Below are 70,922 nucleotides of genomic sequence, written 5' to 3'. Positions count from 1 at the left end.
AATTTTTAAAAACTTATGCAATGGTTAAAGTTTACAAATCATAGTCCACTCTGTTCTTAACATATTATAGTTTTGGTAACAGAAAACACTATTGAGATCAAATGTTTCATCGTTGAGAAAATGTGCAGAATATTTGACAAAATCTATCTTGTTCGAACTTCTCCCACTAGTGAGGAGAGGAAATATGGTAGTGAGAGGTGGGCTTCCTCATACTGGACAAAGTTTTTTTCTTTAACGAGTGGACGCAAAGGATTTACTTCAGACACCGGACAAGGCCGAATCCCCGTCATTCGCATGAAGAAGAGACAGAGATATAGGGACCGTAGGTCAGGGTGCATTGTAAGAATCCAACGGCGAGCTTTTAACCCGCCTCTACCATCAGTCCTATTAGCCAACGTGCAATCATTGGATAATAAACTGGATGAGCTCAGATCAAGACTATCCTACCAGCGGGACATTAAAAAGTGTAATATCTTATGTTTCACAGTCGTGGCTGAACGACGACATGGATAACATTCAGCTGGCTGGGTTTTCCTTGCATCAGCAAGATAGAACAGCTGCCTCCAAACAAGAAAATGCTCATCAGAGACGGCGCTCCTAGTGGCCGGGGACTTACATGCAGGGAAACTTAAATCCGTTTTCTACCAGCCTGTTACGTGTGCAACCAGAGAAAAAAAAACTCATCAGAGACGGCGCTCCTAGTGGCCGGGGACTTAAATGCAGGGAAACTTAAATCCGTTTTCTACCAGCCTGTTACGTGTGCAACCAGAGAAAAAAAAACTCTAGACCATCTTTACTCCACACACAGAGACGGGTACAAAGCTTTCCCTCCCTGAATCCTGCTTACAAGCAAAAACTAAAGCAGGAAGTACCAGTGACTCACTCAATACGGAAGTGGTCAGACGACGCAGATCCTAAACTACAGGACTGTGTTGCAAGCACAGACTGGAATATGTTCCGGGATTCTTCTGATGGGATTGAGTACACCACCTTAGTCACTCACTGCCTTCAATACGTGCATCGATGATGTCGCCCCAACAGTGACTGTATGTACATACCCCAACCAGAAGCCATGGATTAGAGGCAACATCCACACTGAGCTAAAGGGTAGAGCTGCCACATTCAAGGAGCAGGAATCTAATCCAGCTATGCCCTCCATCGAACCATCAAACAGGCATTACAGGGCTAGGATTGAATTTTACTACACCGGCTCCGACACTCATCTGATGTGGCAGGGCTTGCAAACTATTATGGACTACTAAGGGAAAAACACCGCCGTGAGCTGCCCAGTGACACGAGGCTACCAGACGAGCTAAATTACTTCTATGCACGCTTCGAGGCAAGTAACACTGAAGCATGCATGAGAGCACCAGCTGTTCGAGACAATTGTGGGATCACGCTCTCCGGGGCCAGACGGACTACCAGGATGCATACTCCGAGCATGCGCTGACCAACTGGCAAGTGCCTTCACTGACATTTTTAACCCGTCCCTGACCGAGTCTGTAATACCAACATGTTTCAAGCAGACCACCATAGTCCCTGTGCCCAAGAACACCAAGGTAACCTGCCTAAATAACTACTGACCCGTAGCACTCAAGTCTGTAGTCATGAAATGCTTTGAAAGGCTGATCATGGCTCACATCAACATCATTACCCCCAGAAACCCTAGACCTACACCAATTTGCATATCGCAACTGAACTACCTGACGGGCCACCCCCAGGTGGTAAGATCTGCCATGGTGATCCTCAACAGTGCGTGCTCAGCCCCCTCTTGTACTCCATGTTCACCCATGACTGTATGGCCAAGCACGACTCAAACACCATCAAGTTTGCCGACGACACAACAGTGGTAGGCCTGATCACTGACAATGAGACAGCTTACAGGGAGATCAGAGACCTGGCAGTGTGGTGCCAGGATAATAACCTCTCCCTCAACGTGATCAGGGAGGAGATGATCGTGGACTTCAGGAAAAGGGCTGAGCAAACACCCATATTCTCATCGACGGGGCTGTAGTGGAGCAGGTTGAGAGCTTCAAGTTCCTAAGTGTCCACATCACCAACGAACTGTCATGGTCCAAACACACCAAGACAGTTGGAAAGAGGGCACAACAACGCCTATTCCCCGTCAGGAGACTGAAAAGATTTGGCGTGGGTCCCCAGATCCTCAAAACGGTCTACAGCTACACCATCAAAAGCATCCTGACTGGTTGCATCACCGCCTGGTATGGCAACTGCTCGGCCTCAGACCGCAAGGCACTACAGAGAGTAGTACGTATGGCCCAATACATCACTGGAGCCAAGATTCCTGCCATCCAGGACCTCTATACCAGTGTCAGAGGAAGGCCCTAAAAATTGCCTAATCATAGACTGTTTTCTCTCCATCCGCACGGCAAGTGGTACCAGAGGGCCAAGTCTAGGTCCAAAAGGTTTCTTAACAGCTTCTATCCCCAAGCCATAAGACTCCTGAGAAGCTAACCAAACATCTACCTGGACTATTTGCATTGATCCCCCCTCACTGTTTATTATCTATGCATAGTCAATTTACCTATATTTACCTACCTACCTACCTACATAGTACCTCAACTAACCTGTGCCCCCGCACTTTTACACTGTACCAGTACCCCCTTTATAGGGCCTCGTTATTGTTCATTGTTGCTCTTCAGTTTATATAATAAACACTTATTTTTCTTAACTGCAGTGTTGGTTAAGGGCTTGTAAAGTAAGCATTTCACTGTAAGGTCTACTACACCTGTTGTATTCGGAAACATTTGTCAAATACAAATTTATTCAAGACAGCCTTAATCATGACAATTATCTAAGGAATAATTTTTCACTTCTCATTGATTTGGTGTAGAAACTCTGCTTACACCTGTTGTTTGGTTAAAGATATTCCTGCTCAATCTACACAACATTTTTAAAGAGTTCGGACATTGCTTATGTTTGGCCCGCTAAAACTTGTTAGGTAGCATTACTATTTATTAAGAGACAAGTTGCAGCCAGTGAGTTGTCAATTTATCAGAATGTCCCATTTAAAATTGCAACAGCAATAATTCTACCAGACACGTATTTAGCTTTTTTTTTTTTATTTAAAAAATGTCACTTTTCCTTGATGAGCAACACAGATTTGCCAATAAAAGGTGGTGTACATTATTAAATATATGGTAAAACTTTGTGGTAGATATTAATGTATCAACTCTGCCAATAAAAGAACAAACAATACAGTCATAAAAACAGAATATATGCAATAACAAATAGAATAGGAGGTGTAGCAGATCAAGGTAAATCAAACCAGTCTTCCTTATGAGAAGTGACAACACAAAGAGAAATAAGAAACAGAAGAACAAAAAGGCATGCCTAATTGAGGCACCAAGTCTTAGTGGATCAGTAATATTAGTCTGCCACACAGTCCATATTATCACAATTTGGATTAACAAACATTATGTAAAATAGCAAATCTATTTTCATTATTTTAATACCCCTTCTGTAAAGTGCCGATCAGCTCCACATGTTTTATCTTCCTTTTCAGGCCTCTTCTTCACACTCATCCAAAGACTCAGAACCTCTCCAGGTCTTTGGGATGGTCAGGCAGGTCTGCCAGAAGGGCAGGGTTCCTCCTGTAGATGTAGGCATTGGCATCGTCGTCCAGCTTCACCAGCTCAGCCAGCGAGGACACACAGGTGTCATGGTCTGTTAGCATCCCAGGCAGGCGGGATGCCGTTCGCTGGATGCGACAGGAACGACGGACTGGTGTCAGAAACTTCAGATCCTTGATGGTGCTCTTTCGCCTGGAACCACTTGCACATGCCTCACCGTCAATTTTTCTCTTAACACTAGAAAGGGGAAAGAGATGGACAGCATTCTGTGATTAGTTGAAAGCCATGTCAGTTGAATATACATTTCAATATAGAGATGTAAAGTAGTGCTGTTCTCCATGACCTCCAGAAGTTGCTATAAATGGAAGTGATGATGACAGCAGGTATTTTTAAAGACAAGAAATCTCACCTTTGCAGGTATGGAGTTGTCTTCACACTGTATTTCACCACCGATGTTCCGTCTGCCTCTGGTGTTGTCTCCATCAAACAGTCGCCATCGTCATGAACTTCATCAATATAACCCTTCCTTACTTTCTGCTCTGAAGCTCCCTCACCCACTTCACATTTCACTTCAACATCCTTATTCACAGAAGACTCATTCCTTTCTTCAAATTCCTTATTTGTCAGTCTCTCCACCATTTTCTCTTTAGATTCATCCCTTTTCTCATTCGGGTCTTCTAAAACAGAAACACCAATGAATATAACACGTTACTCCAGTTAATGAGTTAATCTCTTACACTATTTGAGCCTGTGTTGCATAATTTCAAAAAGGCAGACAACATCAAATGAGCAAGTAAATTTGTCTGCATTTGTGTTCGCTGTGAATGTAAATGCATTAACCACAAAATGTACCATCCACACATGCTGAGGGCTTCTCCAATGCATCACGAAGGTTGACCACAATCTGTGATGAGACATACGACAGAGGCAATTAGGTTATATTTAAGAGTTTTGATGAATAAAACAGTATATAGGTTTCTTACATCATTCATTCATTCATTCTGACCTCTGGATCAACAGGAAGAAAATCTGTATCAGAGTTGTCAAGCAGGTCCAATGTTATGTTCATTGTCAGTGGAGTTGAGGCACAGGCTGCCTCCTGTTCAATGACCACCTGGTCGTTTTTAAGCCGAACAGTCGGTTCAGGCTCATCAACGGGTTGTTGGGACTCCTGGTCAACGGGCTGAGGCGCAACATTGGTCTTTAGTTGAGAGACAGCTGTGGATTCTGGGTGCACTTCAGGCTCTGGCTGCACAAATAGTTTAGACTTTGGGGGTGCCACTGCTGATATGGGAGGCCTCTTCAGAGTCTTTCCCTTGGATGCCAGCCACTCTGCCAGCTTTGTCCTGGGAATCAAAAACATCAGTTAAAACAATTTTGAGCACTTGACCCAGTTATTTGACAATTTCCAAGAATGTAATTTAAAAAAATAAATAAATCACAAACCTTCTCTCTTCAGCAGTCTCTGTGTTAGCCCTGTACTGGCTTCGGGAGCTGGCAACTGGAATCTTGTGAACCTTCTTGTCAGTTGCCACTGTCATCTTAGGCTTGGTGCCCTGCGGTAGCTCTTTCCCCTTAGATGTCATGGCAGACCTAGTGGAGCTTGGGCAAGCTGTGGTAAATGGAGCAGTTCTGAAAGGAGGGACTACATAGTGAATGCCCGTGGGACGGCGTATAGCTGGGACTGGACACTTGGAGACTGGAGGAGGCCCATTGGACACAGACTTGGATCTTGAGGGTTGACATGATTGGGGGGGCTTAAACGTGCCACGCCCAGGCAAATCAGCAATGGATTTGGACTTTGTCAAATTTCCAGGCTTTTGGCTCTTAGCTTTGGGCACAGCGGTCTTCGCAGCTGCTTTGCTTTCTAGCCCTCCCCCAAGGCCACTAGGCTTCCTGAAGGAGCTTATTTTAGATTGGACAACCTTGCCTTTGTATGTGCCAGGTTTAACAGGGACGGTAGCTGGAGGCTTTGGAGCGTCTGCAACCAGCTTTCTCTGTCTGACAGCCTGTTTGGTGAGGAAGGCTTGGCTGAAGGTGTTGCGTCTCTTCGTATCGCCAGTGGTTGTTGCCATCACATCTTTCTGCTCGGTCTTGATCTTCTTTAGAGCATCCTCTCCCTTTCCCAAGTCCTCCTTTTTATTGCTCTTGGAATGCAGAGGGGCAGATTGAGCAGCCACTGTTTTAGTAGGAGCAGCTCGGGTAATTAAACACTTAGTGGATCCACTTGTTGGTTTGGCATTCTCTTTGTTGCCCTAATAATAGCAGACAGGACAAAGAAACAAGATAGATAAATTAGACATAATACATAGATGGGGGGGGGGGGGGGTAAATTCAGCCTGGAGTGCCAGAGTGTGCTCTGGGCCTTAGTAAATTCAGAGCGTTTAGCCCCCGGAACGATCAGAGCGCACACCATGGCAAGTTGATCCAAGTGTTCTGACCTCACAAAGGCAGTCAAGCACCCAAGCTAACTGGCTAACGTTAGCTAGCTTGGTAGCTTCTTCTAGACACAAAATGAGAGAACACCACACTGACCATTTTACTCGTCCTAGCAGAGCTGGTTAGGCTGTTTTCATGTTATACAGACCGTTGGTGACTGTGCTGTCGTGCTGGAAACAATTTAATTACGTTTTTCCCCCGCCATATTCAACGGGTGTTGAGCGTTCCTAAATTTATCAGTAATTCTGCTCTGAAATCGGATTAGATTGCCAGAGAGAATTTACGAACGCACCCATATTTACCTTACCGTTTTTAAATTGGCGTTCTTTCTTGTAACTGTGGCCATTTTCTTCGGGCACAAAAGGCAGATCCTCGATTGTCCTAAAAAATATAAATATAGATGATCAGTAACAGATCTAGAATATTGTTTTTTACTACAGAGTGAACGCCCGTGAGACGGCGTTCACTCTCGACCGCGTTGCCTACCTAACTAGCAGTTTACCTACTAGTAATACTATGCTATATATTATGAACGTTTTCGATCGCGTTGGCTTGCAACCCGTAGGAAACAGAGCGTAAGAGGTAGCTGGAAAACTAGCAAGTCGGGTGTACATTTCAATCCAGAAGGTATAACTAGCGCATACCTTGTTATTGAATGTATTGTCGACAGAGGAAAACCGACGGGCACAGACAAATGCTAAAACGTCTCTCACAAAACAAACCCATTCAACTTTCGCGCTGTATAACGGCAAATAAGATTGGTCCGGATGTTGTCAGGGAAAACTCATTTTAGCCAATCGAATGTCTCGAGATGAGGTCATGGGAGATTTTGGAGGGTCTGGGCGGTTTCATCTGAGAAGGCATCCATCTGCACTTTTGAATGTTTGAACCATAATAGAATTCCTAAATTACTGGCTGCCTGCAACACCCCAGATGGGATAGGGAGGCATTTTATATAACTTATAAAATCACTTAAATGCTACTGTGTTGACCTAGGTTATTTGTGTTAGCAAATCACCAAATTCACTATTCTAAATAAGTTCCTCCATTTTTGAGAGAGAGAATTCGAAAACAAACCTGATTGACAAACTCCAACATCTACTGGGTGGAATACCAGTGTGCCATCACAGCAGCAAGATTTGTGACCTGTTGCCACAGGAAAAGGTCAACCAGTGAAGAACAACCACCATTATAAATATAACCCATATTTATTTTCTCTTTTGTACTTTAACCATTTGTACATCGTTACAACTCACAATGACATTTGTAATGACTATTCTTTGGAACTTCTGTTTCCCATGCCAATAAAGCCCCTTGAATGAGAGAGCGAGAGAGAGCTCTATTTGTATGTCATCTGATCACAGCCCCATCTGAAGTTTGCTAAATGGCATTGGCACTTGGATTGGAACCAGTGCTTTGGTCAGATAACATTAAAATAGAGCTCTTTGGCCACGCACACCAGCAGTGGGTTTGGCTTTGAAAAACGTTAGGTTACGACCGTAACCCCAGTTCTCTGATAGTATGAGTGAGGTATTTCACTTATGGGATACGCCCCCAGCGTATTTGTCAGAAGCCTTTATAACACTACGCCAGCCATGATTGGCTGGACATCGAGACGTGTGTGTCGGGGAAGCGTGTCCCTCCTACCCTATAAAAAAGGTCCAGCACAGCGTCTCTGAGTTTTTTAACAATAATACAGGAGTCAGTATACCCCATAAGTGAAATACCTCACTCATACTATCAGAGAACCTGGGTTACAGTCGTAATCTAAAGTTCTCTTACAATTATTAATTTAGTTATTTCACTTAAGGGATATACTGACCCCTGTATTGCCAGACAAGCTTATCCCGAAGAAAAAGAAACGCACACCTATTAAGACGAGGTGCTGGCTAGCGGAGTAGAAACCTGAAAATAAAAGAGAGCCGCACACTATTGGAGCTCAGATGCAAAAATGTAATACCAACGTTTCGACAGCCAAGCTGTCTTCATCAGGGTATAATCACAAACACTGCGGGATGACTCGTTTATATAGTGTCAAATGACACAGGTGTCTGTAATCATGACCAGGAGTGGCCTAATATCATTGGTTAATAATCAAATATTAAAATGTCATACAAAGAACAGCATACAAACAAATGGATAGCATACGATCATAGATTAATTTGACTATACAAGTTTACACACAATTACAATGGCAAGGTCATAATAATCACAAGAATGGCTTCAGATCAAAGTCTACGTTGAGACTGAAGGGCGCAAGGGTCTTTAAATTAAAGATCCAGGCAGCCTCTCGTTTTAACAATACATTATCAAGGTCACCCCCTCTCCTAGGGAGGGTGACATGTTCGATGCCAATATAACGTAGAGACGAAATCGAGTGGCCTGCCTCCAAGAAGTGGGCCGCAACTGGATAAGTCAAGTTTTTACACCTAATGGTGCTCTGAGATACGTACTTTTAATTCGCGCTTTGTTTTACCTACATAATTTTTACCACAAGGACAAGTTATAAGATAAATAACTGCCTTAGTGGAGCACGTAATAACACCTTTTATTGGGATCGATTTCCCTGTTTGTGGGTGTTTGAAGGATCTACATTTATAAGTGCCATTGCATTGAGCACAGCCATTACATTTGTAATTTCCATCCAGTAGGGGCGCAAATAGACGTTGTTCAGGAATATTTTGGGGTGGTAAATCAGAGTGTACCAATTGGTCTCTGAGATTTCTGCCCCGCGAGAATACGACCAAGGGAAGGTCCGAAAACACATTACCAAGACTATCATCGGCCAATGTTTGTGAACAATTCCCTTAATTTGTTCAGAGCACTTTGAATAGCGGGTAGTTAGAACGCAAGAATGCGTCTTTTTGCGAGACTTACCTTGAAAAAGGTCATGTCTCGTTTTGTTTTGAATTTTCTCAATGGCAATATTAATCTGATCATTCTTGTAGCCCCTCTCCTTGAACTTTCTTTGCGTCTCAGCCATATTTCTGTCGAAATCGGACTGTTTTTTTGCAAATTCTTTTGATTCGACAGAATTGGCTGTAGGGCAAACTGTTTTTCAAGGGAAGTGGGTGACAACTATCAGCCCTCAACAAACTGTTACGATCAGTAGGCTTCCTGTAAAGATCAGTGTATAAAACATTATCTTCACACAAGATCAAGATCTTTAATTTAAAGACCCTTGCGCCCTTCTGTCTCAACGTAGACTTTGATCTGAAGCCATTCTTGTGATTGTGACTTTGCCATTGTAATTGTGTGTAAACTTGTATAGTCAAATTAATCTATGATCGTATGCTATCCATTTGTTTGTATGCTGTTCTTTGTATGACATTTTAATATTTGATTATTAACCAATGATATTAGGCCACTCCTGGCCATGATTACAGACACCTGTGTCCTTTGACACTATATAAACGAGTCATCCCGCAGTGTTTGTGATTATACCCTGATGAAGACAGCTTGGCTGTCGAAACGTTGGTATTACATTTTTGCATCTGAGCTCCAAGAGTGTGCAGCTCTCTTTTATTTTCAAGACAAGCTTATCCTGACAACCAACTGCCCTGTGCAATGTATCACACAAATGGGTTTTGCCCCAAGATCCTACACGTATAACAGTATACACCAGGGTCCGTGCAGTGACATCGAGCCTATAAAACTTCGCAAATGTATGAGGCGAAGCCCAACTCGCTGCTGAGAGAAATATCTTGGATAAATATGCCCTTAAATAAAGTCCAGGATGTAGCCATTCTTCTCGTGGAATGAGCCCGTTGGCCAGCAGGAGACTGAAGACCCTTACTTGTGTAGGCCAAGGCAATAGCCTCCACTATCCAGTGAGAGAGGCATTGAAACTCTGGGGGCGCTATATCATTTTTGGATAAAAAGACGTGCCCGTTTTAAGCGCAATATTTTGTCACAAAAAGATGCTCGACTATGCATATAATTGGTAGCTTTGGAAAGAAAACACTCTGACGTTTCCAGAACTGCAAAGATATTTTCTGTGCGTGCCCTAGAACGTGAGCTACAGGCAAAACCAAGATGAAACGGCATCCAGGAAATGAGCAGGATTTTTGAGGCTCCGTTTTCCATTGTCTCCTTATATGGCTATGAATGCGAGAGGAGTGAGTCAGCCCTTTCTGTCGTTTCCCCAAGGTGTCTGCAGCATTGTGACGTATTTGTAGGCATATCATTGGAAGATTGACCATAAGAGACCACATTTACCAGGTGTCCGCCCGGTGTCCTGCGCCGAAATTGGTGCGCAAAAGTCAGCTGCAAGTATTTTTCCACAGAATTCAGAGAAGAATGCAGGCTTCCACGAACGATATATCAATGAAGAGATATGTGAAAAAACACCTTGAGGATTGATTCCAAACAACGTTTGCCATGTTTCGGTCGATATTATGGAGTTAATTCGGAAAAAGTTTGACGTTGTAGGTGACTGAATTTTCGGTTTGTTTCGGTAGCCAAATGTGATGTACAAAACGGAGCGATTTCTCCTACACAAAGACGCTTTCAGGAAAAACTGCACATTTGCTATGTAACTGAGAGTCTCCTCATTGAAAACATCCGAAGCTATTCAAAGGTAAATGATTTTATTTATTTGGTTATCTGGTTTTTGTGAAAATGTTGCGTGCTAAATGCTACTCAAAATGCTAAGCTAGCTTAGCATACTCTTACACAAATTAGTGAATTGCTATGGTTCAAAAGCATATTTTGAAAATCTGAGATGACAGTGTTGTTAAGAAAAGGCTAAGCTTGAGAGTAGGCGCATTATTTTCATTTTATTTGCGATTTTCAGAAATCGTTAACGTTGCGTTATGCTAATGAGCCTGAGGCTTTAGTCACGATCCCGGATCCGGGATGGGGAGTTTCAATTAAGTGAGCGCTTTACCTGTGTAAGGTTTCGCCCAGGAAACAAACAACTGATCACATTTTCTAAATTTACATTTACATTTAAGTCATTTAGCAGACGCTCAGGAGTCCATGTAGATGCGCAGAGCACAACATATAAAACCGTTGATGTTCCAGAGAGAAAAAGAACGGGGGATAAAAAGCTACTCAAGGGGAAGACATATCAAAGATGGGTTAATAATCTTTGGGATAAAGGCGGAGTTAGGCCGTAATGATACCTAATTACGTGTATGTGACCAATAAAATTAGATTTGTTACCGGGTGCAAATTGTGCGTGAATGTCACTTACACGCTTGGCGGAGGCCAATGCTAATAATAGAGCAGTCTTAAACGAAAGCATCTTTAGCTCTACCTGATTCAGGGGCTCAAAAGGCTGTTGGCATAGAGCATCCAAAACAATTGATTAATCCCATGAAGGGGAAAGCTGTTTGGACACCGGACTCAAACGACATGCACCCTTGATAAAACAGGCGACAAGGGGGTGTTGCCCCACTGTCGTGCTCCCAAAACCCACACGACAAGCCCAAATAACTGCTAGATATACCTTAATAGTAGAAAAGGCATTTCCTTTTTCTAATAATTCCTGTAGAAATGACAGGATTACCGGGACAGAGCACTGGAATTGCACTGTCTGTGATTTAGTGCACCATTCCTCAAACACAGACCTAGAGAAGAGACCCATCATTGAAACCCTCTCATATCCAAACATCCAAATAACTACTAAAGCCGATGCCATTAAACCAAGTAGTCTCAGGCATGTTTTCAGAGAGACCAGGTTCCTTCTGCTAGGCAATCTTGTAAAGTTATTATATGTTCCACTGAAAGGAAAGCTTTGAATGATACAGAATCTAGGATTAAACCTAGGAAAGAGATTGTCGGCGTGGGAATCAGAACACTTTTTACTGTGTTTATTCTGAAACCTAGAAATGTCAGGTGTTCCAAGAGAAGCTGACTATGAGGTAAGACCTCTTATCTCGATTGCGCACACAGCAACCAAACATCCATGTACGTCATCGGCTGAATGCCCCTCTCTGAGTGGGGCTATGGCTGCCTCGTACACTTCATAAAAACATGAGGGGCCGAAAGGGAGCACCAGAAATTTGTAGATTACGCCTTGAAAAGTGGATCTGAGAAATGTCCTCTGTGGAGGGTATATTGAGATGCGAAAGTAAGCTTTTTTTCAGGTTGACGGATACGAACCAATCACCTGGGCACACAGAACGTAGCAGAGCAGTGTGTCAACCTTCTGAATGTGTACTTTCTCATGTGCCTGTTCAGAGCACGTTAATCTAGGATCAGGTGTATGCCACCCCCCTTTTTTGGAACCAGGAAATATTGAGTAAAAGCCGCAGTGTTTTTGCCCAGGAGGAACATTTCTTATTGCCCTTTTCCCTATTAGCGATGTGATTTCCTCCCGGAGTACATGCGGTGATTCCCCCTGAGCCTGTGTATATGATTTCCTTGAATCGAGGCAGGGTGACATCGAATTGCAGTCTACATCCCCTGTCTGTCGTGCCCTGTACCCAGTTCTGAGTGGGAAGGGAGGCTTCTTAGACCAGGGTCCCTTAGGGTCCAAGGTTCTCTGCTGCTGGGATTTTAAAGGTCGGGGGGGGGGGGGGGTCGACCTGCTGCAGCCTGTGGTGAGGCATACGGCTGTATCTTCTTGGGCTTCACCCTCACTCTTTTTCTCCTCACACTGTTTCTGTATCATCTTGACGTCGGGACCGAGAAGGCCTTTCGGGTCTACTGGAGCTCCCAGGATCTACAGCTTCTCACTCTCATACACCGTGGAAAGGTTGAGTCATTGAGCCCTCTCCTGGGATATCATGAGCCCCATCGCTCTTCCTGACACCTGGACAGCGGCTTGAAGCAGATGCAGGTTGAGGTCTGTGGCAATAAAGATCTCATGCCATAGACCTGGCTCCAGTGTGACCGCTAGCTCTTCCTGTAGCTCAGCTTGGTATGCCGAGAGCATGGAGGCAGTGCTGAGAACCCTCACCGCTGTGGCGACCGACCTGTAGACCACCTCTGTCACAGAGGACTGGAAGCGCTCATACTTGGTTGGTAAGGTGAGGCCAGTCAAGGTCATGGAGGACTTCTGGCTGGGGCGTAGATAGGAAGCCACCAGGGGTTCGATGGGGGGCATGTGGGCAAACCCAATCACCACCATGTCAACACCGACCCACCTTGGACAGGGTTCTTGGATGAGAAAGATGTACTGCAGGTACAAGTAATCTCCTCCAGGCAATTCTGGGAAGACTGGTAATAATTGCCTGGCTACCCATTTAGCTTTGGTGGTCTCTGCTACTGCATTGGGCCAGGTAATAACCAGCTTATTCACAGCACGTTTGCACACGCCCTGTAGGTCTACACTGAGAACTGGTGGGGATGACTCCCACACTAGCCGTCACTCCATGAATCCCGGTGGGGATATCCATCGCCTCTGGTGAGCCATCGGGGACACTGGCCCCCATGTTAGGGTCCTGTCAACTAAGGCTAGTTTGGCGTGTACTAGCCTGCGACACAGGCTCTTCACAGTGAAGAGGGCACAGTGTGGACAGGAGCCGGGGAGATGCTAAGGCTACCTGGGCATGTTGCAGCCCAAGGAACAGGAACAGATTGTGTGTATTGAAAACAGGTAACAATAATTGGGGTGACAATAATTGTTTTTGTATTACTTGTTAAATATTTCCCCTTTAAAAAATATATATATAAAAAATGTATTTTGCAAATGTTTTTATCAAGGGTGACAATCATTTTGGATCTGACAGTATATCCAAATGCCCAGCCAAAACATTGAAAACCAAATTACTGTAAGATGCCCCCCTTGCCCCTTCAGACAATTTCTTCACCTGAAATTACAACGCAATTAAGGTGTATCATACATAATGAAAGGTCATACATTCTAAAGGCTATTTAAAAAGAAAAAACAATAATGATTTGATGAGACAAACCTTGCTGAGCTGATTGAACCCTCCTCTACTCCAAAACAGCAAGCAGCAAAATATCTTTCAGGATGGACCAGCAGTAAGTCCAGCACCTATGACTCTTCAGTTGACATATTGGAAGCCCCTTTTTGCCTTTCGGACTCAACATTATTTTGGGATGGCATGTCAGTTACATGGGTGTTTGACGTACCTTAGGCTCTAAAAAGATGAATGCTTAATACAACCAATCTTTAAACCAAGGCATCCTAGCCACCACATTTGATTGACAGAGCATGAGCCATAAATAGGCCAGGCTTCACTTTGTTTCAGAGAAATTAGCAAACAAAATAACTGTACTCTGTTTTGGGAAGGGAAAAAAGGGTCATTATTGGAAGATCATGTTAAACTTTCAGTTATACTTGCTAATTTATTTAATATATTCATTTTTACCACACGTTTCTTCGACATCCTCACGATGGAATTCTAACAAGAAATTGAGGAACCTGGTGACCCATTTATAAAAACGTGTTCCTTTTCTGTGAAACGTGACCACAAGTACCACTACCTACCTATAGTTGAAGTCAGAAGTTTACATACACTTAGGTTGGAGTCATTAAAACATTTTCAACCACTCCACAAATTTCTTGTTAACAAACTATAGTTTTGGCAAGTCGGATAGGACATCTACTTTGTGCATGACACAAGTAATTTTCCCCAACAATTGTATGCAGAGATTATTTCACTATCACAATCCCAGTGGGTCAGAGGTTTACATACACTAAGTTGCTTGTGCCTTTAAACAGCTTGGAAAATTCCAGAAAATTATGTCATGGCCTTTGGCTAATTGACATCATTTGAGTCAATTGGAGGTGTACCTGTGGATGTATTTCAAGGCCTACCTTCAAACTCAGTGCCTCTTTGCTTGGCATCATGGGAGAAAAAAAAAATCAAAAGAAAGAACATACTTGTGCGAAAAGTGCAAATCAATCCCAGAAGAGCAGCAAAGGACCTTGTGAAGATGCTGGGAAAAGAATGGTGCAAAAGTATCTATATCCACAGTAAAACGAGTTCTATAAATCGACATAAACTGGAAGGCCACTCAGCAAGGAAGAAACTGCCGAGGAACACCATCCCAACCGTGACGCACGGAGGTGGCAGCATCATGTTGTGGGGGTGCCTTGCTGCAGGAGGGACTGGTGCACTTCACAAAATAGATGGCATCATGAGGCATGAAAATTAAGTGGATATATTGAAGCAACATCAAGACATGTCAGGAAGTTAAAGATTGGTCGCAAATGGGTCTTCCAAATGGACAATGACCCCAAGGCTCCAACGTTGTGGCAAAATGGCTTAAGGATAACAAATTCAAGGTATTGAGTGGCCATCACAAAGCCCTGACCTCAATCCCATAGAAATTGTGTGGGCAGAACTAAAAAGTGTGTGCGAGCAAGGAGGCCTACAAACCTGACTCAGTTACACCAGCCAAGTCAGGAGGAATGGGCCAAAATTCACCCAACTTATTATGGGAAGCTTGTGGAAGGCTACCCAAAACATTTGACCCAGGTTTAACAATTTAAAGGCAAAGCTACCAAAATACTGAGTGTATGTAAACTTGACCCACTGGGAATGTGATGAAAGAAATTATAAATCATTATACTATTATTCTGACATTTCACATTCTTAAAAGGCGTGATCCTAAATGACCTAAAACCGTGCATTTGTACTAGGATTAAGTGTCAGGAATTGTGAAAAACTGAGTTTAAATGTATTTGGCTAAGGTGTATGTACATACACAGTAGTACCCACCCTCTTTTCCCCCAGTTCAAATCATACCATCTCCCATGATTGCTTATTGTATGCATTTGGTATTCAGCAAGCAAAATCATATAATATATATATATATATATATATTTTTTTTTAAGAGTTGCATGGTTGCTAAATCTTGACTCAAAGCTCTTGGGAAAATCTTATCTGCCAAAGATGGCATGGTAATGTAAATACAACGTAAATTCAAAACTAGACGGACAACATGCCAGTCACATTTATCCCGCTTTTATTGACCACATTATTAAAATCAAAGCTCACCGACTGACAATATTGTTATTTTGGCCATTGACTGCAGAAATAATTTGACATTTGATTGGACATTATTAAACACCACCTCCTGCCATTCCCAGACGAGAGAAACGCCACATTGGTAAAAAAAAAAAGAATAATCTGCAATTCCCAACAAAAGTACAATATAAAAAAATAAAAACAATTTAAAAAAAAGAGTTTAATTTCACACTCATCTGCAGACCACAGGGGAAGGCTTTCTCAGTGCTAAAAGGGGTTTATGAACGTTGATGGGTCAGCGGGCTTTACGTCCGTGATAGCCCTCGGTTATCCAGGTCTTTCACCTGAAGGTTAAAAAAAAAAACGTTAATAAATCGTAAAAAAATAAAATATTTTGACTCCTTGGTATCAAATAAGGAAATAGAATTTATACTCCCACATCGCAGCTTTTTCATGTAGAGTCTACATGTAATGTTTAAAAAAAAATAAGCCTCTGGAATTATTTTTTATTTAACTAGGCAAGCCAGTTAAGAACGTTCTTATTTACAATGACGGCCTACACCGGATGACGCTGGGCTAATTGTGCGCCGCCCTATAGGACTCGTGATTCAGTCTGGATTGGTCTGGTACTCTACAGGTGACTGAATAAATACAGAGGAGTAGAAGACCATAGCAAGGAGGATATATACCTTGTATATTCTGACCAGCCAGTGCTCTGTAGTGTAGGCCTCCTCCAGCACATCCAGCTCAAAGTCCTTGTTGCCGATCTCAGCATTTCTCACTCGATCATAGCCAGGGGGACGCTCTGGAACAAAGATTAGAACATCAGGACTAGGGCCAAGATGAATAGAAGCTTGACACCCAGTGTCATAATAAGGCAGGGTTACTCACTGGCTTCTGTGTAGACCTGGCCGAAGCGGTAGTAGCACATCTTGTACATAAGGCAGTTGAGCAGGACAGGGGAGCCCTCACGGTCCACACGGAACTCTCCAGTGGGGGTGTAGTAGTCGTGCTCCTTGATGTGCTTCCCTGTGTCTGTGCTGCCCCCAATGCGCACCATCCACAGAAACTTGTTAATGTCTGCACAGAGAGAGATGTGTTGGCAGACCCAAAGCATGAGTTATATTTTTAAGTTAAAGATGATCTAATGCAGTTGTATGCAAACTTTCATCACCAGAATTTCTGGGGACCCCGTGTTTTCCGCAATCATTTATTGCGACCCCACCCCCAAAATCGAATGAACCTTAAAAATAAGATGCATTTAAATTGAAAACAACAAAGGCTTAAATTCAATGCATTTTCATCTTATCAAAAATGAAACCAATAAATGCATTTACCACTGATCTGATTCATGAATGTGGCAATGACAACTTAATCTGAAACATATGTTAAGAAGCTGTAATAATTAGAAGCTGTAATAATCCAAGAGTGATTGGCATTGATAGTTTCCACTGGCATTGTAGACTTACCGTCTGAGGAGTATCCCGTCAGTCCACCAAAAATGACCAGGACGTAGCTGACATCCAGCTCTCGCATGATCTCATAGGCCTTCTCCTCGGTGGACGCCATAGCCTACAGGTCAGACACACACAGTTCATATATAGTTTAGAAGTCACAGGTATCAACCACACATTAAGATGATAGGATTGCCATGTCAGTCCCATGTAAAGGAATCAATACAGAGAAGAAAAAAATAAACACTTCACCTGGCCAACTCTGGAGATGTGCGTGTTGTTCCATGTGTTGTTGTCCACTAGAATTGTTCGATTAGCCATGGCTGTTATCTGATAGCCGTAATCCCACCATGACATCACTTTAGCATCCTCTGGGGTGTTGTGGCGGAGCCAGTAGTAGGCCTCTCTGAAGTCATCAAAGATGATGCGGCTGCCGTCTCCGCCGCGGGCTGACAGGACGATGGAGGGGGAGGAGTAGGCCTCGCTGGTCACCCAGGTGGAGTGGAAGGTGTAGGTGATGAGGAAGAAGGTCATGACCAGAATCATCCCGCTGGCCACCTGGTGGACAAAATGGTACAGGATATCAGGGACCTAATACTACTTTCAGATCTACAGTGCTTAAGGGTTGTAACTGGACCAAGATCACCCTTATCAAATGCATGCCCTGACTTCATCAGTTGGAATGACATCCAGTATCAAATGGCTACATGCCAAAGCTGCATTTAGGTGACACTAACAACCATTTACTGAACAGTGCCATCTGGGGGCCAATATTGCATCATGATGCCTTGATGTATCCTTCCTCGCTTACCTCGTTCTTGATGGGGTAGGTGGAGTCCTGCTGCTTCTTGCTCTTCTTGTCTGGCCGACTGATATCCAGGTTCTTCATGTAGGTGGTGAGGACCTGGGACACACCAATGCCTGACAGGATGCACATGACTGGGGCCAGGACCAGCATCAGACGTACCTGAGGAGAGAAGCAGCCAAATTAGTTGAACATAACTTGCTACATAGTCTCTTTCTGGGAGCTCATCTGCTTGCACAACATACAATAGGGGAAAACTAATCAAGCGTTGCCAGACTGCATGAATATTATGGATGGAGCCTAGGGGAGCACTGACAGGTACCATGTGCAATTCCTACTACAAAAGTAAATATTGGCATATTAGACACTACACATTTCAAATATTCCTCTCATCCAAGAGCTAATCTGTAGGCCGATTTACCATGACAGCTGAGAAGTACATGCTGGTGACTCCGTACATAATGATGAAGATCCTGGCATCAGACAAGTTGTTGAAGCAGTAATACAGACCCACTGTCAGTAGGAAGAAAAGCAGGTTCATTAAATCGTCGCAATGTTTTTCTTTACGTGTGACCTGTCTCAACAGTATTCTGATTAATCCAGTTACCTAAACATCACTCTGCTGTCATTTCACCAGCAAAAACCATTTCAGACTGATTGAGTGGGTTTACCTGGGAACATGAAGACAAGCAGCTGCAGGTCAAAGTAGTAGGAGGACCAGGTGGTGGGCTGGTGCTCAGACACAGAGGCGATGATGGGGATGTTGTTCTTGGCATAGGACGGGTCCAGCAGCGAGTAGAAACGACCCGTCCAGGGGGAGATCTTCCCTGAGAAACACCAATCACAACAGTCAAGTCAAATGAACAAGGCACTACCGAATCACTTGGTTCTGATATTTATTGGGTATAGGGTTATGCGTTTCTGATATTTATTGGGTATAGGGTTATGCGTTTTCTTTAACCACATCTGTATGTTCATAAAATACTTTTTAATCTGCAGGACCTCAAATTTAGAGAATTTTTTGATCTAGGAATAACCAAGTCTTGGTCCCATGAGCTGAAATAAATGATCCCAGACATTTTCCATAAGCACCAAATGTATTTACATCCCTGTTAGTGAGCATTTCTCCTTTGCCAAGATAATCCATCCACCTGACAGGTGTGGCATATCAAGAAGCTGACTTAACAGCATGATCATTACACAGGTGCACCTTGTGTTGGGGACAATAAAAGGCCACTAAAAAAGGTGCAGTTGTGCCACATGTCTCAAGTTGAGGGAGCATGCAACTGGTATGCTGACTGCAGGAATGTCCACCAGAGCCGTTGCCAGAGAATTAAATGTTAATTTCTCTACCATAAGCCACCGCCGCATTTTAGAGAAATGGGCAGTAGGCCTCACAACCATGTGTAACCACACCAGGACCTCCACAGCCAGTTGCTTCAACTGCGGGATATTTTGCGACCAGCTACCTGGACAGCTTTTGCACAACCAAAGAATTTCTGCACAAACTATCAGACACAGTCTCAGGGAAGCTCATCTGTTTGCTCGTCATCCTCACCAGGGTCTTGACCCGACTGCGGTTTGGCGTCGTAAATCAACTTCAGTGGGCAAATGCTCACCTTCAATGGCATGCTGGAGAAGTGTGCTCTTCACGGATGAAGAGAGATTTCAACTGTACTGGGCAGATCGCAGACAGCTTGTATGGCGTTGTGTGGGTGAGCAGTTATGGTATGGGCAGGCATAAGCGACAGACAATGAACACAATTGCATTTTATCTATGTCAATTAGAATGCACAGAGATACTGTGACAAGATCCTGAGGCACATTGTGCCATTCATCCACCGCCATCCCCTCATGTTTCAGCATGATGATGCACGGCCCCATGTCGCAAGGATCTGTACACAATTCCTGGAAGCTGAAAATGTCTCCGCATACTCAGATATGCCACCCGTGAAGCATGTTTGGGATGCTCTGGGTCGACATTTCCAGCAACTTCGCACAGGCATTGAAGAGAGGTGGAAAACATTTCACAGGCCACAACCAACAGCCTAATTTACTCTATGCAAAGGAGACGCGTCTCGCTGCATGAGGTAAATGGAGGTCACATCAGATACTAGTTCTGATCCACGCCCCTACATTTTTTGTTAAGGCATCTGACCAACAGATGGATATTCTGTATTCCCAGTCATGTGAAATCCATGTTCAGGCCTAATTTATTTATTTCAGTTGACTGATTCTTATATGAACTGTAACTCAGTAAAATCTTTTCAATTGTTGCATTTATATTTTTGTTCAGTGTATATGTTAATCATCAAGAACAAACAGGCTTTGAATAACTATACAGGTCTGTAAATAGAAGCCTACATTAGCAAGTAGAGACATTGCTCTGGACCAGAGTTCAAATACTTAAGCTGTACTTGATTGAGTGTATTTTCCTGTGCGGATCCTTGGAGAGTTTCTTACCAGTCAGCATGAGCACAGTGCCCACAGAAAGCAGGACGAAGCCCACCAGGGAGATTACGCTCTTGAAGAGGACCTCAAACTGTTGAGTGTTCAGCTTGCTGCGCAGGTAGTCCACAAAGGCATGGATCTGACACAGGCCAAACACCCCGAATGCTGCCATGTGCTCAGACGACTGCACAGGCTTCAATGGAGACAAGGAGGTGAATGGAGTGAGTGTAATATCCCAAAATCCCTCCAATGGCAAACATTTGTGATAATAGGATATATAATCATTATTTTGAAAAATCATACTGGGCCATAATATTTATGGACCCATGTTATAGTCACAAGATAGCATGCAGTCTAACTGCATGTCCAGAGCAACATCTGGACAGCAGCTGTGTATGCGTTGGAAGGGAGAAAATACAGGTAAGTGTTTACCTGAAAGCCGACGAAAGAGATCTGCATGGAGAGGATGGTTCCCAGGCAGTAGACAGTGCAGTAGGCCACGTAAATACGGTGGGAGAAGCGGCCGGTGAGCATGAGGACAAGCACGTGGAGGGGGATGAGGTTGATCAGGAACACATAGCCACCCCAGGAGGACACCTGCAGACAAAGACATAAGGGTTGTGTTCATTTGGTTTAACGTTTTTGCTATATAGTGTAACAATGTCGTTTGCCATTTGTCCTTTATCTTAAACGCAGCCATGGTAAGTCTCCTTCAGATAAGCCTCATAAGAGTAATGTCAACCTTTAGCAGGGACCAAGTTACTGTAATTTTCAGTTTAAGATCCTTATACTTTCCTTTATTTTAGAGGCATTAGTCTCACCATATAAAAGTAAGCCAGGGCACACATGGAGGACCAGTAGATGGAGCCTGTATTGACTGCCTTGATCCACATGTAGTATGTCAGCAGCATGCAAAATATAGCAATACCTGGACAGAAAAACAAGAAAATATATTAAAGATCACAACAAGGGCCAAGTCTTTTAGAGGGGCATGTCTGTGGGGAAGAGGCATGTTCTGTACCTTCATTGTCATAGGAGCCGGCAACAGAACGGGAAATGTAGCCAGGTACCACTGCTATCATGGCGGCAGCCAAGAGCCCAGCACCTGCATCCTACAAGAAGTAGAAAGTAGATTTGAAAACCATGGAAACAAGTACATCTCAGAGCACTTGAGAATTTTCAGTTTGTAGGTTACCTTTGTTTCTTTATGTTTTCTACCTGATGTGCTGCAACCTACCTTGAGCTCCTTGGTAAAGTGGTAGGTGACAATGGCAGTGAAGGAGGAGAAAAGGGGAGCCAGGAAAACACAGACGTTACGGATGTCGATGGTGATGTGGAAGAAGTTCAGGACGTGGTACAGGGCAGCAGATGTGATCATCAGGCCTGGGGGACAGGGCAGGACAAAGAGTTAACACAGGACAAGTCCACACCACGAAGCTGCCTACCTCAATGAAGTACACAAAATGGCCTGGGGGAACCCGGACAGTTAACAAAGGGCAAGTAGCTTCTATCAGTGTTAGCTTGCCGTTGCCGAAGAATGTGTGGACAAGGCCAACACAACCACAGAAAGGATCTTTATGACAGAGGGGGGAAAAAGGTGACAATAGAGTTGATGACCCAAAGCCACCTTAACACAGGACAGTCTCTTTTAGTGGAACATTCTAATGTTTAGATAGTCACCCAATAACTTCAAGTACAGTCTTGTATTGAACAGGTCATCCCACCTACCTGGGTAAATAGTGCCACCGATGATCCTCCCCAGAGGGTACCATGCCCGGTCATCAAACCAGTTATGAAAGTTGTAGAAACCCTCCTCTACCAAGAAACGTGTTGTCCGGTAGTTGAAGTACCTGACGATGAAGAAACAAAGCATGCAAGGGATTTGAACACCATTTGAATTTTAATAGTAAACTGCCATCAATTTGAACGATTGGGGGGGGGACTATCATAAAATAAAGTAGTGGACTTACGGATCAAACTCATGGATGACACTCTCAAACCTCAACACAGAGAAAAGCCTGGTGGAAAAGGCTGGGGATAAGGGGGAAATAAAGAGCAAGTCTAAATCATCTCTACTCATGTCAGAGTCAGGTGACAACAGCCTTCAATAATAATAATAATGAATACTATAAGTGTAGAGTAACAGAAAAGGATGTAAAGTGTGTGTTCTTACACAGGATTGCAGCCATAGACAGGATGAGCAGCTTCAGCAGCGTATCCTGTTTTTCATAGGATAGCCGCAAGAAGCCCAACTTCGTCATCTTCAAGCAGGGAGGGATAACTTAGCTTATCCCTTAATACCTGTTGGGAAGAAATTCTAAATTAACCGTGTAGGTGAGGCAGCAAGCACCATTCCACATTTGCCTTGCTTGTACATGAGTCAGAACAGCAGTCATTCAGTTTTGTAGTAGCTTGATCAGTAACTCAGTCATGAGGCAAATCTGTTCAATAAAAATTATTCTTTGTTGCATTTCTGGGTTTTGTAAACATGGTGCTTCAGTCTACAAACTCAGGGCGAGTAAGTTCTACTACTGTGTTTGTTGAAAAACTCACTTGACGAATGTTAAATGCATCACACGATATATTAACCCATGTCTATATTTCAGTTTATTGAGTTGATTTTTTTTTTTTTACAGGGACAGTGCACATTAATCAAAAGTGCCAGTTTTAGCCAGCCGGCACATTTTCAACCAGTCCCTGGGCAGGTTATTAAAAACAATTACAATATAGACAATAGCAACATAGAACAAACAGTAGCAAGACAAATTTCATAAAAGAAACAGTGTTTCCACACCTCACAAGCTACAGACATTGAAAGCAGCAACATACAGCTAGGGACCATGTTCACAAATCTGATTGACCTTAAGCCATGTCTTCAAGCATTTTGTGAATGTGTGATATGTGGTGCAGTTTTGTGTCTCTGATGGCAGTGTATTCCAGACATGGGAAGCTCTCAGAGAAAGCAGATTTACTAAAGGTGATTTTCCTTAAGGGAACTACACAGTCACCTCTCATGGGAGACCTTGTGGAACTGCTGCCATATGTTTGGGTTTTCTGTTAACAAAAATACTAAGTTGAGGGGGAGCCAGGCCATTTAGGATCTTGAATAGAAGACATGCGGTCAGTGTATTGCACAAGATTTTCCCAACTCAGGAGCTCATGCTTTCTCAGGATGTAACAGTGATGATGGCTATTGGGCTTCCTATCAAGCACTTTGAGAGCCTGTTTGTAGACAGACTGAATAAGTCTTAATGTTGTACAGCAAGCTTGGGCCCAACTAGTCAAGCAGTATGTTAAGTGGGGGTGTATCAAAGATTTGAAGTACAGTTTTGCTACCAATGTAGTCAAACAATTTCGTATAAATCAGAAATTAGCTAGGTTGAATTTGGTTATTTGAATTACCTTTTTCACATGCTTTTTAAAAGAGAGGTTGGAATCAAGTATGCTGCCGAGGTACTTAAAATCTGATACCACCTGGAGCTTCTCCCCTGACACACAATACTAACACTATTTGCCAAATGAAATCACTGACTGGGTTTAAAGACGTGCCCAACTCTGTTCCAACCAGATAAGGACACGCGCATCGCCAGGTTGGATGTGGCGAGAGGAATCAAACCAGGAAATGGATGCAACTCCGTCTAGGCTGCAAACTTTCCTTGTATTGACATTCATAGTTATTTTTCTGCCTTGACCGACCAACCAAATTAATTAACCCAGGCTATTAAATGTTGTACACATGGCAACACCGGTAATAGAGAAATTCTGCTAAATAGCTGACATTAAGGAATTGTCAAGTTCAATGCAAGTAGCTAGCGAATGTCGCTAATTTTCTAGCAAATAATCTGCATGCATTGTCCTAAACGCAATAAATGGTTAGCCATCTGGTGGGTTTTACGTTCCTGTAAAAAAAAGACGGCTCGAGTTGAATGGAATCTGGGCTGTGCCTTATCTTTACATGCTAGCTAACTTTAGCTGTATGAACGAACATAAGCTCTTCTTCCACTTACTCTCAAAATTACACAATTTCAGAATATGTATACAAACAGAACCACATAGCATTTCAATTATCTATTATGTTGATTTGCCAGCTATTTTGAGCGGCACTTACCCACTCCGTTCCTGTTACATACACTTCTCACACACAACCTTGTGTGCCGCTGAATCCCACCCAACTAAGCTATGCAACGCGTTTATTGGTCTTGCGTCGGCCCTCAGGAAACTATCTCATTCCTGATTCGTTAATGAGCTATCATTCAAACAGGCCGGATAAATCGCTGTTCCTTCCAGTGACGTGTCCTTAATGCTGAGGAAATATCTTGAGTTCGTTTAAGCTGAACTGCGATGTACCGGGCTATGGCCAGTGACGTGAACGGGAAAAAGTGGCGAGGGAGGACCGCTTTCTCAAAATCGAACATTAATCTGCGAATCCCCTTCTTGATTAAATTTGTCTGGCAATATAAAAAGCGACACCCATATATATATATTTTTTTAACATTGTTAAATATCTCTTAGTTTCCAACCAGTTATGCAGTAAAGTATTACCTACATTTGGACATTAATATAATTTTGTGAATTATTTTACAAATGTTGAGATGTTTTAAATAAAATATCCACGTTGGAAACATTTAGCAGCTTACAATAGAATATTGTAGACGAAAATAATTGTGTCAATCAAGATGACTTCCAATTAGATGTGTATACTGACCAATTTTATTGAAATTAGGCATAATACTTTTACAAAATCTCACTCACATATATCAATCTGGATACATAAATACTATGCACTTACAATTATTACATACTGCCCCCCCCCCCAACCTATTAGATAAGATTAGGTAAAAGCTTGATGGTAACCCCCATGGTGAGGTTTTGGTTGAACATTCAGAGCCAAGAGATATTATGTCAAAAATCCCTCACAGCCCGTTTGGATTTGCCACTGCTCAAAGGGGAACATAAACACAGAGGGCTTCTCCCATCTATTAAGGTATGCACCATACACCTTCCTTTCTTCCTTCAAGAGAAAATCAGTCAGAACGGAGCTCAGTGACATCTTCCAAGTACCTACACTGCAGTGTTCTGTGTACAATTGATCGAAGCAGAAGTGAGTCGAACAAAGTAGTAGATAAAGCAGTTTGGCAGTGTCATCTGATCTGACCAAGCAGCAGAGTCATACAGCTTCACCTGTCTGTCTAATACACAACTATAGAAAACAGCTTCTTCAAAACAGCTAGCCTTACTTTACACACAACAACCAGTGATATAGTTGGATTAATTAGGGATGCTCTTTTTTTGTGGGATGTTTAGACCAGCTCCCATGCTGAAAGTGTACAAATTACAATTAGTCTAAAGAAAGCACTTGTAGGAAAAAAAAAAGTATCCCTTTGTTTTCACCACACAAGATTATTCCTGGGTTTCTGGCCAGAGGAGTACCAGTGACACCCTGGCTTTACAGAGAAACAGCTATTTATTAACAAGACATCATCCCATCAGTGTGAAAGGAATGTCACTTGCAAACACAGAAAAATGTACATGTCACAACTCTTGTGCTCCACTTTTGAACATCGCAAACATGTCACCCCCTTCAATGGAGAAGGGGCTTATTTTAGTCACACACGCTTTGATGAACATCTAGTCACTGGCTGCATCCCTGTGCTGATTCCTCAAACAAAGGAATACCAAGGATCGTGTGACCAGTGTCTAAAGCTCTGTCTGTCATTCAAAATGTAGAGTAACATAACATGAGTCCTGGCAAAAATGTAACCCTTTTCCTTTTTCTCTTCCACATCAAGAGTTTTATACAAAGCAGTCTGGAATCAGCCACGGGGTGATAAACAGAATAAACAAGCAAAACATGGAAAACATTGGAGGAGCAATCAAAAAGAGCAGAACAAAAACAAATGAAGAAAAACAATGTATATGACTGCTTTTGCTGAATTTAAAGCACTAAAATGGCACATCATACATAAAAAACTATTAGAACAAAACATTTTAATGAGAATAAGATATAAGAATCCTGTGTGTTTGAGTGTGAGGCACACAGCAGTTAAATCTCCTTACACGTCATTCACATTAAAAACACACCTGACCTGTGCTCCAAAATAATATGAAATTGGCCATAGAAAAATCGTTAAAATCACAATAAAATCTCTAAACCAAACATCCTCCTCCTGTCCTGATAAGAGAAATCCTTTCACAGACAGAATCAACTGCTCCATTGGTTTACTGAGCAGCTCCGCTCCCTTGCCGTTGTCGTCCCCCCCCCCCCCGGTGGCCATCACTGGGTGGACAGGGGTCTCTGGCGGGCAGGAGAGGCTTGGGGAGAGGTAGGTAGCTTCTCGGCGGAGATGGACGAGTTCAGGGAGGACTGCAGGTGGACCGTCTTGTGGAACAACTTGTTGCTAATCAGCACAACCAGAGAAAAGAGGCGCAGCTGGAAGTGGCTGTGTATAGAAGATACGGGGGGAAGAAAAGAGTGAGTGAGCAGGGAAGATTTCACTGGCTCTTTTCACACAAGTGAATCAGTTTGATCACAGGTCATTATTAGGGCGTGCAGTGCACCATACTCACTATAGCTTTGTTGGGGTTTTGGCCTCGTTAGCGCTGATAATGAACAGAGGGAAGAGGATGGAGAACAGACAGCCACTATTGCAGAAAAAAAATAGTATGATTTTAATCGATCATTAAAATGATTTGGGATATTAGTAGGACTGAAAGTCTGCATAGTCTGCATGGCTTGAAAGAGAGACAGAGAGAAGACATTAGTGGCATTACCTGATTATATATGAAGAGGGGAGGGCAGTCAACAGAGCCATGGGGAGACCAAAGCCAAAGTAGTAGGGCCAGTTCCTCTCAATGTTGGACAGCCGTTGGTGCATCTCAATGCCTTGGGTGAAACGGTTACAAATGGGTTGAGATTTTAATCAGTTCCTATTACCTAAAATGAGTATAATACTTTGACAAGAAATACATCTTTGAGTAGAAAGGAGGCTCACCATGGTTGAACCAGCGATACTCAAAGCAGTAGAGGGAGTAGAGCAGAGACATGTGGAGAAGGCTGACCATCTGTCCAATAGCGTCGATGGGGAAGAGACTCACAACCATACCCTAGAGGACCACAACAAAGACAAGATGAGATAATATGTTGATTACTAACTCGAACCATTGAAGGTAATGGATCACAGCTCTCAGTGTTGAACCCGAAGACCCCTGTAGGTTTTAATTACAACATAACCTTAGAGAACCCTCTTGACAGATAGTGAGATCATGATTGATAGTGAGTCTTCATGAACTTGACACATGGGAATGTCAACAGCTGTACTACCTGAATGAGGAAGAGAGCCTGGAGGAGGAGGTTGAAGATCATGTCAGCGATGATCTTACTGACGCTGGGGAAGGGCTGGGCTTTCCGACCAGACACCTCGAAGGCCAGGTCAGCTATGTCCTACAACAGACAACCAGAGGACGCGTTAACATGTGTTACACAGTAAAACAGGAGGTTAACGTCTCACAAGATCCTCAGGCAATAATATTCAAGACTGGAAGAGAATATAGATAGCAATAACACAAGGGAAATTCTTAACTACTGTGAGACATTCAACTGTATCAAAGCCACTACTCTATCCCGAGCATTGCTGGAAACTATATTGTCAACAGAGACCGTAATTCGGTTGAATGCATTCAGTTTTGCAACTGACTAGGTATCCCCCTTTCCCATTATTCATTAAATTGGATTATGATAAAAGGTATGGTTAGTGCTATCCTGTAGGGATGCACACTTAATCAAATTGCAATATTGACATGTACAATATCCATACCGCAAGAGGCTCCAATCTTTTTTTAAAACACCATCAATTTAAATGTAATAAAGGTACCCTGGGAAACTCTGCACAACACTTAGGTTTCTACCCCGTCACAACAACTTTGACTACCAGGCTTTTTCATTAGTTGTCATTCCAAACAACACCAACCATATAATTAAAATAATAGTTTGATTTCTATGATTCCAACAATTCACCAAAGTGTTTTGTAAAATTGCAATAATTCTTTTTAAATGACCATATCGTGGAGCCCTACTATCCGGGATCCTTGGGATGTCCCTACCCTAAAACTAAACCTAACCCATACCCTAACCTAACAGTATTCAATTTCATATCAGGTGACATCAGAGTTGGGACATCCCAAGGATTTCATTTTTATTTATTTTATTTCACCTTTATTTAGCCAGGTTGGCAAGTTGAGAACAAGTTCTCATTTACAACTGCGACCTGGCCAAGATAAAGCAAAGCAGTTCGACAGAGTTAGACCTAGAGTAAAACAAACATACAGTAAATAATACAGTCGAAAAATAAGTATATATACAATGTGAGCAAATGAGGTGAGATAATGGAGATAAAGGCAATACATAGGCCATGGTGGCGAAGTAAATACAATATAGCAATTGAAACACTGGAATGGTAGATTTGACAGTAGATGAGTGTGCAAAGTAGAAGTAATGGGGTGCAAAGGAGCTAAATAAATAAATAAATAAATACAGTAGGGGAAGAGGAAGTTGTTTGGGCTATTTACAGGTGCAGTGATCTGTGAGCTACTCTGACAGCTGGTGCTTAAAGCTAGTGAGGGACATAAGTGTTTCCAGTTACAGAGATTTTTGTAGTTCATTCCAGTGATTGGCAGCAGAGAACTGGAAGGAGAGGCGACCAAAGGAGGAATTGGCTTTGGGAGTGACAACTGAGATATACCTGCTGGAACGCGTGCTACAGGTGGGTGCAGCTATGGTGACCAGTGAGAAGAAATAAGGCGGGACTTGACCTAGCAGGGTCTTGTAGATGACCTGGAGCCAGTGGGTTTGGCGACGAGTATGAAGCGAGGGCCAGCCAACGAAAGCATACAGGTCGCAGTGGTGGGTAGTATATGGGGCTTTGGTGACAAAACGGATGGCACTGTGATAGACTGCATACAATTTGTTGAGTAGGGTGTTGGAGGCTATTTTGTAAATGACAATGCCGAGGAGCGGTAAGATGGTCAAATTTAAGAGGGTATGTTTGGCAGCATGAGTGAAGGATGCTTTGTTGCGAAATGGGAAGCCAATTCTAGATTTAACTTTGGATTGGAGATGTTTTATGTGAGTCTGGAAGGAGAGTTTACAGTCTAACCAGATACCTAGGTATTTGTAGTTGTCCACATATTCTAAGTCAGAACCGTCTAGAGTAGTGATGCTGGACGGTCGGGCAGGTGCAGGCAGCGATCGGTTGAAGAGCATGCATTTAGTTTTACTTGTATTTAAGAGCAGTTGGAGGCCACGGAAGGAGAGTTGTATGGCATTGAAGCTTGTCTGGAGGGTTGTTAACAGTGTCCAAAGGGCCAGAAGTATACAGAATGGTGTCATCTGCGTAGAGGTGGATCAGAGACTCACAAGGAGCAAGAGCGACATCATTGATGTATACAGAGAATAGAGTCGGCCCAAGAATTGAACCCTGTGGCACCCCCATAGAGACTGCCAGAGGCCCGGACAACAGGCCCTCAGGTTTGAGACACTGAACTCTGTCGGAGAAGTATTTGGTGAACCAGGCGAGGCAATCATTTGAGAAACCAAGGCTGTTGAGTCTGCCGATGAGGATGTGGTGATTGACAGAGTCGAAAGCCTTGGCCCGGTCAATGAATACGGCTGCACAGTATTGTTTCCATTCTTATCGATGGCGGTTAAGATATTGTTTAGAGCCGTGAGCGTGGCCGAGATGCACACATGACCAGCTCTGAAACCAGATTGCATAGCGGAGAAGGTACGGTGGGATTCAAAATGGTCGGTGATCTGTTTGTTGACTTGGCTTTCGAAGACCTTAGAAAGGCAGTGTAGGATAGATATAGGTCTGTAGCAGTTTGGGTCAAGAGAGTCCCCCCCTTTGAAGAGGGGGATGACCGCAGCTGCTTTCCAATCTTTGGGAATCTCAGGCGACACGAAAGAGAGGTTGAACAGGCTAGTAATAGGGGTTGCAACAATTTCGGCAAATAATTTTTTAGAAAGGGTCAAGCCCGGCTGATTTGTGGGGGTCCAGATTTTACAGCTCTTTCAGAACATCAGCTGACTGGATTTGGGAGAAGGAGAAATGGGGAAGGCTTGGGTGAGTTGCTGTGGGGGGTGCAGTACAGTTGACCAGGGTAGGGGTGGCCAGGTGGAAAGCATGGCCAGCCGTAGAAAAATGCTTATTGAAATTCTCAATTATAGTGGATTTATCGGTGGTGACAGAGTTTCCTATCCTCAGTGCAGTGGGCAGCTGGGAGGAGGTGCTCTTATTCTCCATGGACTTGACAATGTCCCAGAACTTTGAGTTTGTGTTGCAGGAAGCAAATTTTTGCTTGAAAAAGCTAGCCTTGGCTTTTCTAACTGCCCGTGTGTATTGGTTTCTAACCTCCCTAAAAAGTTGCATTTCACGGGAGCTGTTCGACGCTAATGCAGAACGCCACAGGATGTTTTTGTGTTGGTTAAGGGCAGTCAGGTCTGGAGAGAACCCAGGGCTATATCTGTTCCTGGTTCTAAATTTCTTGAACGGGGCATGCTTATTTAAGATGGTAAGGAAGGCATTTTTTTTTAAATAACCAGGCATCCTCAACTGATGGGATGAGGTCGATATCCTTCCAGGATACCCGGGCCAGGTCGATTAGAAAGGCCTGCTCACTGAAGTGTTTCAGGGAGCGTTTGATAGTGATGAGTGGAGGTTGTTTGACCTCTGACCCATTACGGATGCAGGCAATGAGGTAGTGATCGCTGAGATCGTGGTTGAAAACAGCAGAGGTGTATTTAGAGGGCAAGTTGGTTAGGATGATATCTATGAGGGTGCCCGTGTTCATGGCGTTGGGGTTGTACCTGGTAGGTTCATTGATAATTTGTGTGAGATTGAGGGCATCAATCTTAGATTGTAGGATGGCCGGGGTGTTAAGCATGTCACAGTTTAGGTCACCTAGCAGCACGAGCTCTGAAGATAGATGGGGGGCAATCAGTTCACATATCCACGTATCCAGAGCACAGCTGGGGGGTGTCGTTTAGACTAAAAGTATACAAAACTAGTGCTCTCCAGTGCCAACTGTGCATCAGTTCTCCCTGACCAGCACCCTTGTTACAACAACCACAAAACATCTCTATCATCGTCTGTGTCCTAACTAACAGAGGCCTCACCTGGAACCAGATGGCGTTGACTATCTTGCTGAGCACAAACAGAGGGAGCACCCAGAGAGCACTGAACACGGAGGTCAATATGAACTCCAGCCAGGACCAGACGTTGCCATGGAGAGAGGGGTCACCTGGCAGGAAATGGCTCTTTGAGTGACAGATTTGACCACTGTTCTTAACAAATCACTATGAAGCATGTGATAATGGAGTAAACCCGCCCCACTGTTCCTGGCAGGCACACATACCGATGATTATTGCTGTCAAAGTCTGCAGCAGTGGAATAAACACCCGGTAGAAGAGGAACAGACTGAGCTGCAAAGGGAATCGGAGGGGGGATTACTAACACAAACAATGTCTACGTAGTATTACATACAGTATTTGCCCATCATAAAAATACAGTATTTGCATGATATACATTTATCAAATGGTTTAAAAATATAGAAAAGTGTTATTATTTACCCAGAACACTCCCCCATTCCAGGCACAGCACTGAAAAATCCTACTGGCTAATTTGGGTTCACTGAAAGAAAGAATATGACAACACATTGTCACCCACCATTGTCATTAATAGGCACAAAAAGGTATAGGCCTTGGCCTATCGTGGACACTGGACAGCATACAAGGATCCATATTATAGGGCTTTACTCATAACTCTTAGGGCACAACTCAATCTGTATCGCGAAAGTTCAGTGCTATAGAGCAATTTAAAGGCCATATTCACACAATTGCAGAGACTGCATTCACAGAAAACACTGCATACGTCGGCTCAATTGGATATCAATCGCGCAATAGCGCTGAACTTCTGCGTTAGGGATTTAATTGAGCCCCTAATATGAACCTTTCACAACTAGAAATAGCGTATCAGGTTAGAGAGGGAGAAATTTCAATAAAATAGCAAAATATCAGTGTCTATTAAGCAGTAGACTTTTATGATATGTAACATGTATACCCTTTCTTATACACACAATATTGTGCCAACCTGAACAGAAGTGTGCTGGCTCTGATATTCTCTTTTCCCATCACCCTTTCACAGTTACAGAAACAGTGGTGGATCCAGGACCAGGACAGCCCAGCTTGGCAGTGTGAATATGGTATTGCAGCCCTACGTGCCAGTGCCTACCTCTCCTGTTTGCGTTCCTCACTCTGGGCCCGTCTCTGAGCCAGGGCCCCGCTGGCTCTCCTCCTCCGCTGCTCCTCTCTTTTCTGCTGGATGCGGGCATCCAGCTTGGAGATAGTTCCAATCCCCAAAATGGAGTCCTTAATCCCCTGTTAGGACACACAGAAAATATGCACAGACTGGGGTAAATTACTTAAAGGAAATTAACACATCACACTAGACTTGGTGGGTTGAAAAGTTCAATAGTAGTGTTTTAAATACAAAATGTATTTTTATATAATTTAAGTCATGTAGCATGTGCTTTAATGCACTTGGTTACATAGTAGCACAGTCGAAATAAAACAAATTAATTTTAAAAACAAGGCTAATCTTCGTTCTGCTTTTGTGGAGGGGATCACTAGCCACCTGGAAGCAAGATGATAAGGTTCAAGGTAAACAACACAAAGGTAAACATTTGGTTAAGCCTCTAAATGTAGGCTATTATGATTTTACCCCAAAGCAACGTTTGCTCTACTTTAGACTAGAGAAAACAAGACAAAAATAAAAAGCTTACATTTTCTCAAAACATTTCACTTGTCTTGGGTAAAAACACACTAATTAACCAGGAAAAATGCTAAATGGGGCACTGGATGGCTTCAATTGAACTAAAAACATAGTTCCCAATGGATCTAAACAGAACTTGGTAGTTGGTACACATCCTCATGATTCAGTGTCATAGCTGTACAGTCCTTTAACCCTATGTGTTGGCCTATCACTTGTGTGTGGATAGACAGGGTGTGTTGTTGTCTGACCGTCGCAACATTGCGGAGGAAGGCCCTGATGCTGTCTGTCATCTCCAGACCAGCTGCAGATCCATCAACTGCAGAAGGAGGGGTGGCTGGGGACCTGGTCAGCTCTCATGGCAGGGAGGGTAACACCCAGCAACACCACACAGGAAAGCTGTTAGAGAGAGCAGCAGGGTCACTTTGCGCCAAGTCTCATTATATTAAAAGGCGCATGTCATGTTATACAGCCTATATTTATTCACATCAGGGAGGCAAACAAAGCGGGATGGGTATAATTTGTGGAAAGTTCCAACAGGAATCTCTTCCAAAAACGTTGTGAAGTACAAGGATGCCAACAAACCACGCATACACAGTAGCATGATCAATTCACCTAGCTAATTAGCTGCCGAATAAGCATCAACTCACCACGTAGCTTATTCTTAAATGTTTGTCCATGGGATACCAGAGTGAGGACAGACATTTTTCGGAATAAACGTGGACGGTGAGTGAAAAACTTAAATAAATAGCCCACTCCTACCCGGTATCTTATTCTGCCGCTATACAGCTTTGTATGTGTTGTTTGTTGGCAACCTTGTTATTTACTTAGTTTATGGAACAGATTCCTGTTGGAACGTTCCACACCCAACCAAGCGACCTGGCTGTGTCGACATCAGTCACAACACGAGTCACGCAGGAAAACGTTTAGAGCAACAGGTTCACTTTGCTCAGCGGGTCTGTAAACTGATTGTTCACTGGCTTTATTGGTGACATTAAATTGAATAACCAGTTAGCTACCTTCCCAGGTAATGTTATCAAATAAGCATTTCTGAATTCAATTTCTCGCCAGCTAACCAGCCATCTGTTGTTAGCCAGTCATGGTTGAAACGTCGCTTTGCCTCAAGACTTGTGACCTTCTTGTGCAGACAATACTGAAACGGTAACGCTAGCTAACACATACAAAACCAAACATGGTATAGTAACCACATCGTTAACGTTACTTAGAATAACTAACGTTAGCTATCGAACGGCAGATCGTTATTTAGCTAGTATACAGTACACACGTTCAGTTTTAAGAATAGTCCATATTTTAGGTGTGAAACAAACTTAGCTAGCTAAAAAAATAAGTTAGCTAGTAAACATTACATCGTCCAAACTAAAACGGTGCAAGCTGATTTAGCAAACGTTAAATCTATCAAATTCAAACAGTGCAAGCTAGTTAGCACGCAAGCTAACTTGTCTCACTGGCTCGTTAGCAAAGCTAACAACGAAAATGATTTACTTGAATCAAGCAGACATTAAAGACAGGTCAGATAATCGATCATTTAGTCACCATGACCTACCTCATGCGACACTTTCCCTGAAATATTATCTTCACTTTTTTTTATTACTGTTTCTTTAGCTCTTTCTTCTTCAACAACAAACCAACCCCTGGCCCGTAATGTGTGTATTGGGCAACCTCCAACTAAGGGGATTGTGGGAGATGTAGTTTGGTGTGGAATGATGGCTAAAAGTTGTGTCCACTGAAGTTGAACTTCATCAGAGTGACTTCCTTCCCTTCACTCACACGATATGAAGGCAATAATCATGGTTATATTGTTGATTATTAGTCCCCGTTCGGTCTCTTCCTTGCCCTGCCACAGTGCTTCTGCTTCAATAAGGTATATAAATCCTGGATTGCTGATGTATTGGTCATTGAGAGGCTTTGCCTCCTGCTGGCCATATTGACACTCCCCATTAGGAGCAGAATGGAATTCTACAGTATTTCAATTAAATGTTTCATGGGCATTGTTGTAGTGGGGACAGTAACATTAGTAATCTCAAAACATTTGACTTTAAGGAATTTATGTTTAGCTCACATAATATAATTTAAAAGTATGCATTAAGGTATCTGTAATATAATAAATGTGGCAAAAATTAACGTAGACATTAAATACATTTGAATTTTTATAGCTTCCAAAATATTTTTTACGACGGTGGTGTCATGGTGGCTTCAACACAGCACCCCTATCAGTCATCTAGTGTATATAAATCATTGTTATGCTTGCACTTTTGGGATTTAGGCCAGGTGAAGCCACTGAGGTATAATATTAACTGGAGACTGTTAATTTGTCCGTCTGTTGTTTTCAAGGTAATCTACTCATGTTCGCCGATTCATGGACTGTCTATATCCAGTTTGCATCAGTTTATACGGGCCAACAAGGAGCAGCGCGAGCAGCGACTATCTTCGGCTGTGAGGGATGGAAAAAATTGTCCTCAGCAACAGTTATTGGAATAATTCAATGGATATTCTGTACATAAAGGTGTCTTATTAGGAATTTTCAAATCTGATTTGTGGCCATCTATGGAATTTTCTTTCTGGGCCGGGAGTCAGTTGAACTGTAGTACCGAAGCAAAATTGTAGGAGCAGTCTAAACCATGCTTCTAGAACGGGGGGCACTTCAATCCAGTCTGCAAGACATTTACAACAAATGTCTCCCCAGTTTCATGGTATCCAATTGGTAGTTATAGTCTTGTCCCTTTGCTGCAACTCCCGTACGGACTCAGGAGAGGTGAAGGTTGAGTGCTGTGCGTCCTCCGAAACACGACCCAGCCAAGCCGCCCTGCTTCTTGACAATGCCCGCTTAACCCGGAAGCCAGCCGCACCAAGTGTCAGAAGAAACACCGTACACCTGGGAACCGTGTCAGCGCGCATGCGCCTGGCCCAGTCGCTAGAGGCGCGATGGGACAAGGAAATCTCGGCCTGCCAAACCCTCTCCTACCCCGGATGACGCTGGGTCACTTGTGCGCTGCCTCATGGGTCTCCCAGTCACTGCCAGCTGTGACACAGCCTAGAATCGAACCCGGGTCTGTAGTGATGCCTCAATGGTGCCTTAGACCGCTGTACCACTCGGGAGACCCCTGCAAATTTAACAAACAATTGGTCCCCCCAAAAATGTATCCCTCCGTTGAATTTCAAAATCCCGATGTAGCCCTCGAGCAAAAAGTTTGCCCACCCCTGTTCTAGAATGAAACCCTAGACCCTTGGGTGAAGCACTCGTGACAACTATTGATGTAGGCCTAAAGGTTTTTGTTTTGTAAATAAAATGTTCCAAGGAATCATCACTCATGGATTTCATACAATTTAACACTAGTAGGCCTACATAATTTTTCCATTCCCATTACTAAAATACTAAAATGACGGGCTTATTGACACTTTAATAATTCTCATGCTGGGAACTAATGAGACCAACAAAGTGTGACTCAATGGAGAGACAACCACTTTTCCAGGATATGAATGAATAACAAAATGAACAAAGTCACTGTCTATCTTTTCCTCTGTGCCAAAACCACATGAACATTTTGAGAGAAAAGTTGAGACCTGAAAGCTAGGGCAGCATATAAGGAGGAAGAAGGTGAATAAAAAAAGGGCTAACACAGTCTTGTGACAGGCAGGAGACCCAGTTCGAACCCAGTAGATCACAAGAGCAAGATTAAATAGGGAGTGGAAAGGCTATCCTTAGAAGTGCAATGACAGGGCTATTCAACTATGTTCTTACGGGGGCCAAATTGAGGTTTTTAATCACACTCCCTTTTAACGTGTCCTGTGCAGCCTGTAATCATCATAGCGGGGAATTGAAGGGACGTCCATGTTACAGTCTTAGCTTTTAGGAATGGGTCATAAACAGTCATAATAACTTCTATCTCAAACGGTTCAAATGCTAGAGCCAAATTCATGGATAGAAAATGTATTCAACATGCCACATTGGCTTCAGAAACCGCCAGAAGCTGCTGTTGACCACAGAGAGTGTTTGATTCTATCAGGATGTTGTCTCTGGTTTTCAATCTTAATTTCGAAACTGAATCTGAGAAGTTGAATATATGAAACTTTGATAAACTTATGAAATTATAGTTTGTAACTTGATACACAGACAACGAATGCAATATCTACCATATTGAAACTGAATATATAAATATTGAATTTGAATATTCAATTAAATTGGAAATCATGAAATACAAGTTCAATTTCTGAACTCAAGTATTCAATTTGTGCATTACAAATTCTAAAATATCAAATTCTAATTCTACATCCTAATACAAATTCAAAATGATGGAATTCCAAAATATTTCTGTTGGCACACAACAGAAGAAGGATTAGGAACATGTTTGTATATCTTTCGCAAAACAAATCAAGTATTTAGCCGAATAACCAAGGCCATTTATTGACAGTTATTGATAATTGCAGCTTTACTTTCCAGGTCACTCCTGTGTAGGCCATGACCTTTTGTTGCCTTTAGCTGTTACTGTCGGGGAAACATGACTTAGAATTGTTGAAGTTCCCATTCCAGCGAAAACTATTACGATTATGAGATAAGAAAGTGACTCTTTATTTCTGTTTTTCAGTTAAAAAGAAAAAACCAGACTAAACATGGCTTTGGTCCAGTGGTAAATACAGTAAGTAGAAGCCAAGGTTATATGATTTAGTGAACCTAATGATCTACTCAGCTTGAGTCTTTGTTTAGAGTTCACCTTCAACTTTTTATTTAACCTAAAGAAATTGACAATGGACAAATTGTTATTATTTTTCACAAATGATAACATAATATGTATTGTGTACGAGTCATTTGAAAACATTACTGAAACTTGTAGAAAGAATGCACCAGGATTGCAAAATGCTATGGTGCTGAAGGCCTGTTTCTGAGAATTGAATAATATAAAACTTACTGTATTGTAAGCCTTGAATAACAAAATATGTACATTCATTCTAGGCTATATTACAAATCATACAGTGCCTTCGGAAAGTATTGACCCATTGACTTTTTCCACATTTTGTTACATTACAACCTTATTCTAAAATGGATTAAATAACAAAACATCCTCAGCAATATACACACAATATTCCAATACAATACTCCATAATGACAAAAAGAAAACAGGTTTTTCGAAATTGTTTCAAATGTATTAAAAATAAATAACAGTGATACCTTATTTACACTATTCAGACCCTTTGCTATGAGACTCGAAATAGAGCTCAGGTGCATCCTCTTTCCATCAATCATCCTTGAGATGTTTCTACAACTACATTGGAGTCCACCTATGGTAAATTCAATTGATTGGATATGATTTGAAAAGGCACACACCTGTATATAAGGTATAAGCAAAAACCAAGCCGTGAGGTCGAAGGAATTGTCCGTAGACATCCGAGACAGGATTGTGTCGAGGCACAGATCTGGGGAGGCGTACCAATACATTTCTGCAGTATTGAAGGTTCCTAAGAACACAATGGCCTCCATCATTCTGAAATGGATAAAGTTTGGAACCACCAAGACTCTTCCTAGAGCTGGCTGCAACCATCCAATCTACCTACCTCATCCCCATATTGTTTTTATTCACTTTGCTGCTCTTTTGCACACCAGTATCACTACTTACACACCATCATCTAATCATCATCATCTGCTCATCTATCACTCCAGTGTTAATCTGCTAAATTGTAATTACTTTGCTACTATGGCCTATTTATTGCCTTACCACCTCATGCCATTTGCGGAAAAAGTCAAGGGGTCTGAATACTTTCTGAAGGCATTGTAGGTTACATTGCATATCTATAAACATAAAAAACATGGCAACATTGCATCATAGCGACATAGACCGTCTTATTTGAAATGTCTTTGTTGATATTATGGCATCACCTTATCAAGCCCAGCTAACTCCTCCACTCTGCTCACTTTCCAATCAGAACATTCACAGTGTTTTTGGAATACGACATTTTTATACTACTATAAAAAATGTTAATTACATTTTCATAATGCTATATGTAGCTATAATGCAATGTTTATGATGTGTGTATAGTTGTGTAATGTATGCTTAATGGTACACATTCAATGTAAATCGTTAACATAGATTCATAGCACATGATATTGTAGATACTTTCAGCATTAGGGAACTTTATAATAAAGCAGGAAGGTGATCTGTGATTTATTCATAATATATCATAGCATCATGTGCCTTGTTACTTTACTATACAGCTCCATAATGTTCTATAGACTGCATCTTAATTCATAGGTGCTATAAATATGTTTATATGGCAATATGAAACCATTCTACTCTAAAGTACCGGGGGAAAGTGTTACCCTGAATTGCTTATCTGTTTCTTATGTACTCTCTACAAGAGTAACATTTGATCATTCCTCGTGTATAGTCTTTATCTTACTATACATTCAGCAGCATGTTCAATTGTTATTCAAGTATATTTACTCATACCTAATCCATATACATGACATAAACTGTCATTGAACGTTCATTGTCAATATCACTGTTTCTGATTTATTTGGAACAAATATTAATGGATTAAAACATTTATTTCAGAGGTCTAGAATTGCTTACAGGTTATGTCTGTGCTGTAAAGTCCTCCACTTCTAACCCCTGAAATTGTGTTACTGTAGTTACCCATTGAGGTAGCCCTATTTGCTGCTGGTGAACCAAATGCATGCTTGTCCCTTTAAATGGGTGAGAGTGAATGGCATCCGAAGCAGCCAGCTGCACTGTGGGCCATGTGTTCCTGCATCCTCCTCCCCTCTCATTCAGCTGTTTCCAAATGACAACACCTCCCCCTCCCTCTTAAACCTCCTGCTCCCGCTCTGCTTTGCTTTGAGTGCAGTCATTTCTAGTGCAGAAAAATGTCCCTGGTGACACTAAAGGATGACGCAGGCTCTCTCTCTCATTTTCTCTCTTTCCTTCTCCTCTCTCTCTCTCTCTCTCTCTCTTTCTCTTTTCCAATAGCTCAATATATCTTGCTTTGTTCTATCTCTCCCTCTCCCGCTATATCTCTCTACCTCTCCATTTCTCCTTGCTTTCTCTCTCTCTCCTCACCCTCCCTCCCTCCCTCCCTCCCTCCCTCCCTCCCTCCCTCCCTCCCTCCCTCCCTCCCTCCCTCCCTCCCTCCCTCCCTCCCTCCCTCCCTCCCTCTTCCCCGGCACTGCAGTGCTGGTTGTGATTGCACACATACGTGCACACACACACACCACACACACACACACGTTCTCACACAGCGGAGCGTAGCTGAGAGGCAGGGACTGCAGCAGTATGCACCAGCCACGTCTGATCTGTGTGGAGACTTGAGGAAGGAGAACTAGGAAGAGAATATAATGTAGTAGTGTCTTACACAACCCAACCCCCGTGCGTACAGTAGCTACATCTCTACTCTGCAGCAGTGGCAACGGTGCATTTCAAGAGTGGACAGCTTATTTTATCTGCCCCCCTCTGACTGCACTGCCTCTGCATCCATCTCCATTCACTCTGCTCCTCCCATTCCACATCTTCATCCTCCTCTTCCTCCTCCCAACTACGGCAACATTAGGCAGGACCACGGACCGTACGAGATTGCCAACGTTGATCACAGGACCCTCAGGTTTGTCCTGTCTGATGGAGTCGTGCTGGTTATGCTAGATCATCATCACCTTCATTAACGACTGGATTCTAATCGAGCTCAGGAGACAAGGAAAGAAAAAACATCCCCCAAAAACGAAAACGGAGTGTTGGATGTTTGTGACGCTCTTTGTCGGCTCTGTTGGGTTGTTGGCTCTTTTCCTGTATTTGCTTGGTTGTTTTTGTCTTCTCTGAGACCGGCTAGCAGGCACTGCAGCACCAGGAAGGACTGCAGGAGCCGTGAAGTAGTATGGCATGAGGACCCAGGGGCGAGTGAATCGGAAGGGCTTGAGCTTCCATTACTGCTGCTGCTGAGGTGCTTATCTTTATTTTTTTCTCCAGAAAGGGCATCTGGAGGGGGCTGGGTTGGGGTGGGTTGTGACAGTGAAGGTACCCGGGACCCTACAGAGTGGAGTGGGTGTCTCTGGCGTAGAGGAGCCACGCAGATAGGCAGGACGTCCTGTGGGAAAGGAGGAGAGAAGAGAGGAAGAGGGGCTGGCTCAGGCTTGGGCCCCTGATGGTGGCTATTTTTGTCTCCCCTAGCTGAGTGATTGGGGACAGCAGGTAAAGGAAAAGATGCTTATGGGTGCGGGACGAGACACGGCGCGGGATGAGGCCCAGAAGCTTCACAGGAAGTGGCTGAAGCACCAGGCCTTCATGGCCGAGCTGGCCCGCAACAAAGAATGGCTGGCCAAGATAGAGCAGGTGAGTGGAAAGGGGAGCGGAGAAGGTGGTGGGGGGAGGTCAGAGAGAGCAGGTGAATGGAGAGTGCAGGGGATAGGGTGGTGGGGGAGGAGGTCAGAGAGAGCAGGTGGAGGAGAGGGGAGGGGTGGTGGGGGGAGGTCAGAGAGAGCAGGTGAATGGAGAGGGTGGTGGTGGGGGGGGGTCAGAGAGAGCAGGTGAGTGGAGAGGATGGTGGGGGGAGGTCAGAGAGAGCAGGTGAATGGAGAGGGTGGTGGGGGGGGGGTCAGAGAGAGCAGGTGAGTGGAGAGGATGGTGGGGGGAGGTCAGAGAGAGCAGGTGAATGGAGAGGGTGGTGGGAGGAAGTCAATGAGAGCAGGTGAGTGGAGAGGCTGGTGGGGGGAGGTCAGAGAGAGCAGGTGAGTGGAGAGGCTGGTGGGGGGAGGTCAGAGAGAGCAGGTGAGTGGAGAGGCTGGTGGGGGGAAGTCAGAGAGAGCAGGTGTGTGGAAGGTGCAGGGGGAGGGTAGTGTTCGCACATGATTGAGAGAGGGTTTGTGCTTGGGGAGGATAGTGTGTGTGTGTTTGTGTGTGCGTGTGTAAAAGGGATGGTCACGGCGGCAAGACACACTAGGCATATTGGGGGGGGGGGGGGGGGTTTGTCATTACTCCATTTTGATTACTCAGCCATGAGTAAACTGTAAGCAAATATTGTTATATGCTTCTCTTAAGGACATCCTGAATTTCAAGTTCAAGGTTATACATGTGGAAGCATTGTTGTTATGCTTTCTGCATAACTGAAGCAGTAAACCCTGGGCAATGTATTTTTCCCATTGCCTTTTCATCTGCCCATGCTATAGCTACATACTAACATTGGATTATATTTTACCAGTGTGCTTCTTCCTCAAAACATGTATTATCAATAATTGTATGAAACGTGAACATCATGACAGTTAGTGGGCAATCTATCAAACCTGTGTGCTATTGTCAACATACAATCCATTCATGGCCTTATTTTATGAATATCCCAACAAGCCTGTATTAATAGCGTAGTACTGTCCAACATGCAATTGTTTGTATGGTAACTAGAGAGGCCTATAGTAAATGCTGACATCCCAGTTCTCTGGTGCTGTTTTTTCAGTGAAGACAACCCATACCTGGGTTGGGTTCAATAGAGAGAATATTTTCGAAACTGGGAGGTACTACTTGAACTTGTCCAATAAGAACAAGCCTTGGTGTTACTGTGTGCCCTACTGACCCCGATCCAAGTGTTCTTCAACCACACTGCTGCAGAGAAGCCTGGTGGGAGGCTCATGTGGGTGCTCCACGTTTTAATTAGTTGATTTAACTCGGAATTCCACATCAACCCCTAGCCCATAAACCTAAGGCACTCAGCCAATCAGAAGGCCAGGTGAGGCAATTGACATAATATTGCCACACACAATCCTTTCAGATCTACAGGGACTAGGCTGATTTAGAATAAGTCTACCCATTCCAGGAAAAGGTCTACTGTATGTAGAAACATTTATTTTGTAAATATACTGTGAGAATTAGCTTATCTAGCCCACATGCCCTTTTGAATGCTCTCTTGACCACTTGTTTATTTAGGCATATCAAGAGATAAATGTAATCAAACAAGTCACTGCATACAAATAACTTGGTATTTGGATTGACAATGACTTATTGTTTAAAAAAAAAACATACGGATGAGCTTGTTAAGAAACTAAGATTTAAAGTGGGCCTCTTTTTTTTTACAAAACAGATCTTGTCTCTCTCTAGTCAGCAGGAAGCAGATTGTGCAGTGAACCTATCTACCTGTTCTTGATGAGGGTGATACTATTTATCAAATGCAACTGCCTCTACTCTTAAACCCCTGGATGCCGTTTCTCATAGAGCCCTTTGTTTTATCACAGGAGACAGTTGTATTACTCATCACTGTATTCTTTACCAAAAGGTTGGTTGGACCTCTTTGAAGTCACGTAGAGCACATCATTACGCTCTTTTTGTCTACAAAGCCCTGCTCCATAAGCTTCCGACTTACCTAACTTCACTATTAAGATTTAGAATGACAAGTTATCAAACTCGTTCATAGGGTTGGTTAACTCTGGAGATTCCTATGTTTGTCAGTGCAATTTGTGTCGTGCTGTATTTTACTTGTTTTATATTGTATTCCATTTTTTTGTTCCATGAAATTGTATATTCAGGGCTCCCTTCAAAAAGAGACGCTTGTCTCAATGGTGACTCCTTGCTAAAATAAAGGTAAAATAAAAAAACGAAATAAAAATAGATTGGATGTGAAAACGACATAGTACCTAGCTAACTAGCTAACTAATTATTGTGGATAACACCATTTTGAAAGCCTTAAATGTCTGCTGGATGTCTTAGCCGTAATATTGTATCAAAGTGTATGCTATTTTCATGCATTTCCGGGCACTCTTACCTTTTTAATTTTCTCAGACTTTTGCAATGTCCTGTGCTTTCCTGCAAGAACGTGATTTTAACCTCAGTTGGAATATCTTCACGATTGACATTTCAATGGATTTCATTTCAATGATTTAATTTATTCCGGTAAATCTGTTTTGTTATTGTAGCGGTTTACTGAAATGATTTATTCATCGAGCTCATAAGCAAGGTATTCATCTTTTTGCTCTCACATTTGAAAAATCTCTAATTTATGAAAATGGCTTTGTTGATATATATCCCAATGCAGACTTGATGATAGCTTTGCACATGCTTGGCATTCTCTCAACCAGCTTCATGAGGGAGTCACCTGGAATGCATTTCAATTAACAGGTGTGCCTTGTTAAAAGTTGATTTGTGGAATTTCTTTACTTCTTGATGCGTTTGAGCCAATCTGTTGTGTTGTGACAAGGTATAGCTGGTATACAGAACATAGCCCTATTTGGTAAAAGACCAAGTCCATATTACGGCAAGAACAGCTCAAATGTGCTAAGGGAAACGACAGTCCATCATTTCTTTAAGACATGAAGGTCAGTCAATACAGAAAATGTCAAGAACTTTGAACATTTCTTCAAGTGCAGTCGCAAAAACCATCAAGCACTATGATGAAACTGGCTCTCATGAGGACTGCCACAGGAAAGGAAGACCCAGAGTTACCTCTGCTGCAGAAGATAAGTTCATTAGAGTTAACTGCTCCTCAGATTGCAGCCCAAATAAATGCTTCACAGAGTTCAAGTAACAGACACATCTCAACAACTGTTCAGAGGAGACTGTGTGAATCAGGCCTTCATGGTCGAATTGCTGTAAAGAAACCGCCATTAAAGGACACCAATAATAAGAAGAGACTTGCTTGGGCCAAGAAACACGAGCAATGGACATTAGACGGGTGGAAATCTGTCCTTTGGTCTGGAGTCCAAATTTGAGATTTTTGGTTCCAACCACTGCGTCTTTGTGAGAGGCGGTGTGGGTGAACTGATGATCTCTGCATGTGTATTTCCCACTGTGAAGTATGGAGGAGGAGGTGTTATGGTGTGGGGGTGCTTTGCTGGTGACACTGTGATTTTTTTTTGAATTCAAGGCACACTTAACCAGCATGGCTACCACAGCATTCTGCAGCGATACGCCATCCCAACTGGTTTGGGCTTAGTGCGACTCTCATTTGTTTTTCAGCAGGACAATGACCCAACACACCTCCAGACTGTGTAAGGGCTATTTTACCAAGAAGGAGACTGATGGAGTGCTGCATCAGATGACCTGGCCTCCACAATCCTCTGATGGTTTGGGATGAGTCGGACCGCAGAGTGAAGGAAAAGCAGCCAACAAGTGCTCAGCATATGTGGGAACTCATTCAAGACTGTTGGAAAAGCATTCCAGGTGAAGCTTGGTTGAGAGAATGCCAAGAGTGTGCAAAGCTGTCATCAAGGCAAAGGGTGGCTATTTGAAGAATCTCAAATATAAAATATATTTTCATTTGTTTAACACTTTTTTGGTTACTAGATGATTCCATATGTGTTATTTTATAGTTTTGATATCTTCACTATTATTATACGATTGAATGAGTAGGTGTTCTAAAACTTTTGACCGGTAGTGTAAATCAAAATTATATTATATATATATATATATATATATTATATTATATTATATAATTATGTATTAAATATATATTATTACTGAGAGGTTATATGTTATAGCAGAGATTAAACATGAGGTGATGAATGAATGTCTTATTGAGGATTTGAGAGCCTCTCACCATACCATACGTATCTGAATGTTCACATGGCCATCTTGCTTGTCCATGCATGAAATGTGTCATGCAGTGTACGATGCAATAGTATGCCCCCCTTCATGAGCCTGATGCTGCTCAATGATGCTCAATGTTCTGCCCTGCAGTCAAAGGCAAATGGGTTTTCTAGAGGGTCCAGGTATTAGGCCTTTTTATAAGCATATGTCTTTGTTTATTCTTGATGTGGCTGTAAAATTAAATTGGATTATATTATAATAAGTGAATGAAATAACTGATCAATCCAACTAATAATAAAAGTAGTCAGAGAGCAGCAGTACCAAACATTGGTAAATCACGATCTCTCCAACACTGAGAAATCTTTGGAAAGAACAGGGCCATGTTCAGTAGGACACAAGGTCATGGAACGTTTAGATAGGTTTGTAATTTCTCCAAATATATGTCTATTTGCCTTGTAGAGTAAGGATTGGAGCTGGTTCTCAAATGGTTTGTTTTTAGGAGTGAGGATGTACATGGTGCTGTTGTGTCTGTTGGTAGAGTAGATACAGTATAATATGTACATGCATAAAATAGCTCAGTCATAATCAGTATTCGATGTTAGTGACATACATTTAATACCTGTGATAGATATAGTAGCTTGGATAAAAGCATCTTACAATTAAGTATGCATTGTTCATTATGTACATGCAGTACATCTACAAATGGCTGTGAAATGTCTACTGGTGTCACAGAGAGACCCTCTCCCGAGCTAGAATGACAGCTAGCTCAAAGTGAAAACGGAATGAAAAAGGATACCTGCTCTGCTTCAGAATCATCAGCGTATTTGTATAACCTTTCATACCAGATACCAGATAGATACCGTACAAAAGTACATTAAAAGAATGGACACAGAAGATGTCTGCTCTGTCTGTGGTGACGGTATCCACAAGGCTGACTAGCGGGGTTTCTCAAGGGCTCTATGTCTATGCTAGCCCCACGCAAGATGTGTTTCAGAGACCCTCGTGTCTTGCTACTCTCGAGAACATCACTTAATCGGCCCCCACCTATCCTTCCTCCTCTCCCTCTCTCGTTACCTGAGAGACCGGGGAGAAAAGATTATGCTGCGTTCTGCTGCGATTTGAGAACTCTCTGTCCTTTTGGAAGGGTTCCCGCCCCGGGCCAATTCCTCTGCTCTCCCTCAGTACTTACTCAGCAGATGGGCCTGAGTCCCAGCTTGGAGCTCTGAACTGGGACTGGGCCTGAGCTCAGAGCTCTGAATTGGGGCTGTCTCAGTAGAGGCCTCTTCAGTCCCGTGTGGATGCTTGTCTGTAACAAAGAGAGGACTCTGGGGTTTACTTAAGGCTGACCTTGTGGCAATGCTTTGCCAATGTCAAATGCTCTGTAAACATAGAAAAACACTGTGTAAACACAAAAACACCTATCCCTCTGGAACACTTGATACTGTCAAACAAAGCATACGACATGATCACATCACATCCAGTTGATGTCCTTGGATTCGGTCTGGTGAACATGTAATAGTTGAGGTCTGTTGTTGCTGTTTTTAAGGTGTTGGTTTTGCGAGCGAAAAATTAACCATGCACTAGCCTTTTAGTCAGAATCTAGAACTGCGTCAGTCACACGTTGTTTTGGTTGCCCAGAGTAGTAGCTAGAATCTATCTGCTCACCCACTTGAGAAACCATGTAGCTGCACCTAGCTAGCTGTATATAAAGTATCGTTATGGTGATGTCATGGATTAGTTTAGCATCACAATATACCTGCCAATAGGGTAATTAACAGCAAATGTTTCAAACCAGGCCTCTGATGGCAATGTGGGAGTGTGTCTGTATGTGTGCGCATGCACAAGTGTGTGTATCCATGTGAATGCCATATTTGAGAGAGTGCGAGTGCCTATTGATTTTCATAGGCTACACGTACGGTGCATTCTGAAAGTATTCAGACCCCTTGACTTTTACCACATTTTGTTACGTTACTGTCTTACTCTAAAATGGATTAAATAACAAAAAGTCCTCAGCAGTCTACACACAATACTCCATAGATCTGGGGAAGGGTACTAAAACATTTCTGCAGCTTTTAAGGTCCCCAAGAACATAGTGGCCTCCATCATTCTTAAATGGAAGTAGTTTGGAACTGCCAAGACTCTTCCTTGAGGTGGCTGCACGGCTATACAGAGCAATCGGGGGAGAAGGGCCTTGGTCAGGAACGTGACCAAAAACCTGATGGCCACTCTGACAGAGCTCCAGAGTTCCTCTGTAGAGATCGGAGAACATTCCAGAAGGACAACCACCTCTGCAGCACTCCACCAATCAGGCCTTTATGGTAGAGTGGCCAGACAGATGCTACTCCTCAGTAAAAGGCAAATGACAGCCCACTTGGAGTTTGCCAAAAGGCACCTAAAGGACTCTTAGACCGTGAGAAGCAAGATTCACTGGTCTGATGAAACCAAGATTGAAATTTTTGGCTTGAATGCCAAGCATCACTTCTGGATGAAACCTGACACCATTCCTACGGTGAAGCATGGTGGTGGCAGCATTATGCTGTGGGGATGTTTTTTAGCGGCAGAGACTGGGATACTAGTCGGGATCGAGGGAAAGATGAACAGAGTTAAGTACAAAGAGATCCTTGATGAAAACCTGCTCCAGAGCACTCACAACCTCAGACTGGGGCAAAGGTTCACCTTCCAACAGGACAATGACCCTAAGCACACAGCCAAGACAACATAGGAGTGGCTTCGGGACAAGTCTGTGAATGTCCTTGAGTGGCCAAGCCAGAGCCCGGACTTGAATCCGATAGAACATCCCTGAAGAGACCTGAAAATAGCTGTGCAGCTACACTCCCCATCCAACCTGACAGAGATTGAGAGGATCTGCAGAGAAGAATGGGAGAAATTCCCCAAATACAGGTTTGCCAAGCTTGTAGCATCATACCCAAGAAGACTCGAGACTGTAATCGCTTCCAAAGGTGCTTCAACAAAGTACTGAGTAAAGGGTCTGAATACTCATGTAAATGCAATTTTTCAGAGGGGGGGGTTGTGTACATTTTCAAAAATGTCTAAAAACCTGTTTTTGCTTTGTCATTGTGGGGTATTGTGTGAAGAGTGATGAGGGGAAAGAAACAATTTAATCAATTTTAGAATAAGGCTGTTACGTAACTAAATGTTGAAAAAGTACAGTGGTCTGAATACTTTCCGAATGCACTGTATAGTGCATGAGTGTTTGTACAGTATTTTATGTCTGTGTATTTTATGAATATGTGTGCGTATGTGTTTGTTATTGTGCTTCTCAGTATACAATGTATTTACATAGGTGTGTGTGCCCTGCACATCCCCCCTCTCCTTTTCTCTTCCTCTTTCTCCTCTCACTCATACCTCCCTCTCCTCTTTTCTTCTTTCTCTCTGTCCTCCTTTCTCCTCTCCATCTCCTCTCCTCCCCCCACACTGATTCCTCTTCTTCCTTCTCTCTCCCTGTGTGTCAGTGAAGCCAAGGGAGAGGAGAGAGATCTAGCCTGCTTTCTGCTGGCTCTGCATTATGCGAGGAGGAGAGAGTGGCAGAGAAAAGGAGAGAGAGAGGGAGGGAGAGGGAGAGAGAGAGCGAGGGATAGAGGGCTGGCAGCAGTTAAGCATAGAGACGGTGCCAAGAGGAGGAATGCAGCACTGCATTATGAAAGCCAAAGGATAGGTCCAGCTATCTCTGAGAAAGATATAGGAGAGAAACATTCAGCAATATTTACAGGATGAAATATGTTATATTCTGGGTTATTATGTAGGTCCCTGCAAGGTATAGTTGATAGCCAAACCCGTTATTCTAATTTAGCAGGGTATTTAGAATAAAGGACCAATTCTATTCAGGCTTTTCTTCTTGAAAACTAACATTGCACTAAGCAGGTCTCTACTGCACTTATGGTTATGAAGGTCTACTATGTGTGTATACAGTACAGGACTGTATGTCATTATTACTGCACAATTTCCTCTGGCTCCATACGGCTGACTGACATTCAGTGGTCCTTGATACTATAGATGATGAGGAAATGTCTGATATGAACGCTTGTCATAGGAAACACCTCCTGTTCCTCTCAGTCGGAGCATGGGAGGAGACTGTGCAATGCAGAATCTATTTCAGGAGAGCTGGAGTGGAGCCACAGAGAGCCTCATATATATATGATGTGTGTGTGTGTGTGTGTGTGTGTGTGTGTGTGTGTGTATGTATATATATATATATATACAGACAGACAGACAGACAGACAGACAGACAGACAGACAGACAGACAAGGAAAAGCTTTGATCTCTCTCTCCACATCTATCTCCTCGTACAGCTCACATCATGCACAAAGCCCAAGATTTAGAAGAAGAAACCCTTGAGTGAATGCAGGGAACTGTTGTGCTTAGACAGACAGACCAGGGGTGTATTAGGGCTTTCCATGCATTCTTTTTTTTAGGTCAGCCCGGGGCTAGGTTTTGTTATACACCTGTCTCTGTGCGCGTTAAAGCCATTCAAGGCACCAGCCTTTTGGCATTACCAGGACTATTGTGGCTTTGCTCATGAGTTAACATGGATTCAGAGACAAAGATCAGAAATGAACCACACACTTGTTATAGCCCAGAGTTTGAACAAAAGATTATGGGACATTTGGGGACACAACATTGGTGGTCAATCAAAGGGTGTTTATCTTCCTTTCCCAAAACAACCTTTTAGTTAGGAGTCATGACCTTTATACAGAGACAGTGCTGTGGTTTTCTGTGGTGTCTTCAAAATATGATGCTTTGGATCTCTGGGACCCCTAGCCTTTTATTGAGGCACTGTAGACTTGTGTGTAGACACATGATTTCCATGGAATTCATGTGAAAGCAACCTGAAATCAGCCTGATTGCAAACATTGTCCAAGCTTTGTGCAACCCCTGCTCCCGAGTGACGCAGCGGTCTAAGGCACTTCATCTCAGTGCTAAAGGTTTCACTGGTTCAAGCCCAGGCTGAATCACAACCGGCCATGATCGCGAGTCCCATAGGGCGACGCACAATTGGCCCAGTGTCGTCCGGGTTAGGGGAGGGTTTGGCCGGGGTAGGCCTTCATTGTAAAATAAGAATTTGTTCTTAACTGACAAGCCTAGTTAAATGAAGGTTATGTAAAAGAAATGAAATGGCCATGACAAACATTAGTTTGATATGATGGACGGTCAAGTCACTTATGCATAGGCAGAGAGACATGAAACATTGTCTATGCTTCAATCTGCTGCAGTCATCTTGCACATTGCACACTTTGCTTTGTTAGTAAGAACTGATCTTATTTGGCTTGGGTTTAATAATTTCTGGCATTACTCACAAAATAGTAATATTGTATGGAGATTGTGTAGCCTGTATTTGAGAGCTTTTTCAGCATACTGTACTAAATGAGGAAACAATCAGCACAGCTAGTGAGTAACATCCCTCCAAGGGAAAGCTGACATTATATTAGTGTACATGTTGGAGGGTAGCATTACATCTCTCAGCTGAGAAATATAACTGTTCATTGCTTGATTTAACGTATGAGTTTGAGTTTATCACAGTATCAGCAGCAGAGCAGCTTTACAGTTACGACAATGGTATATGATAATACAGCATGTCACCTGAACTTCCTCAACTTATATTTAACTATATACAAATTAAATAAATTGTTGGCCATGTAAGTGGCCATACTTTGGATAAGCTAAACTAAGAAAATAACTTTGGTAGGGTATATATGTAACCACTGTTCTCTCTCCTCTTCCCCTCTATGTGCCTTCAGGAGGGCCAGGAGCTGATCGATGAGAAGCCGGAGCTGCGTTCGGTGGTGCAGCAGAAGCTGGAGGAGATCAGGGAGTGCTGGACGGACCTGGAGAGCACCACCAAGGCCAAGGCCCGGGCTCTGTTTGAGAACAACAAGCCAGAGCCGGTGGTAAAGAGCTACTCAGACCTGGACCACCAGCTCTCTGGCCTGGAGAAACAGCCCCCCCAGCTGGAGCAGGCTCATCACCTACCCACCTTCAACGAGCAGCTGCAGAAATTTCAGGTGTCTATTTACTGTTATAGGTTGCTTTTCATGATTTTTGCTATGGCAGTTATTTTGTGACAACACATTTGAACTCATTTTATATTAATTTATGTAATATTTCCAATCCAAATGTCTGTTAATGCTATAGAAGCCGTTGTTGTTGACTTTTACATGCCAAGTTCCCTGCCATCAGACACTAGGCTGGTTGTCGACATGAAAGAATGTACCGCATAGTTTGTTCTTAAAGCCAGCTAATCCATTACAATGCATTACATTGAAGCACAACACACACAAGGAAATAGTTCAAAGTGCTGTTCAAGCCCATGTGCTGTGCGTTTGGGCATCAGTCTCTCATCATCTATTCCTCACATGACCTCATCTTTCCCTCTGGCTGGCCTCCCTCAGTCTCAGATGGGAAACTTGTACAAGGACGTAGGGGAACTAGGGTCCCTCCAGGGGGTTTGCCTCCCCCAGCGAGGCAGCCTGGTGAAGGGTGGCGAGGGAGAAGGGGGCGATCAGCCAGCCGTAGTGGAGACCCGCATCGTGCGCCTCATCGAGCCCCTGAAGGAGAGACGACGCATCCTGCTGGCCTCCAAAGAGATGCATCAGGTCGCTCAGGACCTGGAGGAAGAGATAGTGAGTGACTGACACACTTCATTACTCCCTGGTGCCTCTAGCCTTTCTTTCCCTATGTTGATTGATTTGATTTAAGTTATTTGACTATTTTTTAAATGCATTCCATACGAGTCAAAAGTTTGGACACACCTACTCATTCAAGGGTTTTTCTTTCTTTTTTAAAATTATTTTCTACATTGTAGAATAATAGTGAAGACATCAAAACTATGAAATAACACATATGGAATCATGTAGTAACCAAAAATGTGTTAAACAAATGATAACATATTTTCTGTTTGAGATTCTTCAAAATAGCCACTCTTTGCCTTGATGACAGCTTTGCACACTCTTGGCATTCTCTCAACCATCTTCATGAGGTAGTCACCTGGAATACATTTCAATTAACAGGTGTGTCTTGTTAAACATTAATTTGTGGAATTTATTTCCTTCTAAATGTGTTTGAGCCAATCAGTTGTGTTGTAGACAAGGCAGTGGTGGTATACAGAAGATAGCCCTATGTGGTAAAAGATCCAGTCCATATTATGGCAAGAACAGCTCATCTCAACCCAATTGAGATGGTTTGGGATGTTTGACCAAAGAGAGAAGGAAAAGCAGTCAACAAGTGCCCAGCATATGTTGGAAAAGCATTCCAGGTGAAGCTGGTTGAGAGAATGCCAAGAGTGTGCAAAGCTGTCATCAAGGCAAAGGGTGGCTACTTTGAAGAATCTCAAATATAAAATATATTTTGATTTGTTCAACACTTTTTGGTTACTTCATGATTCCATTTGTGTTGTTTCATAGTTTTGATGTCTTCACTATTATTCTACAATGTAAAAAATAAAGAAAAACCCTTGAATGAGTAGGTGTGTCTAAACGTTTGACTGGTACTGTACATAAGGGCGCTCCAGCCGGTGACGCCTCCACATGCAAAATATACTTCCCTCTCTCCGTGGCATCTTTCCCTCTCTCCATCTATTCTGTTATTTTCTGTCCTATAGCCTCTTAAGGTCTCTAATATGCTTTTCTAAATAGTTATTATGTTCTGTGGTAAAAGGTTGACGATGTCTCGCATAAACCCATCAGAGTCTCCTGATGGTCTCTGACCACAATTTGCTGATTTGTTATAGCTGTGGATCCAGGAGCGGCTTCCTCTGGCCTCCTCTAAGGATTACGGCAACAACCTGCAGAGTGTTCAGCAGCATGTCAAGATCAACCAGGTGAGAGACCGATGACCTCTATATGAGCACACAACACTATCTCTTCATAGCACAGTATAAACTCAATGACTATCCCTGCTCATCTCAGACCTAACTACAGTCCCCACACAACAGGACACACCACCACACATTTTTAGAAAGGAAAGCGAAAATGTGAGCTCTTATTGGACAAATTCAGATAATGCCTCCCAATTTCACTCTGTTTTGAGGCATTTTTACCCAGCTAAACATGACCCCTGGTTCTTATTGGCCCGTCAGACACTGCAGAGGGATCTGCAGGGGCGCCAAGCACGGGTGGAGGAGGTGTTGGACCGGGCGGGGATAATCGCCTCTCTGCGGACGCCTGAGGTTGACTTTGTGCGTGAGGGGGCGGGGCATGTGCGTCAGGTGTGGGAGGTGCTGAGGCTGGAGGCGGAGAGGAGGTCTGTGATGCTGGATGTGGTGCTGCTGGCCCAGCAGTACTACAGTGAGGCAGCCAAGGTGGAGTCCTGGCTGGCAGGCCAGAAACTGCACCTCATCAATGAGGAGAAGGGCACGGTACGCATGGGAGGCATGGTATCATGAGATTGAACTGGCAGGGTGGGTATGAGACTGGCCCGTTGGTTAGTAGTCCACAGTGCTCCCGGAGGATCTTTACCATGATTGGCCTAATGTGCCTGTTTTTGTTTATTCAAAAAATGTACATATCTAGTTGATGGTTTGGATTTTGTCCCTAATATGAGGTCACTGTTGTGTAGGACGAGGAGAGCACCCTGCAGCTGCTGAAGGAGCACCTGGCCTTGGAGGCGACAGTGGAGAACTACGCTGAGACAGTGGGCATGCTCTCCCAGCAGTGTCAGCGACAGCTGGAGCTGGGGCACCCAGATAGGCACGGGCAGACACACTGACAGTCACACCCAGGCTCAAACTACATCTAAACACATCCTTCAATGATACTCCAACTCATACCCACAAACAACAGCTAATTCACTGGTGGAATTTTACCACAGACCACACAGAATATAAAACGGCCTCAGTTTGTATCGGCTACTACATTTCAGTGAATGATCCGTTATTTTACTGTCTACTGTGTCAGTTTCCCTCTCAATATCCCCCCTCTCTCTCTTTGACAGTGAGGGGATCACCAAGCAGCAGTCCCACATAGACCGTCTGTATGTGTCTCTGAAGGACATGGTGGAGCACAGGAAGACCAAGCTGGAGCAGCAGTACTGGATGTACCAGCTCAACAGAGAGGTGGAGGAGTTAGAGAAGTGGATCACTGAGAGGGAGGCCGTTGCCAGCTCCACTGAGCTGGGTCAAGACCTGGAGCATGTCACGGTCAGTCTATCAAACAATCAGGCAATTATTCAATCAATCAATTGACGATGGATGGTCACAATCAGTACCTGGCGAATTACATTGTCATGTGTTTATTCAGTAAACATAATTGTTGTGAGTATTTGAGTGTTTCAGCAAAATGCACCATGAAAACACAACTGAATGACACAAAATAAAGTGCAATAGAAATGACAAATGAAATGGAAATGTGAAATTCGATACCTGACCTCTATAACTCTGGTTCCAAGCTTATTCTGGCCTCTCTCACAGATGCTACAGGAAAAATTCACCAAGTTCTGCTCAGAGACCAACAGCATAGGCCAGCAGAGGATGGAGCAGGTGAATAAGATGGTGAATGAGATGATAGACTGTGGCCACACGGACGCGGCCACCATAGCTGAGTGGAAGGACGGACTGAACGAGTCATGGGCCGACCTACTGGAGCTCATGGAGACCCGAAGACAGATGCTGGCAGCATCACACCAGCTGCACAAGTTCTTCACCGACTGCAAAGAGGTACAGCTCAGTGTTTCTCCAAGATTATTTTCTAGGTTCCCCAAAATGATTTTCAATAAGCAGAGGGAAACATAGCTAGGTAGGGAGACCTGACCTGCCTGTACAATGGTGGGAGAAACACTAGTACGGTTCGGCTGGATATATATTAGATTACATCAAACATGATAAGGGTTGGAGGTGCTGGCAGACAGTGTAGACACTTAGATTTGTGAATATCCCGGGTGTTGTATTTGTGTCTGTCCTGTGTTGTGCTGTGCTGCAGGTCTTGGCTCAGACTGCGGGGAAGATGAGGCAGTTGCCAGAGGTGAGGGCGTGCCAAGCCAGCATCGCCAACCCTGCCACCCTGCAGAGGCTCATGCTCTCCTTCGAGCACTCCCTCCAGCTGCTCGTCTCACAGGTATTGGTATTTGATTAGGATCACCATTAGCTGTTGTGATGGCATCAGCTACTCTTTCTGGGGTCCACAAGTGAGTGTAGACGAGGTGATTTGGTGAAATGTCCCCCTCTGACCTTAGAGGACCGTCAATGCACTTTGGCTCTCCTCTAACACCATTCACTCAAATAAGTAATGCTCCTGGAGGGCATGAGGATGTTACAGATGTTAACCCCAAGATACATAGCGCAGTAAATACAATACCAATATGGACACAGTGGCAAAGATGAAAGATATTGTGTACCGTATGACTGGAGTCATACTTTTGCCTCAACCCTAGCTAGCACACCTGATTAACCTGGTTGTATTCTAAACTGAAGACCAACCATGATTAGTTGATGATTTGAAATGACAGAGGCATGTCCTATGTTGTATTCCAGGTAAGGCAGCTGCAGGAAAATGCGGCCCAGCTGAGGACCATCTATGCCGGAGAGAAGGCTGAGGCCATCATGAGCAAAGAGCAGGAAGTGATGTCAGCATGGAAGGAGTTACTGGTTTCCTGTGAGGCCAGTCGTGTGCAGGTCACCTCGGTGACAGACAAGGTGCAGTTCTTCTCGGTGGTGCGCGAGCAGCTCATGTGGATGGAGGGCATCATGGGACAGATTGGAGGGGACGAACCCAGGTATGTCATGGAAAGTCTCCTAACCTGAACTAAATGCTAATTTTCAGCCATTTTGATAATCTCATAACTCTGATACTTGACTTGATAAATAGGCTCTTCTTAGTTTAAGGATAAAAAAGGAAATGCATCTGTAATGTATATACTAAACAAAAATATAAAAGCAACATGCAACAATTTCAGCAAGTTACAATTCATATAAGGAAATCAGTCAATTGAAAAAAATAAATTAGGCACTAATCTATGGATTTCACATGACTAAGCTTGGGCGCAGCCATGGTTGTGCCTAGGAGGGCATAGGCCCACCCACTTTGGAGCCAGGCCCAACTACTGGGGAGCCAGGCCCAGCCAATCAGAATTAGTTTTTTTCCCGCAAAGGGCTTTATTACAGACAGATATACTCCTCAGCTCTCCAGGTGGCTGATCTCAGACCATCCCGCAGGTGAGGAAGCCGGATGTGGAGGTCCCGGGCTGGTGTGGTTACACATGGACTGTGTTTGGGAGGCCAGTTGGACGTACTGCCAAATTCCCAAAAATTACATTGGAGGTGGCTTATAGTAGAGAAATTGACATAAAATTATCTGGCACAGCTCTGGTGGACATTCCTGCAGTCAGCATGCCAATTTCACGCTCCCTCAAAACTTGAGACATCTCTGACATTGTGTTATGTGATAAAACTGTACATTTTAGAGAGGACTTTTATTGTCCCCAGCACAAGGTGCACTTCTGTAATGATCATGCTGTTTAATCAGCTTCTTGATATGCCACAGCTGTCAGGTGGATGGATTATCTTGGCAAAGGAGAAATGCTCACTAACAGGGACATAAACACATTTGTGCACAAAAATAAGCTTTTTGTTCATATGGTACATTTCTGGCATCTTTTATTTCAGCTCATGAAACATGGGACCAACACTTTACATGTTGCTTTTTATATATTTTGTTCAGTATATGTATGTTATTTTCTATTTTAGTAACCTTTTCAGGCATCCCTAGTTGAGCTAATATCTTCTTGGCTTGCACATACTGTAGATAGACCCATTCATGTTATGCAATAAAGCTGTACTTTGTTTAAAAATAAAATGCTTTGTCACCTTGACCTAATTTCTTTTAATATCTGCCATTCAGTTTAATTTGGTTGTGGGAAATGAGGAAAATAGATGTTGTTTTTGTTTACAGTATTTAAATAGTCCTCATTTATATTTAAGGATGCATCACATACACATACTCTCCTTTCTTTAGCTGGTTTGTCAGAACTCACTAGTCAAGCACCTGGCTAACATTTCACACATACTCTTTTCACACTAGCTGAGCTGAGTCGACTTGTACTTTGCAGGCCTGGTTACAGTATGTATCTACAATACAGTTGCTAGAACCATACTGGAAAGTATAATATAGGGAAAATGGTAATAGGTCCCTCTCTTCACTCTTCTTTTCTGACATTTGCATTTTGTGCTTTCCTCCTGTCTGACGCTGTCCTATGGGGTGGCTTCCGCCAGGGACTCGTCTTCTGCAGAGGTGATGATGAAACAGCATGGTGAACTGAAAGCCAAGATGGATGGCCGTAGGAAGACAATACAGCAATGTGTGGAGCTGGGAAAGATCCTGCTGGCCGCAGGCAACCCAGCCTCCGAGGAGGTCAGCATCACATATAACCTCACCTACATAAGTATACAGCAAAACCACATTACACTGAATCTGTATGCAGCAAAACCACACATCACACTGTATGGATCCAAACCACACTTCACATCACACTTTATGTATCAAAACCTCATTACGCACAGTACCCACCTAGCACAAAATGTTCTGAGAACCATATGTTTCTTAGAGCTTGGTGACAGCGTGGTTGTCCTATGTTTTTTGTTGTTGCATACAACCATCCCACAACTTTCAGGGAATGGTGCAGGATAGTTGCTTGGCTTTGGAACATTCTCAGCACATTTAAGGAACTTGACAAAAAATATATATTTTCTTGGTATTTCATTATTTTACAGAATATTTCCTAAAAGTTCAAACATGGTTACATTTAATTTACAGTTTGGTAATGGAACGTTCTCCAACTGGTTTGACATTGGAAATGTTCTCAAGTAGTTCAGAGAACAACTTTCTTTTGTGGGAATTTCAGTACTTCAGCATAACGTTTCCTACCGGTTTCCTCATGATTCTAATTAAAGTCATGTTCTCAAATTGTCCCAAGAACGTTAAGAAAACTTTACATAAAAATCACAAGAAAATGTTAGTAATGCTCAGATGAAGTTCTAAGAATGTTAGATAAAAACATATACATTCTGTTTTAAGCATCGATAAAACTCTGTCATGTTAAAGCTGTAATGTGTAACTTTTCGGATTTCTCCATAGTGCATCTTTATTAAGTGTGTTCAGGTGTGTTGGCTGCACCCTGTTTGAGTAGACGTAAAAAAAAAACATTGCACAGCCTTCCAAGTGGCGCAGTACCCTAAGGCACTACATCGCTGTGCATCCCAGGCTGTGTCACAACCGGCCATGACCGGGAGTCAAATAGGGCGGCGCACACTTGACCCAGCGTTGTCCGGGTTAGGGGAGTAATTGGATCCCAAATGTGTATCGTGAAAGTTGTGAGAAAAAGGGTGTAAAACACAACAACAATAACAACAACATGTTATGCTAGCTCTATCCTTATTGGTTTGAATCTCACTTGATGCCGTGGAACAATAAAAAATAAATGTGTTCGCATGATTAAAGGATAAGTAAACGAATTTCCATGTGTCTTATCTGTGCTTGGAGTTCAAAAATGTTAACCCAAAATAAGCTAGCAGTGTTATTAAAAGTCTTAAGTTTTAAGTTATTAAGTTTTAAGTTATTAAAAACACTCCGAATAACGTTCTCAAAGCGTTAATATAACCTCCCAGGAAAACTTAAGGAACCAAAGTAAAACATTTTCAGAACCTCCCTGCAACCTAAACATAAATGTTTCCAGAACAGGCAAAACGTTCACTTCTGTTCTCAGAATGTTTAAAAAGCATTCTGTTTTACCGGTCTGGAAACTTATGGCTTCGTTCCCACAACTAATGTGAAACTAAAATCATACGTTCCCACAACTTCCAAGGAACCAAATGTGCAAGCTGGTTAGGCAGCAAAACCACACTTCACATCATACTGTTTGCAGCAAAACCACAATTCACTCATGCTGTGTTAGTTAAAACCTACTGCAAAACTGCAAAAAATGAATAACTAAAAAGAGCAATGAATATTGTGTAGGTTTGTCTTCAATGGAGGTGTATCACTTAAACCTCACATGATGATGAATATAATTCCCTGTCAAGACTGACTTCAAATGTTTTAATATATTGTCGTTGCATTACATTTGTTGTGATCTTGAACGCTCCCCAACCGTCTCTCTCTCCCTCTTGACACAGATAAAGGAGAAGTTGGATGCGCTCCTGGCTAAGCAGAAGGATCTCTCTGAGAGATGGGACAAACAGCAGGAGAAGCTACAGCGCAGTGAGTGACTCACTACACTGGCAGGCGCCGTGGAGGGAGCACAAACAGCTTTCAGGCAGCACTGCAGAATTCTTTATATGGAAGGATGGAAGGCTTGAGCTTGAGAGTACTGTTTTTAATATTGTGCCTCAGAGCAGGCATCTTCACACTGCACAGTTTTTGTGAACAATATGGCTTTCACTATGAATATTTATGTTTGTGTGTGTGGGCTTCAACAATAGTTTGAACGTGACTTGACTACACACTAAAATAAATAGTTATATACAGTACCAAAGAAGGGTTATTTGGCTTGTTACCATAATGGACCCTTTTTGGTGCTACATCAAACCATTTTTTGAAGTTTCTATAAAGAACCATGCTCATAAGGTCATTTCCTAAGGTTCTACAAATAACCAGTGCATTTACCTGGAGCTAACTCTGCAAATAGCAGTGCTATTCCATTGGTGTTATTATTGAGTTAATTAAACAAGTTGAATCACATTTGCTAGCTATAGAACAGCTGGGGGACCCTAAGGAAAGAACTAGGAACCACTGATTTAGTCACAAGACACCATAACTGGCCATAGTCATATTTAACAAGCATTGACGTAAGACATAACACAACAGATTAGATAAACTGGAATGACATTCTCACTCATGGTTGCACAGAAAGAGCTTAGCGCAAACAAAGCACCAAAATATTCAAATGAGCCACCGCCCCTACATTTTAATTATCCCTAAAAGATGAGTCATTATGGTTCAAAATAGAACCATAAAAATAGATCCGCCCCTTTTTTATTATTTAAAATTTCGCCTAAAATGACAAGCCCAAATCTAACTGCCTGTAAGCTCAGGCCCTGAAGCAAGGAAATGCATTTTCTTGGTACCATTTGAAAAGAAACACTTTGAAGGTTGTGAAAATGTGACAGGAATGTAGGAGAATATAACACAATAGATATTGTAAAAGATAATACAAAGAAAAAACCAACAATATATTTGTATTTTTTTGTACCATTATCTTTGAAATGCAAGCCAAAGGCCATAATGTATTATTCCAGCCCAGGTGCAATTTAGCAGTGTATGTGCAAAGTTTTAGACTGATTCAATGAACCATTGCATTTCTGTTCAAAATGTTGTATCAAGACTGCCCAAATGTGCCTAATTTGTTTATTAATAACTTTTCATGTTCAAAACTGTGCACTCTCCTCAAACAATAGCATGGTATTATTTCACTATAATAGCTACTGTAAATTGTTATACCAGATATGTCTATGTCCTGGGAAATTTTCTTGTTACTTACAAGCTCATGCTAATCGCATTAGCCTACATTAGCTCAACTGTCCCACAGGGGACCTGAAGAAACATATTTTATAAGTGTGTAGGTTACACTTTACAGAACAGTACAGCCATCGAATACATCTGATACAACATCAACACAAGACCTAGCCGATTCAGAGTTCAGATAACCACACCAAACTCAGACTTTCATGTAAATCATTCATTTATGTCAATGGAAGATCCATTCATGCCCATGCAGCATAAATGTGTGCAGTATATGAGGTTTGTGAATGTTCAAAGACTTTGTTATAATAAGGAATATGGGGTGAGGCATGCCTATCTCGTCTTCTTTCTTCAGAGAAGGATCAGTTCCAGTATGCCCAGGAGACGGTGAAGGCGGAGGCCTGGCTGAAGGCCAAGGAGCCCCTGATTAGCTCCAGCTCCTCCTCTAGGGTGGCTGGGGGGGCTGGAGGAGACGCCCAGGTCCAGACTGATGAGGTGGAGCAACTCATCCTCCGCCACGAGGCCTTCCGCAATGCTGCAGCCACCTGGAAGGAGCGCTTCAGCTCACTGAGACAGCTCTCCAATGTAAGCCTTTCTTTAGATAGATACAGACAGTCTACTTAAGTATTTACTTATGTCTGTTGTCTAACATATCCATTAGGATTTTGTTAAAACAAGGGTTTAATTAGATATTTGATTCAATAATTTATAAGACAAGTCTTTGCAGTATATGTGCAGTAAACCTGCTAGTTGTTTTACTATTACATTTGAGGTTGCAGTTCACTTAAATCTCTCCTCTCAGGCAGAGAAGCTGAGAGAAGAACAGAGCAGCAAGCCTTCCCCAATGCCACTCTCCAGTCGGAGGATGTTCCCATCATCCTGTCTCACTCCGACCATTCCTCTTGCTACCTCAACTCTGCTGAGACAGACGGTCCAGGTGCATATTGAGCCCAGGCCCAAGCAGACCAGTCTGGAGATGTCTGCCTCTGCCTCCTCTGCAGCCCAAAGGTTGTGTTCTACCATAGCCAGCTACGCTCCTGTCATAAATGGCTCTGGTTACCATGGACTGGACAATCAGAGCAGCAGCGGGGGATTGGAGAGTTCCAACTACCCTGGACTTCCGGGCAGTGGAGGAGTGGACAGCAGCTCTAGTTACCTTGGAGGGAACCATCAGACTGGCTCCCCGCCAGTGGATAGTTCTGGCTACCTTGGACTGAACCATCAAAACAGTGGGGGTATGGTTAGTCCAGGCTACCTACCTCAAAACCAAAGTAGTGGGGGTATGTGTGGTCCAGGCTACCTACCTCAAAATCAAAGCAGTGGGAGTATGGGTAGCCCAGCCTACTTGCCGCAAAATCTAAGTAGTGGGAGTATGGGTAGTCCAGGCTACCTGCCACAAAATCAAAGTAGTGGGGGTATGGGTAGTCCAGGCTACCTGCCACAAAATCAAAGTATTGGGGGTATGTGTAGTCCAGGCTACCTGCCGCAAAATCAAAGTAGTGGGGGTATGGGTAGTCCAGGCTACCTGCCTCAAAATCAAAGTAGTGGGGGTATGGGTAGTCCAGGCTACCTGCCGCAAAATCAAAGTAGTGGGGGTATGTGTAGTTCAGGCTACCTGCTGCAAAATCAAAGTAGCGGGGGTATAGGTAGTTCAGGCTACTTGCCGCAAAATCAAAGTAGTGGTGGTATGGGTAGCTCAGGCTACCTTGCACAAAATCAAAACAGTGTTGGGATTGGTAGCTCAGGCTACCTTGGGAAAAATCAAAGTAGTGGGGGTATGGGAAGTACTGGCTACCTTGCACAACACCAAGGTAGTGGGAGTATGGGTAGTTCAGGCTACCTTGCGCAAAGTGTTGGGGGTATGGGTAGTTCTAGCTATCTGCCTCAAAGTGGTGGGGTCATGGACCCCAAAATGGCATATGCGTGGCAGCATCTGAAAGCTGACTGCATGCAGCCCAGGATCAACCACATGCACAAAGCTGTCAACCCCCTCCTGGAGGCCAGCAGGGCACAGAGGGAACAGTTTGGGGACATCCCCATGGTGGACATGATCGGGCCAGAGTCTGGCCTGGATCTCCTCCACGGCAGGCTCCAGAGGGACCCTCGCGGCAGCCGCTCCGACCCCCAGATGGACCACCTGCGGCGGGAGAGGGAGTATAAGCTGGGTCGGCAGACCTCCAGCGAACAGGAGATTCAGGCGCGGCTCAACGAGCTGCCAATGATTGTGCGCCAGGAGCGCTATAGGCGACGCCTGGAGAGGCAGTCGTCCAGCGAGCAGGAGGGCAGTGGGAAGGCGAGGACACCGAGGCAGGACGACTCCAGCGACATGGAGTCAGCCAAGGAAGGCTCCGACAAGCGCTCAATGTGAGTCCAGGACTGCCTGGTCATAACCTCAGCAGTTCTTCACAGTGCTGTTTGTTTGTGGAAATTTAACAAGGTCATTACAAAAACAGTTATTACAATTTGTCTGGTCAGCACTGTCCACCATGATCCAAAACCATTGATTTGGAAGGTAGAGTATTGATTATATTCCCCGTTTGGGTGACTCATGGCAGAAACTGTGTCACTGCAGAGAGAAGAGAGCCACCACCATGGCTGAGATTGTGGAGCAGGCCCAGGAGAGAGAGGCAGCACAAGTAAGTTATTTCACATGTACAGTATTTAACAGTATTTCGTTTTTTGATTTTGTATAATGAAGATCGTTTGTTAGGCCACACAGGCCTGCTTTTTGGATTTCTGAATGACATACCTCTCTCCTGTCTGTTCCAGGCTCGAGGGGAGATGTACCGCCCCACCAGCAGCCTCTCAGCACCCGTGACCTACGAGCGCCCGCGAGCCCGAGACCGCCCCAAACCCCGCAGGAGACCCCGCCCCAAAGAGCCTGAGGAGAAGCGACGCTCTCGCTCGGCTCCGGCCCAGAGCCCGGCACAACTTCTGCCACCCTCACACACTGCCCATAATGAAGGCTTCCTATACCGCAAACACGACTTTGAGGGGCACCAGAAGAGTCCCAGCAGGTGGGCGTCCACCTACTCACAGTTACACACACCACACACCACGCAGACAAAAGTTAAAAGGTTAATGTAGCTAGATCACTACAGAATATGTGTATATACAGTACTCTATTGACACACTATGACACACATATTGATACACTACGAGTTCACTTTGGAAGAAAGTAGAAACGTGCATAAGCTGTTGCCCAACAAGCTGTTCTTGTTTTGCAGTAAGTCCTGGGTGAACTTGTATTGCGTGTTGTCAAAGGGAGGGATCACTTTCTACAAGGACGCCAAGAGCACCACCACACCTTACAATGAAGAAACCCCACTCGACCTGAGCGTCTGTATATGTGATAGCACCATAGGATACAAGAAGAAGAAAAATGTCTTCGTTATCAAGTATGGCTTGATGAAGAGGATATTTTTTTACTCCACCTTATTCCTTATTTTAGCATATAATAATTTTCTTCACCTTAAAACATTTGAGTGACCAGAGGATACTCTTGGTACTTCCAGTAACAATGTCTCTCTCCTTTCTTCTCCAACAGGAAAAATGATGGCAATGACTATATTTTCCATGCAAAGGATGAGGTAAGAATGCCTGTGATGAAATTGAACGTTTAATTTAATGTCTTAACATCAATGTTTTGTTCCCATTAGAGAGCTAGATAGGCCACCCCTCTGAGCAGAGTTCCTCTCTAGGTTTCTTCCTACAGTAGGTTCTTTCCTTCTAGGGAGTTTTTTCTGACCACTGTGCTTTCGCTTGGCTTTGCTTGTTCTTTGGGGTCTAGGCCAGGTAACCGTAAAGCACTTTGTGACAACTGCTGATGTAAAAAAGGGCTTTAAAAAACACATTTGATTGGTTAACTCACTGGTCCTGCTTCTTGGTTTTGTGGAAACCCTGACAATATCATGTATCTGGGTGCACTTTTGCAGGAGGACCTGAAGGCTTGGGTCACTAACATCACCACCAGTATAACTGAACATGAGGAGATCGCCAAGTGGGACAAGCCCACCACCTCGTCCACAGATCCCGACCGCTCGGAGAGGAAGGAGAAGTCAGAGGGCGACGCAGACGCCAGGTCAGAGAGGTCTGAGATGGGAGGAGAGGTGGAGGAGGAGGAGAGGTCAGAGAAAGAGAGGTCTGAGAAGGGAGAGGGGTCCAAGAAGACGGGAGAAGGCTCAGAGAAAGCAGACACGTCGGAGAGGGGTGAGAGGGCAGAGGGGGGGGCAGGGGGCTCCAGCACGTCAGGGAAGAGCAAATGATCCCCGCTGAGTGGAGGAGTGGACTGGCGTCCAACCATCTAAAGCCCCCTCCAAACTTTACCCTACAACACCAGACAGTGCTGAACAAGGGAGACGGAGTGAGATGTGTACATTTCTGTGCATATCTTCTCTCTTTTTCTCTCTCTATATCTCTGTCTCCCTCTGTGACATCCTGAGGCTTGGGTCCTAATGTTAACTGTGACTGTCTGATCTTTCAGCCCCTCCCCCTCCCCCAGGCAAAATACATCAATACTTGCATTGCATTGTGGCCCTTGCTGGTAGGTTGGAGGATAGGGGAGATTAACCAGCGCCACTGTGTGGTCACAGGCATTTGTCACAGTCACGACTCATTGATCATTTATTTCTTGGATTCACAGCATCTCTCAGTATATATATAATATACCTATGACTGACTATGTAATGCTCTGTCTAAAACAACCCAAGCAGTGGTGAATGAAATGTCTCACAATATTTTGAAAAAGCTTTTTTTCTGAAGCAATATACTTTTTTATTTATTCTCTTTGTTTGAGAGAGAGTGAAAGGAGACAAGACACAGTTGCTTATTAATTCTATGATTGTTCACATTCATCATCAGCTTATTTCTGTCAGGTCAGTAGCACCTTAAACACTTCCAACACGTCTGTGTATACTCAGCATATTGACATTTCAAACCCACCTCTTCGCTATCTCTGAGTCATGTTGTCATGATGGAATGCTGGTATTACCTACTTGTGTTAATAATTGAATTGATCAACACATGATTCTCTTCTGAACTTTTGGATTAATCATGTACAGGCCCATGCCATGCCAGGAATAAAGGTGAAATAGGGTTGCCAACTGATTAAAACTCCATCACATCCAAGAGTCTATTCAAGGAGGCAATGCCCAACTTAACCTCCTTGTGGTGCCAGACCTGTGTCATGGCATGACAGTATAGTGCACCTTCTATTTGAATGCCTTCATGTTCTTCGTGGTCTTGAGAAGTTCACCAATTTTTAAATGAATTTGGCAGTGCAATAATTCCATCTGAAGGGAAGGTCTGTGTAAAATGCTAATATCATGGTAGATCTTAAACTATCCCCACATAAAGTATGGTGATAAGAAGATATGTTTCAATGACATAGCAGAGAAAAGCCCAAGCCAGAAATAATTCATGCTTCTTTTGACTGCTATTTGATCTGAGACAAATTAAGAAGCATTAGAACCCCATTGCTGTTTTTATTATATTATTAGAATATATTTGACAGGGACTGTAATGGTTTCACTTGTGAAAATACAGTAGTAACATCAACATTAGGTGAACCCCAAAATATACAGTTGAAGTCATACATTTACATACACTTTGGAGTCATTAAAACTTGTTTTTCAATCATTCCACAAAGGTATTGTTAACAAACTATAGTTTTGGCAAGTCGGTTAGGACATCTACTTTGTGCATAATGTTTACAGACAGATTATTTCACTTATAATTCACTGTATCACAATTCCAGTGGGTCAGATGTTTACATACACTAAGCTTACTGTGCCTTTAAACAGCTTGGAAAATAACAGAAAATGATATCATAGCTTTAGAAGTGTCTGATAGGCTAATTGACATAATTTGAGTCAAACTCAGTGCCTCTTTGCTTGACGTCATGGGAAAATCAAAAGAAATCAGCCAAGACCTCAGAAAATAAATTGTAGACCTCCACAAGTCTGGTTTATCCTTGGGAGCAATTTCCAAATGCCTGAAGGTACCATGTTAATCTGTACAAACATTAGCATGCAAGTATAAACACCATGGGACTATGAAGCCGTCATACCACTCAGGAGGGAGACACGTTCTGTCTCCTAGAGAAGAACGTACTTTGGTGTGAAAAGTTCAAATCAATCCCAGAACAACAGAAAAGGACCTTGTGAAGATGCTGGAGGAAACAGGTACAAAAGTATCTATATCCACAGTAAAATGGGTCCTATATCGACATAACCCGTAAGGCCGCTCAGCACGGAAGAAGCCACTGCTCCAAAACTGACATAAAAAAGCCAGTCTACGGTTTGCAACTGCACATGGGGACGAATATCGTACTTTTTGGAGAAATGTCCTATGGTCTGATGAAACAAAAATAGAACTGTTTGGCCATAATGACCATTGTTATGTTTGGAGGAAAAAGTGGAAGGCTTGCCAGCCGAAGAACACCATCCCAACCGTGAAGCACGGGGGTGTCAGAATCATGTTGTGGGGATGCTTTTCTGCAGGAGGGACTGGTGCACTTCACAAAATAGATGGCATCATGAGGAAGAAAACTTATGTGGATATATTAAGCAACATCTCAATATGGGATATTGGGTCTTCCAAATGGACAATGACTCCAAGCATACTTCCAAAGTTGTGGCAATATGGCTTAAGGACAACAAAGTCAAGGTATTGGAGTGGCCATCATAAAGCCCTGACCTCAATCCCATAGAAAATTTGTGGGCAGAACTGAAAAAGTGTGTGCGAGCAAGAAGGCCTACAAACCTGACTCAGTTACGCCAGCTCTGTCAGGAGGAATGGGCCAAAATTCACCAAACTTATTGTGGGAAGCTTTTGGAAGGCTACCCTGAAACGTTTGACCCAAGTTAAACAATTTAAAGGCAATGCTACCAAATACTAATTGAGTGTATGTACACTTCTGACCCACTGGGAATGTGATGAAAGAAATAAAAGCTGAAATAAATCATTCTCTCTACTATTATTCTGACATTTCACATTCTTAAAATAAAGTGGTGAACCTAACTGACCTAAGACTGAATTTTTGCTAGGATTAAATGTCAGGAATTGTAAAAAATTGAGTTTAAATGTATTTGGCTAAGGTGTATGTAAACTTCCGACTTCAACTGTATCATAAACTACTTCTCCCTCCCTGTTTTCTGTCTTTCTGAGATTAAACCAATAGAAAATGATTGTCAGTCAGAGGAGGATTTATGTACAATTGTCATGATCTGGTCATTAAATTGTAGATATCTTTAAGTACAGTCCACCAATAAATCCTATGCTCATTCTATGGAATGAAGTGGGTTAAGATTAAAACATTTATGTTAATCTACACAAATGAAATGGGGAAACAATACCAGTCAATTACGATATTACTGTTTATTTCATTTAAATGAAAAAAAAGGAAATTAGGAGTCACTAACAAAGGATAGTGTATATGCACCAATATCTAGTTACATTTTACATTTTACAAGGGAAAAGAGTGCTGGACCTAGGTACATTTGTTGTGTATTTATAAATGTGTTTTTCATTTAATTGATCATACGGGTTTGCTACAGACAGTTTTTTCTATTCGTAGTTAGATCCTGTCAAGCAAGTTAATTATTATAAGAACAGTCCTGTAGCGAATGATAGGCCTTCGCTACATTTACTTGAACTGGTTAACAAACCTTGGATGATAACAAAGAACTTGCTAACCTGAATGCTAGTTTATTTAGCAACTCTGGAGCTGATCAGACTGGTATCCAGGCTACACACGTTTTAGCTGTGACTCTTGAGCTATGACTTCAAAGCTAAATACAACCATACATCCACAAAATGTTTTGCTTGCTTCAGTCATATTGGATGATCAATTATAAACATATATTGATAAGAAAGTGAATGAACACAAATATGTTGGTTTAGTTAGTACTGTACACCTACAATATGAAACCTCAATAGCCAGCAAGGTATGATTGAAATTTGGTCAACTCTGTTTCAAATTGGCTACTTTTTAATTATGTTTACAGATGTGTTTTTATCTGATTCATAAATGCCCCATACCATGGACCTTCCAAATCAAACATAATTGCTTAAAGTGGTCTGTGTGTGTTATTAGTCATAACCAAATCTGTAAAAAATAAAAAAACCTTGTTAAGCCTTATCCCCAAAACCAGTATTTAGAAAATGAATTGATTTCACAATATACTCAATACAGACTGTTCCATTTGACCCAGGATGCAAATACTGGCACTCATTGGTATTAAAGTGTTATGACACGAGCAACAGTCTAACTGCAGCTTGTTGATTGAACACAGTTATCTTATTGGTAAGACTTGAATATATAATGATATATGTGTTATGTCATCTGTTACAATGTAGACTAGAAACTGTTGAAAACTGTCAATTACAGTAAAACAACAAACTGACTATTGTAGGTGGTTATTGTAGGTACCACCATGCCATTCTGGATTACAGGCTTTAAAAACAAATGGTACCTAAAATGATAATTTATTAGTAGGCTTATTACCAATTGTTTTCATTGTAACTATTTCCTCTGGAATTGAGCCTTTCATTGCAGTACATACCGTATTTATTAGTTAAACACTAGTAGCTGTTTCTCTTATTTTCCACTGTGGAAAGTGAGAGGCTCTCCTAATTCTATTCATTCTAATTCTATGGTTCCCGCCATCTACATTCTTATCAGAGAAATCCCAGCATCACTTGATGAAACAAACAGGTTAATACTATAATACTTACTAAACACACATAAATACTACAATATCTACTAAACACAGAAGTACTATAATGCCTACTAAACACACAGAAACAAGGTAACGTAAAGCTCTTGACCTCGTGGCTGGTGTTTTTGTGATTTTGTGTTTTTCTTGTCTCAGATACTGTGTTAGTGTACCTTAATGATACCTATACCTTGCTGCTATGACATTTTCTCTATGTAAACCTCTTTATTTGCTGATGCAAAATTTCTGTGAACATTGGTGTATGCTTGACACAAAGGTGTTAAGCCAAGAGTTTTTGAAAAAGTAATCATCAACCATCCTCCACAGATCAGTAGATACATAATGCATTCTATATTGTAGTGGGAGAGATTAAGAAATTCCTGATGTTGCAGCCACACAGTGTTTTAAAATCAAAGTAAATTTGCTTGATTGAGTAGAGAAAGTTAACAGATTCCTGTGTTAGAGATTTCACTCTGAAGTAGAATAAAACATTTTTTAAATTTAATTTGGCAAATTAGTAAACCTTGCCAGAGAGTACTGTTCTTGAGACAGGCGTATGCAAAGGTCAATTCTCTTGATTTAGAGGGGGTAAACATACTGTCATTATAACTCCAAATGACGTAATCACCAATTAGCATTGGCAAACATTTATTAGAATTCATGGACTTAATCCATATGACCAGCTATGTACTTAATGCTCCAATCTCCACTTCTTAATGCCTTTGTGCATTTAACAAATGGAGCAAAATGTCAAGTGTCATGACTGGTAATGTCAAGTGTCATGATGA

The 70,922-nt window shown here is 42.9% G+C and overlaps 4 protein-coding genes across 5 annotated transcripts; 1 reads left to right on the top strand and 3 right to left on the bottom strand.

Annotated features, from left to right (window-relative positions):
- Positions 1-3,064: 3,064 nt before the first annotated feature.
- Positions 3,065-8,197, bottom strand: LOC135550669 (cytoskeleton-associated protein 2-like). Of its 2 annotated transcripts, none has more exons than XM_064981685.1 (7): positions 6,677-8,197; positions 6,340-6,413; positions 5,040-5,848; positions 4,600-4,939; positions 4,446-4,497; positions 4,003-4,270; positions 3,065-3,830 (listed from the first exon to the last, which is right to left on the bottom strand). In XM_064981685.1, exons 2-7 carry the CDS (start codon positions 6,376-6,378, stop codon positions 3,554-3,556), a joined length of 1,785 nt encoding a protein of 594 aa, XP_064837757.1. In that variant the 5' UTR covers positions 6,379-6,413; positions 6,677-8,197; the 3' UTR covers positions 3,065-3,553. The 2 variants fall into 2 exon arrangements, with proteins under 2 accessions (XP_064837757.1, XP_064837758.1); XM_064981686.1 differs by having other exon boundaries at positions 4,003-4,267.
- A 7,706-nt stretch (positions 8,198-15,903) lies between these two features.
- On the bottom strand, positions 15,904-24,839 carry LOC135550668 (dolichyl-diphosphooligosaccharide--protein glycosyltransferase subunit STT3A). The gene is made up of 17 exons (XM_064981684.1): positions 24,741-24,839; positions 22,806-22,933; positions 22,603-22,663; positions 22,361-22,482; positions 21,870-22,015; positions 21,654-21,744; positions 21,454-21,560; positions 21,065-21,229; positions 20,645-20,825; positions 18,853-19,008; positions 18,603-18,694; positions 18,188-18,343; positions 17,629-17,934; positions 17,392-17,494; positions 16,814-17,002; positions 16,612-16,727; positions 15,904-16,266 (listed from the first exon to the last, which is right to left on the bottom strand). Exons 2-17 carry the CDS (start codon positions 22,891-22,893, stop codon positions 16,228-16,230), a joined length of 2,118 nt encoding a protein of 705 aa, XP_064837756.1. The 5' UTR covers positions 22,894-22,933; positions 24,741-24,839; the 3' UTR covers positions 15,904-16,227.
- Positions 24,840-25,319: 480 nt separating this feature from the next.
- LOC135550667 (etoposide-induced protein 2.4 homolog) lies at positions 25,320-35,149 on the bottom strand. The gene is made up of 11 exons (XM_064981683.1): positions 35,018-35,149; positions 33,705-33,852; positions 32,917-33,062; positions 32,256-32,316; positions 32,042-32,108; positions 31,803-31,927; positions 27,954-28,073; positions 27,625-27,736; positions 27,404-27,515; positions 27,200-27,274; positions 25,320-27,072 (listed from the first exon to the last, which is right to left on the bottom strand). Exons 2-11 carry the CDS (start codon positions 33,744-33,746, stop codon positions 26,907-26,909), a joined length of 1,026 nt encoding a protein of 341 aa, XP_064837755.1. The 5' UTR covers positions 33,747-33,852; positions 35,018-35,149; the 3' UTR covers positions 25,320-26,906.
- A 6,319-nt stretch (positions 35,150-41,468) lies between these two features.
- LOC135550666 (spectrin beta chain, non-erythrocytic 4-like) lies at positions 41,469-65,728 on the top strand. Its single transcript, XM_064981682.1, has 19 exons — positions 41,469-41,783; positions 51,713-51,976; positions 52,364-52,594; positions 53,701-53,790; positions 54,049-54,327; positions 54,528-54,658; positions 54,903-55,107; positions 55,378-55,623; positions 55,886-56,020; positions 56,437-56,678; positions 58,174-58,312; positions 60,073-60,157; positions 61,773-62,002; positions 62,220-63,781; positions 63,990-64,053; positions 64,187-64,434; positions 64,645-64,815; positions 64,965-65,007; positions 65,353-65,728. Exons 1-19 carry the CDS (start codon positions 41,655-41,657, stop codon positions 65,680-65,682), a joined length of 4,824 nt encoding a protein of 1,607 aa, XP_064837754.1. The 5' UTR covers positions 41,469-41,654; the 3' UTR covers positions 65,683-65,728.
- Positions 65,729-70,922: the final 5,194 nt, after the last annotated feature.

This window comes from Oncorhynchus masou, chromosome 12, assembly GCF_036934945.1.
Source record: "Oncorhynchus masou masou isolate Uvic2021 chromosome 12, UVic_Omas_1.1, whole genome shotgun sequence".
NCBI lineage: Eukaryota > Metazoa > Chordata > Actinopteri > Salmoniformes > Salmonidae > Oncorhynchus > Oncorhynchus masou.
The sequence above is the reverse complement of the archived record's forward strand: the minus strand, read 5'-3'. Positions and strand labels throughout refer to the sequence as shown.

Excerpts from the sequence above, each read along its gene's own strand:
- LOC135550667 (XM_064981683.1), bottom strand. The coding sequence starts at position 33,746 with ATGACAGACAGCATCAGGGCCTTCCTCCGCAATGTTGCGACG. Across the intron at positions 32,109-32,255 it reads GGAATGGGGGAGTGTTCTGG|CTCAGTCTGTTCCTCTTCTA; the intron begins GTAAATAATAAC and ends TTCCCTTTGCAG. Across the intron at positions 28,074-31,802 it reads TCAACGCCATCTGGTTCCAG|GACATAGCTGACCTGGCCTT; the intron begins GTGAGGCCTCTG and ends TGTCTGTTGTAG.
- LOC135550668 (XM_064981684.1), bottom strand. The coding sequence starts at position 22,893 with ATGACGAAGTTGGGCTTCTTGCGGCTATCCTATGAAAAACAGGATACG. Across the intron at positions 19,009-20,644 it reads CACTGTGCTCATGCTGACTG|GGAAGATCTCCCCCTGGACG; the intron begins GTAAGAAACTCT and ends GGTGTTTCTCAG. Across the intron at positions 17,935-18,187 it reads CCTACCCCATCAAGAACGAG|GTGGCCAGCGGGATGATTCT; the intron begins GTAAGCGAGGAA and ends TTTGTCCACCAG.
- LOC135550666 (XM_064981682.1), top strand. The coding sequence starts at position 41,655 with ATGCTTATGGGTGCGGGACGAGACACGGCGCGGGATGAGGCCCAGAAG. Across the intron at positions 56,679-58,173 it reads ATTGGAGGGGACGAACCCAG|GGACTCGTCTTCTGCAGAGG; the intron begins GTATGTCATGGA and ends GGCTTCCGCCAG. Across the intron at positions 65,008-65,352 it reads TTTTCCATGCAAAGGATGAG|GAGGACCTGAAGGCTTGGGT; the intron begins GTAAGAATGCCT and ends GCACTTTTGCAG.
- LOC135550669 (XM_064981685.1), bottom strand. The coding sequence starts at position 6,378 with ATGGCCACAGTTACAAGAAAGAACGCCAATTTAAAAACG. Across the intron at positions 5,849-6,339 it reads AGAACGCCAATTTAAAAACG|GGCAACAAAGAGAATGCCAA; the intron begins GTAAGGTAAATA and ends TGCTATTATTAG. Across the intron at positions 4,498-4,599 it reads TTCTTCCTGTTGATCCAGAG|ATTGTGGTCAACCTTCGTGA; the intron begins GTCAGAATGAAT and ends GTCTCATCACAG.